This window comes from Diadema antillarum, unplaced genomic scaffold (assembly GCF_040938485.1).
Source record: "Diadema antillarum isolate AM-2024a unplaced genomic scaffold, OU_Dant_1.0 seq00000303_RagTag, whole genome shotgun sequence".
Lineage (NCBI taxonomy): Eukaryota > Metazoa > Echinodermata > Echinoidea > Diadematoida > Diadematidae > Diadema > Diadema antillarum.
The window spans coordinates 891,268-963,356 of record NW_027271326.1 but is presented as its reverse complement, the minus strand read 5'-3'; the positions used below and the strand labels follow the sequence as shown (position 1 = coordinate 963,356).

The 72,089-nt window shown below is 38.6% G+C and overlaps 1 protein-coding gene across 1 annotated transcript; it reads left to right on the top strand.

The window, feature by feature from the left end:
• The first annotated feature begins 14,558 nt into the window (after nucleotides 1–14,558).
• On the top strand, nucleotides 14,559–60,088 carry LOC139730357 (IgGFc-binding protein-like). Its single transcript, XM_071641223.1, has 8 exons — nucleotides 14,559–14,867; nucleotides 45,578–45,753; nucleotides 46,170–47,116; nucleotides 47,900–48,057; nucleotides 53,642–53,752; nucleotides 56,616–56,712; nucleotides 58,207–58,329; nucleotides 59,565–60,088. The coding sequence occupies exons 1-7, from the start codon at nucleotides 14,789–14,791 to the stop codon at nucleotides 58,310–58,312; spliced, it is 1,674 nt and encodes a 557-aa protein (XP_071497324.1). The 5' UTR covers nucleotides 14,559–14,788; the 3' UTR covers nucleotides 58,313–58,329; nucleotides 59,565–60,088.
• Nucleotides 60,089–72,089: the final 12,001 nt, after the last annotated feature.

Below are 72,089 nucleotides of genomic sequence, written 5' to 3'. Positions count from 1 at the left end.
CCAACATTCCCACGTCATGATGTTAGTAAGCAAAATATAATCAACGTTGGTGAAGGTGATGGAACAAACTATCACTGCCGAGGAGATCTGGATGTAGCTATCTTTCCGAAGCGCAGCTGAGGAAAGATAGCGTACACATTCAGATCGCCGAGGAAGTGATAGTTTGTCTCATTACCTGAAACTAAAAGTTGATTATTTGCTTAATATTCCACATCTGGTGACACGACATTTGCTCCTGCGACAATTGCTCCGGTCTTATTTTCTCTAAGGACTTAGGGTTAGGGTTAGGGTTGTGATAGGGTTTTAGGTTTAGTTTGATGTGAGAATTAGGAATAGGGTTATGACAGGGTTATGTTTATGGGTTGAATTTACGTTTGGCTTAGCATGCAGATATATCATGGGAGTAATTGTCGCAGGAGCAAATGTCATGGAACCTCCACATCTAGGGTCCTAGATATTCCCATTTTATTCCACATCTGAAACCGTTTTAGCTGTCCTTAGGTATCGTCAGGGCTTAGGCTATAGGTTTAGACGTATGCGCGTAGATGACAAAACAACGAATTTGTTCCGCTTGTAAGTTATATCACGCGTTAGGACAGTGTGGACGAAGAGATCAGCGAAACAAAATGACGACCATCATAGAGTGTAACGAACTTTTCTTCTCAGGTGATGTGATGGGCAAAACTAAGCTTTATCACGTGATCAGCTCTTAAATGACCAATCCTTTAGCAAGATTCTTAGTATGTGGAATATGATATTTAATGTCCCGTGGAGACGTGTGCAATGCATAGCTGCGGCTTTAATGTGTTTCATGGTTTGCATCCAATCAGACCAACTCGTTTGACTTCGATTCTTAAACTTTCAAAGGATATAAAATAGTGTTGCTGTACTATCTTTTTCCCCATGGGTCCGGACGTGGAACTTATAATTCTGCCTCACCTTAGCCAATATTAACTAAGGTAGGTTTCTGCCAGAAAAAACAAAACAAAACAAATCAAAACAAAACACTTCATCACTGGCAAAAAGCAATAAGTGACAAACTGGCAATAAAAAAAACCACACACAATGTGGTTTATGTTTTACATTAGTGCAATGATGTGACGTTTTGACATTCTATCTCTCAGCAACACGATTGTGTTTCTGCTCAAAACATTGCATCCAAGGATCATGCCACGTATTGTCAGCCTGATATCTTCAATCACTCAGTTTTGTTCGATTTGTTACTTACGTCCTTTTGCCAAACTAGAATAAACGCCAAATAAACGCTCCTAAGGTGGATAAGAATGCATTTTCCTCAAAAACAAGAATCAAGGTGTTATCCTGTATTCTGTCGAAACCTGTTATTTACTTTTCAAGATATCCTCAATTTGGATTATAATCTATTCATAACTTTTACGTGTAGTTCTGCTAACAAACGTTAGAACTAACCAACAAAGCAACGCCTGCAAAGAAATAACCTTACTTGAAGGATGTTAGTGTTAATTCATTGTGATTCCACAGCACAGCTCGAGGTTATGAACACATTGTGTCTTCAGATCATGTGTCATTATTTTTGTTACGCCTGTCTCCATTGTTATTTCTTGCTGTTTCGGTTTCATGGCTGATTTGAGAATGTAAAAAAAAAAATACCATGATTAATGTAGGTGACAGTTGAAAAACAACCCTGGAAAATCTGCGTATCTTCCTTACGTAATAAACTTTTTAACGTTAGCTAATCAATACGGCTATCCGTAACAATGTTCTGATTCATCCCGCTGTAACTTCAGAAACTTTCGCACCTACATAATATTGAATAGAACTTATACTATTGGTGGTTGATATTCTTTGATGCGCAATCATGGTAGATCGAGAAAACTGACAGTCCGCTGTAGCAGTCGAAGGGTTTAACGCAGACATGGTCAGACGTGACGTCATATGCTGCGAAAGCGACGCTGACTGAGGCAGGAACTACGACATCGATGACATCAATGCCTGGTTTCCATGGCACTAGGCCAGGTCTTTTTTTTTTCCTACATACTGTAGGATAATAATAAACTGTCAGAGTGCTACGCTGTAGAACAATAGGCAATAGGGATCCAAACCATTAGCATCACGGCAATTGTTCTTTTCGTTGCTACTTATTAAGTCTTTGATATAATGTGCTGAATGCATTCCATGTGTTTACACGCATGAGAACCATGCATGTATCGAGGTACAGAATTCTTGCTTTGTCTTCTGCGGACAGTTTATCTGTAGCTACGTCAGTATAAGCCAGCTCGGAGATAGCTCATTTGCACATGGGTACAAATGACCTTTCATTTTTCTCAATTGATTAGGTACTTCACTTAATAATTCAAAGTAACATAATGCAGCAGCTTGCCCAACATAGCAATTTATGGAACTCGTATTCTAACAAAGAATGAACCTGTGTAGATGAAGTGCCCAGAATGGTTCGTCAATCAACACTTTGGGAAGCATCTATGTACTTGTGCTGTTTTGACTACATTAACGAAACTGTTTCTGTTAACATTGCCAAATACCAGGCTTGCTGTCATTTGGATGTACTGGCAGGCACCATTTATAGGGATCCATGAATGATCATAGCATTAAAGGATGCTTATCTCAGTGAAATTAATAACCAACCTGTCTCTCGGTACAAATGACCTTTTTCTGCTCATGCTCAAACTGGAACCCCGAACTGGCTTATTATAATCCTAAATTTCACCTCGTGCGCGCGCGTGTGTGTGGGTGTGTGCGCGTGTATGTTCATGGTGGAGGGTGGGGCAGCAAAGATAAGGCGACAGGCAATTGAGACTGTTGCATACTTTCTTGATACATGGAGAAGGAACGATTAATTGCGTGTTTTGATTTTTAAACGTCCCGTAGGCACGATAGGTTTGCCTTGTTCGCAGCTTCGATACTTGCCAATTTACGTTATGCACCCTGCTCTTTGCGATGCGTGAATGAAGTGGGATCTTTTACGTGCATGAGATGCGACTCTTTCATACACGGGACCTCCATTTTATGTCCTATCCGAGGGACAGAGTGTTTTGCCTCTTACCAGACGGGACGATGATTATGATTACACACAGTATGCTCAGTTAGACTCGGGAATCGAACCCGGGTCCTTTTAGACGCGCTATACCGACAAAGCCAAATCACCGCCCTGTGCGATCCATGAGACTGTTATGGGATGACGAATTGGCCCTATAACAGTATACCGTCTACGGCTACCAAAATGTTTGTGCTAGTTTAAAAAACATTGATGAACCCTAAATTTTGCACTTTGATTGCCGATGCTATGTTTGCAGGTAGTGAGTGCCATTTGCAGATCCCTCCACGACCTTTCATTTTACTTGGCCCCCTTTTTTTATTCTATTCCAGTCGCATGAATTACCTCTTGTGTACGCAATATAGTTGCCATTCTATCAAGAATAAAGAAGCTAAACTCTTGCAAGTTTCCGGTAAATGTGGATTTCAGATCTTTGAGAAGACAGCAGGCGGCATAGCATTTGCATGTTAAATCGACCTTTCTTTTGCGATGCTCTAGTCATGAAGTGCTCTCATATAAGTACTCGTTAATTTTAGCATAGTTGGAGCATCAGCTGCACTACACGTGAAAAAGAAGAACATGGAAAAGCAAAGAAAAGGAAAGAAAATAATGAAAAGAAAAGAAAAGGAAAGAAAAAGCAGAAACAAAACAAAACAAAAACAAAACGACAAGGGAAGACGAGAAAGATCACGCCATTGCCAAACAGTGAAATCGGCCCCACAGCCAACAGAATGAATCATTTTTATCGTATTTAGCCACGCTGGATTTCGTGATGACATTGCGCTATTTTTGTTCGGCAGACTCGTTTTCCTCGCTCACTGGTCTGTCCTTTAAAAAATTATTCCAAATATAGAATAATCACAATTATGATGACATCAGCCCAGATTTAAAAACGAACAAACTGAAACATAAAAGTATAATATAAAGAAGCTTTAAGTTTTAATGCTTTTACTTTTAAATCAAATACTTTTTTTTGGGGGGGGGGGTGAAATTCACCCAACAGGATAATAGTCTTGTATAAAGGCGTAGTTCCTTTTAATCATAGTTGTTTATTGTCGCTTACTATAATTATCTCCTCTTTATAATAAAGACCTTGGTGAGCCTCTTATATCTCGTGCCTCGCGTGTGTTGGTTTTAACCGCCTAACTCCTCTTCTTTCATCCCCTTTCCGTGTCCACTTCAGTCTTTTCCTGTTATTCCTTCCATGTTTATCCTTTTTTCTCTCTTTTTTGTATATATAGAGTTACCTTTTGTTTGTGTGTGTACGCGCGTGCATTTCTTTTATTCTTTCTTTTCTGTTTCCTCAGATAAATTCGGCTTGTTTTGCCTGTTCAGCAATTAGTTATTGCAATGAGGACACTGCAAACTACTACAAGCCCTGTTTTAAGTAGTCCCTTCCATTTCCAATAATTTTCATTCGTTATTTGTCATAAAAGTCAGAACATATTTTGTGTTTCAGTTCACAGTATTTTCTTTAATTACATTGTACTGATTTTGTATTAATTTAATTATGTACTCAAATGTTTATTGCATTTGCATTTTTTAAATATAGTTGAAATAAACGAAAAACAAAATGTACAGTTAATCATAACGGGAGATGTCGAGGCTCAGCGATTAAGTCCACGCTGATAAGACAGCAGGTGTCGATGCAGGCAGGAGGTTCGAGCCCCAGCGCGGCAGGAGCACCCTTTGGCATGGCACTCTTACCCATCACAGCCAAGTATTTCGGATATTCAGATATTGTCGGAGGAGACATAAAATCGTCTCGTCTTGACATATATACAATGTAGGCCTATATCCTATTCAAGGAGAAGAACCCGCTTCACTTCTCTTGTAAACTTCTCTCGTATTGAGATGAGGTAGAAATCCCGGTGAAGTGGTCAAACACACAAAGATCGGCAGAAACACTCGGGTGGTGAAGTGTAATAAGCTGATTTTTCGCTGTCTTTGTAGACTGGAGGACTGCCAAAGAATTGATTATAACCCAGCTAATACTAATGCTAATGATGACGATGATAATGATGATGATTATACAAAATAATAATAATAAAAATAATGATAATGATGATGATGATGATAATAATAATAATAATAATAATAATAATAATAATAGTAATGATAACAATTATGATGATGATAATAATAATAATAATGATAATAATAATAATAATAATAATAATAATAATAATAATAATAATAATAATAATAGTAATAAGAATAATATCAACAGGCTGGATGAACGACATTCCCCAGGCTTGTCCCATCGAGTTTCACAGACCAGCGGGTTAAAGATGAGAAGCATACGTGCACGGCAAAGAGACGAATGTCCCACACGGCTAGCTGGCAGAGGCCATACACACACACACACACACACACACAAATTAAAATGAAAGAGAAACATATTCCCTACAGAATGATAAAACATGAAAAAAAAAATCGGATAAGAAATAAGGAAGATATGAAATTTCGAAATTTCACGGGGTTCTTTTTCGGAAATCATGACCAGTCCTATGGATATTCAAATGAGCAAGTTGAGGATGTCATGCTCTCACAATTTCTTATTCATTTCATATACAAAAAACGGCAAAAACCTCATCTTTCAGCTGTATAGATATAAAACTTGCCTTAAAACCACCCAAAATAAAAAAGAACAAATATTAACTTTGATAACTCTGATATATCTTCGTATGAGAACATGCTTTAACTTGTATTAGCTAAAAATTACAATTTTCCCAATTTCATATGAAAAATTGTGAGGGTATAACATCATAAACTCGCTCATTTGAATATTTAAATAAGGACTGGTCAAGAAATGTTTTCCGACAAAAAAATCTGAAATTTCAAAATGTCATATCTTCCTTATCTCTTATCCGATTTCAGTCATTTTTGTATCGTTCTGTAGGGAATATTTTTCTCTTTCTTTTGAAATTTATTTACTTTTTGGGTGGATTTCCTCGTTATGGAAAAATACCAAGAGTATGATACGTGCATGCACGTCGCCCCTTCCTCTAAAAAGTATAATGACGATTAGTTTTAATTGGCCGTTTGCCGTAATAGAAAGAAGAGTTATAGGTCCATCGCGTAAGAGGTTTTGTCGTCGGCTCTGCTGATCAGTCAAAATGTGTGTCCCAAATTGAACTGAAGAAAGAGGGTAATTGAGACTGCTAAGTTTATAGACCTGTTCGGTTTAAGTGATATTTTTACGTTTCAACCATTACTGCATCGGGGCTTGCCGTATGCCTAACAAATATAGTCATTTTATGCACTCACATAGCAATGTATCTGATTCATTACATAACCAATTAAATCATCTTATCTTTTGGTTTTTGAAGCCCCCATGCAGTTATGGCCATCAAAAGTTAAAGTGTTTTAAAACCGACTAAGTTTATAGCTGCTTTGTTGTGTCCGCAGTACTAGTAATCAACGCAAAACATTATTAGTGATATCAATCGACGCGTATCATATAAGTTACAAAACCGTTAGGTGCCTATCTTTTCCCATGCCAGGAAGCAGTGTCTCAAAAAAGTTGGATAGCATGTAGGCCTATATATATATATATATATATATATATATATATATATATATATATATATATTTATAACAACGCTGTTGAGCAATCATCCAAACTGAACTTCAGAAAGAAAAGAATTGTATGTACATAACCTTTTGCTAGTGAAAAATAAGTCTGATATGCACACTGATTCCAGGAAAATGTTTACAAGGCAGACTAAGATTTCTTTAAAAAAAATATATGAGCGGTATAATAACATTGACGTCATTTAAAACTTCAAAAGAAACGATCCAAACTTCAAAACTTCAACTTCAAAACAACTGTGTGTGTGTGTGTGTGTGTGTGTGTGTGTGTGTGTGTGTGTGTGTGTGTGTGTGTGTGGGAGCATGGAGTTGCTAAGCTCCATGGTGGTTTTTTTTTCTTCAAGAAACAAGTGGTGTAATGTGCCCAATTGCCTAGAGCAAACTATCGTGTTCCCAGTTTAGGGCACTTTGCGAGAACATTTTAGGTGTGCTAAAAAACAAAAACAAGCCCCAAAAAACAACAAAAAACAAACAAAAAAACTAACAACCAAAAAACCGGATTTCGGGGTTTGTTTTTTTTTTTTTGTCAAATGAGTCATAATGTAAGACTGACATATCTCTGTACAATGCTTGTGTATAATAATATTGTTTGTCTTTGTACAATGTTTTGCTTTGGTGAATGTGAATTTTGTGGCACTGAACGACATTCAAATAAAGAATTAAAAAAAAGTGAGTGCTTCTGTGAATGTTTGAAACGTCACTCCTGCTTTCCAGTGCACACCCACGCACGACGGCTCCCGATTCCAAGTAAAAGTGTTGTTGCCATGACATGTCTGACCAGATCTCTCACATCACGTTCCTCCTGGTATGCTAATGGTCTGGCGTGACCGGATATTCGACCTTTTCCGATAAACGAACCCAACCTTCTTCACTTGTCACAACATCGGTATGTTGCAGACGAAGACAAGTGGGGTCACAGTGAAGTAGGCGACACTTCCACGGCATTTCGCTGTTTACGATCTAACCTTGTATGTGCAGAGATCGTCCAAGTAAACGGCAACAGGTGTTCCATTTGGATCAAACGTAAAATAAGACAGTTATGGGACGTTTGATATCATCATATCTTATAAAATGGAGCCACTAGCTGGTCTCAACCACATACCTTATGTAATATAGATGGAGATACATATCAATTATCATGATGTCTTTTGTTTGACGAATTTCCCATTCACCGGTACACTAAAATTTCACTTTAATGGCAATGACAGTGTTTAAAGTGAAAGTCCGGACCAGATTAAAGTTAGAATGATAAGAACAAACAAATTCTTATGCGCGCAACAGTGAAAATTTGATGAAAATCTGAAAGGAGGTAGGAAAGTTATACATAAAATTATGAAATTTTGTCACTTTTCACAAAACACTTCTTGAACATACAGTCAATATGCAGGCGCAAATGAGTGAGTTGATGACGTCATGCCCTCACATCTTGCCGTAGTTTGTACACAAAATCTTGAAATTGGCACTTTGTTGGATTGTTTATCTGTAAATTGTTGTTGTTTTTTTGGTTTTGTTGAAACGCACTCATGCCCCTCATGTAAAGTCTCGAATCCCATTTCCTCCTGAAGCAGGTCCAGGTGGCAGTTGAGAACATGCCTGTCGGAGATCACTGCCCGTCATTTCTGTTTCATCCAGGTACGAATGCCACGTAACTTTTACCCCTATATCCCTCCACTCATGGGGGCCGTATTCTGTCAAACAAACATTTGAGATGTTCGTCATTGGCGCTAAAATTGTCGATATGAATAAGTTTTGACGTCAGGGTGAATGAGTGCGTGAGTTGGATGTTGTTATTTGTCGCAAAATTTTCTCATTCGTCTTTTATTAAATACTTTTGTGCTAACTTTTGTGCTAGCTTTGAAGAACAGGGAAAGCTGTTCGCTATAGAAGGAAAAAGACGAATTAGTTTATGAAATGGGATTTGAGAAAAATGAAACATAGATGAAGAAGTTTATGAAATGGGATTTGAAAAGATAAACAAAGATGAATACATTTATGAAATTGGATTTCAAAAAAGAGACATAGATGAATAAATTCATGAAATGGGATTTGAAAAAAAAAAAAGAAACATAGATGAATAAGTTTATGAAATGAGATTTGGAAAAAAGAAACAGACCAATAAGTGTATAAGATGGGATTTGAAAACAAGAAACATAGATGAATAAGTTTATGAAATGGGATTTGAAAAAAGAAACATAGATGAATAGGTTATGAAATGGGATTTGAAAAAAAGAAAGAAACATAGAGGGATAAGTTGATGAAATGGGATTTGAAACAAACAAACAAACATGCGTAATTCTCTAAAAGACGCATCATGAGCTGTTAAGTATATGCTTTCAATTTTGAATTTCATTGACTTTACGACAGTGATCGAATAGATAGTTATAAAACAGCTGATTAGTCTTGATCTTTACATTCGTTGCCTGGGTAGGCCTACTGAATGGCATTACGATCAATCCACTACAAAGTGTGTTTTACACTGAGCCAGACTGCACCAGGTTTATTTTGTGCCTGTGTGTAAGAACTTTGATAAGATTGGTGCGACACTATTGTCTATGGTATTAAAAGGCATATCTGAATATAAGAACGACCCAAGTCCATGGAAGACCATTTCGAGTAAACTTTAAAAAAAAAACTTCCTATCTTTTTTATTTGTCCAATAATATTCTATTTAACTGTGATGGGAAGGTAACATTATACAAATTAGAACATACATTATTATGACAATTAACATTATGACAATTAACATTTGTGGAGAGGCCATTTTGTGTGATGGACTTGGGTCGTTCTTTGAATCATATGGACTTGGGTTGTTCTTTGAATCATATACATGATATTCTGCCATAGCGATGAGAGAAGGATGAGAGAGGGCGCTATGATATGAATGTAAGAATGACCCAAGTCCTTCGTTTTTACATTCATATAAGAATTAATTCATTCATTTCAGGCACTTCCGGGGGTAATTACGATTTATTTATACACAAGATGAGTCCATGCATAAGCTACAATTTCCCATGTCAAACTGAATTTGGCCAAAAACTGGACTTGGGTCGTTCTTATATTCAGGTCTTCTATTGTCTCTTATATACAAGACTAATGATGATGGCAGACTGATATCCACACTGTGGAACAAAAATATCATATTTTTCATGAATGAACAAGATTCTTTAATGCTGGCCGGTTATACAAGTCAAATGAATTTTCCTCAGTTTCCAATGGTGAGTATTTTTCTTTTAGGAACTAGACTTTGATCGATTATATTTTCACAATATTAGACTGATTGATGTCATGTTTGGTGTCTAATTTTTCAAACCTGAATAATTTTCACAAAAGGTATTGAAAGAGAACTCCACTTTGGTCGATTATATTTCTGTTGCACACTGTATTAGAATATTAATAGTCGTCATGTTTGGTGTCATCTTACAGCTTGAGTTATTCTCACAAAAGGTAGGGAAACTCGTCTCTGATCGATTATGTTTCTCTAATATTAGAACCATAGTCGTCGAGTTTGGTATCCTACAGCTTGAACGATAAATTCTTCGACAGTACCATAGTGGATATGCTTTGTTGAATGGGACATGTGCGGGCGGTGTAAAAGTGCAGAAAAGGTCAAAGAGAACATGTTGCGAAAAATGAGCATTGCGCTTGGCCTTGGGTATTCTTGATGATGCTTGGACAATGGATGGTTCGTATAAAATTTCATAATCATTCTCTACGTAAACCAGAGCTTTCAAAAGACATTTATTTTGGTATATTGCAAACACAAAAAGCATATAGTTACACGTATTTGCCGTAGGAAGTGCTAAACCAAGAATTTTCTGCCCGGTTTTGGTGTTTCCTTGTTGTAAGTAGAAATTCAGGGAAACATAGATTTATGGAGAATTTATCCATGTATCATTCCAAGTGGCATTAATGATGCCAGATCATTTTACATGATTATTCCTGCCTTCCTTAGATACATTTATTAGGTGCGGAAACGGAATCTTCTTTGGAAACGATCCCTTTGCGTACAATTATGTTCGAAACTATACTACATTTAGCTTCGTCCGAAATTCTTTAACCTTCGGTCTTCAAATATTCGACATTGATAAATTTCATAAATTATCTCTTTACTGTGTCGCGACGCGTCGATGCCTGTCACACTTATACGTGATCAATATTTATTATGTGAAATGAAGGAGTTGTTTTGAGTGAAGATGACTGTGAATATATTTTGAACGATGTGAAACTGAGACATGTTATAGTTCTTAGGCTTATAAATCTTGGATCCCATGAAGAACAGATCTATCATGTAATAATATTACGCAATGAATATCTGAAATGGGCTATATTACTGTTACATATTTTATTATTTGATACATGTCAATTCGTTTCCAGTATGTTTTGATAATTCACCAATGATTCATGTCTCAATCGTGTTGTGTTTAATACTATTCATTTTTGTATAAGATATAACAGTATCGGAAAGAAAAACAAACAAACAGACAAACAATGTTTTATGCAAATGTGTGTGCTAACTGCCACGCACGCAATATATTACTCGAAACATAATCAACATAATTCGTTCGATATGGTGGGCCTATAAGGTTTACGGAATTCACCTCTCAAGTTTTACGAAGTATTTATTTCTGCAATTTATTTAAATCCTGATTTAAAAAAAAAGTTTTGATTATGACCAATTCTCAGCAAATTTTAATGCACTTTCTGAGGAGCACGATTGTATAAAGGCTGTGATGTTTTATTAAAAAGAAATATCATAATGTGGGCGGCCTTCCATGCACGCCAATCGACTTTCCTTATCTATATTATCTATACTATTCTTTTAAACAGCAGATGTTAGGACAACCGACCAATCCCACACTCAAGCAATAATGTTACGTACTTTGTAACCAACTAACAACGCACTTTAGAGAAAACGAGGTAACCTTTTTGTTAAACTTTTCACTTGCGGACGGGTTCGTTTGTGTGTTTGTTTCCTCTGATTATAATTGTCATCTCTGAGTAGAAACAGATATGAATAACAAACAATACTTGCCCAATTTTTCTTTCGACATCCCTCAGTTTTTAACTTCCTTAAAGTCCAATGATTAACGAAACGGCATTCACCCTGTAGCTGATTCATCTTTTGTTTCATCATCATTCGTCCATTCTATGTTGCAATATGTGATGTATGGTAAAATCAGGGCACTGTTATATAGGAGGTATACAAAGAGACTCAGTTCTTTTGGACGTTTATGTGCATGTGCATTTGTTATTCATGATTTGTATTTTTCATACTTTCAATATTTGGGGTCTTCTCTTTTTGAAATTCTTAAAATTGTGCAACCATTGTTGATAATTTTAGATGTTCACTAAAATATACATGTATATATATATTTTTTTTGCTATTAAGTCATGAAACGCAAGTTATATGGAAGGGGGGGGGGGCGCCATTCATGCGAATAGACTCATGGAAATCGTGCATAATATGGTCTGAAGATCACTGATTTATTCGATACATCGTATACTGCCATGTAATGCTATACCATTCCGCATCAGCTATAAGACGCAGTTGTCAAGCCGTATTTCAATCTCTAATATCTATGGAATGTAGAAAGGTTCAAAGTTGAAACGTCTGTCGGAAGATATATTATATAGGGCAGCTCACTTCTACAGGTACGAACACTTCTCTATTGTCATTCTTGGTTACCATCACAGTGGGTGAAAGGGATCTATACGATGGCGTGATACATGAACTTCAACTTGAACTTTATTCTGTTTCATTTAAAATCACATCTTTTGAACAACAACAAACTGAAGACAGTGAACAAATATATGAACATACAATACATAACTATAAATGAAACATGGAAACTACAAAAGACGCGGGGATTTGTCGGGGTAGTTCCCATCAAGGACAAGATGAAACGATGTTGTTTTACGATCACAACATGAAACAGATGGAAACATTGCACAAACAGACACAAAAATAAATATTAGGTATAGAATTAAGTAATGGTGATAGATTAACAATAAATATACCCACGGAGAAGAAAAACAAACACACAAAATTATTCATAATCACTGTGTAGTCAATAATGGAAAATCTAACCATCCAGCAAATATCTTTTGTGAGTCTTCTATTTGTAGTGGGAGAATTTTTCTGGTAAAGAAATCCATAGTGAGGATCCAGTATGTCTTGAGTGGGTGCTATACTCTTATCTACTTTAAACAAATGATATTCACTGCTATTTCGTGTGTTGTGACTGCGAATCAAATCGTTAAATTCAAACATACCAGAGCACAACTCAGGTAACAAATTCATTTATGTTTGAACATGATACACACATGACATTCAATTGATAATATTTTCAAAACATTCATTCTCAAAAACGAAGTCATTGAGGGCGCTTCATAATTCCAGTTTGTGCATAATCAAATTGCTTTTTTTTTGGGGGGGGGGATGTACGTTTCACGTAAATCTGATTGATATGTATGTATTTGCCCACACATTACAATAATTCAAATGAAATGAGATTAGAATGTTATATGACAAAATCAAAACCTTCATTGGTAGAATATCTTTTGGCGTTTTAATTACACCAATATTTCTCAATATTATTTTATTCATCATCGCTATTTGTTTTTCCAGTTCAAACTGCAGTCTATATAAACCCCTAGAAATTGTGTACATTCGATACTCGAGGTAATTTCCCATTTCACATCGTTGTCGTCTGCTGTACTGCTTTTCTTTCATAAGAACGGATGAGCATAGTAGTGCATTTTGAATGCATCAACTGAAAATGGCATTGAAACAATTATGATTGGTAGGGGGTCCTGTTAGAAAGTGCATTTATTTTGACAAGTCATGGCGAATCCAGGGTCTCAAAATACCACATTCCTGTCTGTGTAAGGCTCATTTATCCTGGGTATTTAGCACACGATTTCGAATTCGAATGAAACGTATTTAATTGCATTAACACATTTACCACAATTGCTGCAGAATATTGTAGGTAGGATTTGGGATGGAAATACTGTTGGAAGAGTTCAATTCCAAGATTTGTTTCATTTGTATTTCGTGGTAGCAGAACTAAATGCTGCTGCCAAATCATTTACATCAAAGCTAACACCGATTAGGAAATATTACGAACTAATTACATGATTATGCCATTTTTATGTGTTTCATGATATCCTATAATATAATTATCGCACACATTAACTATATCTACGTCAGATACATAGGCATATATACAACAAAATATGAAAACAATACATGTTTCTTTACATCCATTCAGCAATGTTTTGTCACGTGACTGAAATGAAGGACAACGATCTTAAAACCCTTTGCAATTGCAAACTTTACCAGAATTTACGTAGAGAAATGTCGCTTTTAGCGCAAGCATCTCCAATTGTGTACCCCGCTGACATTTAAAGGTTAGATGAGTAGGATAACTTAACTGGCAAAATTACTACCCTAAACAAGGACGAAACAGCAAAAAAAAAAAGTAGTGAAATTCGAGGGCGAGTCTTTGGGTGAATTGCTATTTTAAGACATGTATTTGCTACGTCTTTGAAAAATGAATTAATGCCATTTTGAGAGAGTGTTTTCTGTCACTTACAGCACTCCTGCAAGCTCCCCCGACTTCTTGCAAGCGTCAAAGCCCACCTCTTGAGTAAATTTCTTACTTCCTTCTTAGGTCACGCCCCTCAACCTGTTTCATGAGTCACACGGCGAACGATTGATGTACGGGCTCAGCCAATGGTGACGGCGTAGCCTCTCGATGACCTTACCCCATTGGTCGTGGACAACTTTATGAATATGCTAATTGCAGAGTGGGATGTCGTCATAAGCACGTGAATCATCTGGCAAACCTAATTATTCGTGGGATATGATTTGTATGTGATGTGCTCAGCCACGAAGCGGTGAAGGGTAGGAATATACGAGGGGAAAGGAAAAGCCGCGTTTGGGAGGAACGTTTACTCCTGTTCAACTTTAGTGCCACATCGTAACGTCCAATTCACAAAGCACCCACAACATTTTTTGCTTTATGTTGCTGTAGCTCTTTCAAGTCAAGAGTTCTATCCTGCGGACCTCTCCCTCTCTTTCACTCAACATCTCCGTTTGAGTTCTGTTATTTTCTGTTCCCTCCAGTTTTTGCCGTGGAGTTCTTTTCTTCGGAATCAACGATGAGGGCTTTAAAGTTTAACTTCTCCGTTCTGCTGGTTGCGCTTTGGGCGGCCATATCTCTGGCACAGCCGTTTCAAGGTAAGTTCAGATTCTCATCAACTTTAACCACACCACTACCACGAAATATTCCTGTACCCTACATGCACCATCAAAATAAAGCTCCTTCTGGACTGAAAACCTCTTTCCCGCTATGTCTGTTACATGTGACTCTGTATCGTCTGCTTCGTGTTGATTGCGTTTTTACGACTTTTCATTTAATCTTAATTCCTCTCCATTTCTTTACCATTCTACACCTATCTATGTATGCGGGACATATGTGTCATTCATTGCAATACTGCATGTGTAGGGTCAGCAGATAGAATTAGCATGCGATTGGTTTATGTCGTCACCTTAATTTACTTTAGGTGTGTCTCTACTTCGAGTGACTTATAAGGCGCTTGCACTGCGCTGCTGGCAGACTCGTCCCCAAGTCGTCTCTGCGGTACTTCTTGGGAAGCACCTTTTTCTTGAGACTTTCCTGACATTATAGGGGACTTCCGCTGAACTCCACTTTGGCATTTGAATGGGAATCATTAAGTATACGGAATCATTACGATGCACTCATAGTCCTCATAAGAAGTTACGTCTACGTCTTCGGCATTCACTATTAGTTCCCGAACCCAGCATCATCAGCACGCCTGGATCATCGATGTTACCCAGATCAAAACGAAACGACATTTCGCGATCTGGATTGAAATTTCTGTTCAAAGGTAGTTCAGAGCGCTTGGACGGCCACTGTACGCACCTGCATACTATAGGGTGAAAAGTGTACAGAGAAGAGAGTGATCGGTAATCCCTGCCAGGAAATTTTACAATAATTGTGCGCTGCGCAGTGTCAGTTCAATGGACCTTGAATAAACATTCAAACAGTAAAAGAATTCTTGTTAATTTCATTTCGTACTGTAGTCAACATTTTGGAAGAATGATTACTGCCTTGTAATGTTAGAAGAAAGCAAAATAACTAATACGTTCCTATGTGGACCATATAGTTAATGAATCATGTTAAAGCTGGCTCTGAAAACTTCAAAGGAATGACCAATCATTAAAAGGCAAGTGGTGATAGTAGAATTTGATATACAAATTATTAGACGATAATTTCTAAAAGTGGTGTTTAGGGAATCAGGCTTCATATTATCTGCTGACGACGGCTTTGAAGAATTACATTTAAGTGCAAAGTGTTGTTGAAGTTCTCATAGAAAATAAAGTTGTCAATAGGCATGGATGCAGACGAATCGATGGGTCATTGTAATGCTAAGTATATTTGCAAACACTAATATAATGTTTTGATTTTTTTTTTTCTTGTCTTAAAACTTCGCAGTATGAGACTTTGCAGTGTTCAATCATCCAGAACTTTTTACACAGATTTCGTTCAAGGTGCATGCGGTTCTCGTAAGGAGTGGGTTAAACGACCAAAAGTACCGTGATTTCCAACTACAGTAGGCCTATACTCTTTTTCTTTCAGTACTCATAAGGCTTTGATCAGAGTTGAATTATATCTAAACCACGTACTTCCGCTGACATGAGGAGGATAAATCACTTTCTTTTGATTTGGCAACCCATGAGAGTCCTTTAAACACTGTTCTGTTGCCGTTTTGGGAGCATTACTCACTCTGGAAATAGACGGCTTCGAATCCGATGGGGGCCATCTTTCTGTCGTCTGTTAAAGATGACATTAGTCATGGTGAACTTGGGGATTGTGGGTGCAATGTGGAATACACTCTGTGCAAGAGGGTGACCAGATTCAGGAACACTGATTTGACACGCACGCGCGCACGTTCGCACGCTCGCATGCTCGCACGAAATGCAAGATGCTCCACACAGGATGTAACAGTCGTGGTGAAGTAAAGGCGAAAATTTGCAGCATCAACGAAGACAGGCGCCATTCACTGGGACATTTAATTGCATCACGCTCTGGTACTTGCGAGTGTCTTTAATGATGGATCGATTTAAGGATAACGTGTACACCTCCATCTTCCAGGATGGAAGGGTCAAGAAACTTTCATGAGAAATCTTCAGTCTTATTTTTTCTGTTATCCTCTGATTGCTTCAAACTCATTAAAGTTTAACCAAGCAAAACTGATGACAGAGTGGCTTTCACAGACAAAATGGGATGATTGAATGAAATTGCACAGTCTAGCTTTTATAAGAATCTTGCACGGGAACTTCCGATATGGTTTCAACGTTTTCCGTAGGCCTGTATGAAAGCTCATTTCCTAGAGTTAAAATCCATATGCGGTGATCACGTGACCGTAGATATGACATCACAACCATTCTGTTTTACACCACTAATAGGATATGATCTGTAACTTAGTGCACGCATACCATCACCCAGAATTTGACCGTATCGAAGTAGTCATATTTCCTCGCGGAACAGCCCTGTTTCTCCTTACAGTTCCAAAATAAATAAAATAAATCAATAAATGAATAAATAGATTAAGATAGAAATAGAAATATAGGACGTGTCATGCCAAACGTCTGTTAAATTTGAATCAAGATAACGGAAAAAACCCCAGAAAATGTCTTATCCACATCCACTACCATGTAAACAGAGCCATTAAGCTCCCCGATTCAAATGCTGCCTCCACCCAACTGGTGTGCTTTCTCAAGAGTAACTTCGAAGAAAAGTAGGCCTATGTGGTTTATCGAGCTTTCTGTATGATAGGATGACACATGTTTTTCCAATTCATTTTTCTAGCGTGCGTTGATTCTGTCTCGTATTTTTTTTTTCGTGATATCAAGAATGATTTCACCAGTTAGTTGATTGAACGTGCTTAAAATGCTTACCCGGAAGTTACCAATAATACCAATTTTCGTGGTCGTCAGTTTTCTTATCCGTAACCCCGCTTGATTATCTTAAAGACTCAGCAGTAAAACCTCGGAAGTCCTTGTTCGCGAATAACGACTGTCGTCTTGTATCGTTAAACACGCTGCGGGGTTCTCAGGGGAGAAGTCAGGAGCGTTTAAGGTTGGGTTATCGTTAGTACCCTGTCATTGGCCTTCTAATGTACAGTCTTCTCGTTATAAGAGCGAGTGGTAGTATGGTTAACTCGTAACACGCGCCGTCACCCAACCATTGGCAAAAACAGCTCCGCTGTATACTGAATAACCCCGAATATGATATTCATTTTGGCTTGGCCTAAATTCCAATTAAGCCCTTTCCCTGTGCAGAAAACACACTGTTTCAAAAGAGACAATGCGAGTGACTTCGAGTTTGTCCCTATGTGACCATTTCTGCAGAATACAACCCCCCCCCCAAAAAAAAAAAAAAATCACATGGGATGAAATAGATTACAAACAAGACTTTGTCGCCGGTGTCGTTGTTGCTGAAATGTATCCCAGCATGCAGTCGGGTATCGATGGTAAGCACTTCCTGTTATGATGACATATCGATACCTATATACCAGTGCTATAACGCATTATCCATCAAACACATAATTATTGTAGTTAAAAGTCACAATCTCGCTTTCATAAAACATGAGAAAAATAAAAATAAAAAGAAATGTCTTCTAAATGAATAAAAAGGCATGAAAGGGAGCGTCATTAGCACTCTTACAAAATGATTATGGGCAATTAAAAGCAATTAAAGTACCATTTGGACATGAGTTGATTTTCCAAAATGTTGTGTTGAAAACAATTGCTCCATCACGTCCATTGGCACTGATGTAAAAAATTCTATATCCTATATAAAACATGTAGGCCTACGCACGTTGCTTACATAATGTTATCATACTACGATCATGTGGAGACCAATACGTGACATAAGGCCTGCTTAGTCCAGGAGGACTCTGAATAAAAACAGGCTTATGCTCTGATTGACGCCAAAGAGATGGTACGGTGAAAGTTGGCAGAAATTTGGAAACCTGGTTCTCCTGCATGTGGGTTTCCGAAGATGGGACGTCGCAGTGGTTGTTGCTGGCTAGCGCGCTCCCGTCTGTCACCTCTTGGATCTCGGACTGATTTCCGATGGAAGTTGTGACTCTTGGGAGCTGCGTCATTAGTAGCTGCAAATGCCTTTCATTTCTTCTTTTTCTAGTTCTTCTTTTTCTCCTCCTCCTCCTCCTTCTTCTTTTCCTCCTCCTCCCCTCCTCCTCCTTCTTCTTCTTCTTCTACTCCTCCTCCTCCTTCTCCTCCTCTTCCTCCTCCTTCTTCTTCTACTTCTTCTTTTTCTTCTCCTTCTTCATCATCATCATCATCATCATCATCTCTAAAACTATTAGTCCAAATTACCTCAAGTCGTCGGAGTGGAGGTGTGTCGCTCCAACCTAGTTTGCAGGCGCCACGAATCCCCCTTTCTCTTCATAACTATTTAGATTACTTAATACAACATGGGAAAGACACGCGTTGAAAGCATTATGACGTTAGCGCAGACTGCACTACTCAGTATCCCGCCAACCCTATCTTGGTACAAATATCACGTCATGGCCCATATTAGTCAAGACAACAAAGAAAGAAGAAAAGATAACTCTTATACAATCAGTCATCGATAGCATGAAAACAACAACAACAACAACAACAACAACAACAACAACAAACATGTGTTCCCATTGTTCGTGGTTCACAAGAAATCCTTGTTGATAATCAGTTCGGACACTCGGCTCTGAAAACCCTTGGTTAAGTAGTGATGCGTTAATGCGTACGTCTTGTCAAAGTCTTTCCAATGTGCACTGAAACGCGGTTTGCGTAGGGAGGTGGAAGATCACTTCCCTGGTTTGCGTAAGCGCCTCCGCTTACCGGCGTCTAGATAGAAAGCAACCTGGCTCATACTTGGCCATTCTCTTCCGTTGTAATTAATGGACAAGTTCCTTAGTTCTAATTGGATGACTCGGCACCATGGCCGGACACCACCTTTTCATTCCCCCCGCCAAATCTCTGAGTAAGGCACGAACACACACGCGTAACTTGGCAAGTGTACACATGTACTCACACACACCCAACTGCCGTTGTCTAGAGAAGATAAGAAGTGACTCCATGAGAGAAAACTCATTGCAAAGGTTCTACATCACTTCCTTTAAAGATGTAATTGCCGTTTGGGTAGAGTTCATTAACCGTCAGATCACAATGCCCTGTGGTGTCTGAACTGACAGGTCTCACTTCACTGCGTTAGACTCTATGAGCAGGGAGGTGGTCTCTCTTCCACCTCCATGCTATATAAGGAAAGTCTCCATTAAAGTGGTATGGGTGGAACTCGCATCTGCCAAAGAGGCGGCCCGTCATGGAGAGTGGTGTAAGGTTACCCATCGGCACAATCAGAATTTACCTGGCGGTCATTTCCACGAGAAAAAAAAAAAGAGACTTATGATTACAATGTGGGTTTGGGCATAATATTTGAGAAACTGTTTCTTTCCTCAGCCGCAAACGCATTGAGCGTTGGACTCCTGCTCACCTCTAGTTGACACCGTCACGCAAACATGGTGTGTTTCGTAAACATACCCGGCATAATTTCGACCTCTCTCGTCATTTGCTGCTCGTTCGGTATGCCGGCGACGCGCTCGCTCGCTCCCTGCGTGCTCGGATCACCCGAATTCGCCATGTATCTCGTGTCAAGGTTAATCCCCGTCCTGCTCCCCGGGCGGTATTTTAGGGCCGATTCCCGCGAAAACAGCATTTTAATGCGTCGCGTATCGGGTGGCCAAAGCAATCACCTGCCAGGGGACTCTCGGAAGGGTTCGCCTTACCTCATGTCCCTCCGCAAAATCATTTCATCTCTCCAACGCGGGCAGAATATTTTCTCTAGCGGTGCAAAAGATTACGACCGAATTTTGAATGCCATGCATGCTGAGGTTTAAAAAAAAAAACACTAACTTGATCGGCATCTAGAATTGATTTGTTTCTGGAAGGTGGAACATGTCTCATATACCATAAAACCGTTACAGTGGTATAAGATGCGAAAAAAATTCAGACAAACGAATTCAGTTTTCCGTAACCAGTAACCTGAATTTCTCTCAAAATAGAATAATTACATTTTGATGACAACATAATATACCACGTCCCTGTGAAGGGGGTACACGTATATCAAATGAGTGTAGATTAAAGGGACGAAATAAAGGAAAAGAAAATGAGTGAAACAGTAAGCAAGAACGCAAATCAATTTACACTCCGATAACGATGATAAACGTATCAACTGCTGATATGAGTCTAAAATGACGTTACGCGAGAAACCGATGAGAACAATAAGCGAGGACAGAGAGTGACGGTAAGGAGGGAGACGACCTTAACCGTGTCACATGATTAGAATATCTCTCCCCCTCTCATGTTTTTTTTTCTTGGATTTCGACAAAGCTGTTACATCTCCCTCCAAAAATGATTTGGATGACAGCACCACGATGTACTTTGAGGCAGTGGCAGGCAGGAAGTGGAGCGTGGCGGGCGATGGTGAAGGGCGATTCATCATACATTGCGACATCATGTGTCGATAACTGTAAGGACGCACCCGTACCTCTTATTACCAGATCCTCGCCTATTAAATGTCCGTGACAACTTACTTTCCCCTCAGAAATATTTCGCATGACTCGGCGTCGATTATGGGATATCAAATTTCTCATTGTCTTCTCCCACTATCCTCCCCCTCTATCCTCCCCCTCTCTGTCCTTCATTTCCTCTTTCGTCGTTGGTTGAGCTCCTCCCCACTCCCCTCCCCTCCCCACTCACCCCCTTCCCATTTCACAAATTATAGCTGTCAGTTCCGTATAGGTGCGCCGTAAATCCAGAGAAACCCGCGTAACACGAGTCGAGCTGTCGTTGAATGTGACCGGCTGAACTTTGCACGCAAACACTGGGTCACTCAATGCCAGAAAAATGGACAAAATAATATGATTCGGTCGTCGGAGCTCGTTCCGCCCCGACGACATCATTCCCCTCTCCTTCTTCACCCCCACTCCTCTCGAAACACTGGCAGCTACGTGCTCCATCGCTCAGCCACTGGGTTAGCGGCTGTGCCCGCGAATCATCTATCGGTATCAATTTTCACCAATTCTGGGCAAGGTTGTCAAGGTAAACGGAATATTCTGACGAAGGGAATAAATCATTCTCTATCACAGCCGCAAAGCAATCATGGGAATCGCGTGATTATGTATGATTTCATTCGGAGAAGCATTTTTGCCACTTTTGTATTCCCCCTTTGCACTCAGATCGTAATGATGATCGCATGCTCACTGGTGAGTCTGGGGTCACAAGGTCAAAATTAAGGCTCTGATTTTAAACTTTTGACGATGTCCCTCAAGACAGCGCAAGTTTCGGGTCATGGAAAGCGAAATTCCATGCTAATATCATTATGGAACAAGGCTGCGTCTGCTCTCTGCCAAATTCCATATTTTATCAAGATATTGTGCTCGATGAGCATGTGGTTTTCCCAAACAAATGATTCATTGGTTAGATCACACAGAATAAGCTAGGCAGTTACAAGTAAAAGAAACACACGTTGATTTGTGTCCCCTTTTCCAATGTTAGCGGACAAAAGAAAAATCAACAAAAACAAAAGTCGTGTTAGAATGAATTGGTACACCTATTCCACGTGAACAAGGACCAGTTGGATTCTTTATTATGATATTGATGGTGAACTTTTTTTTTTTGCATGGTAAGCTCATTCAAATTCGTACTCCTATGCAATACATCAACATGATCATCACCATCAATAGAGTTTTTAAAAAACACACAAAACAAACATGGTTGGATCCGGAGTGCCTGTTTGTGTATTGGGCTCTCATTATTTGTGCTGTCGTGTTTGTTTACATTTTCTTATAGCACATTGCAGTACATTTTCCTTTCGTTCTTAATTAAGGTTTATCAGAACGAGGGAAAATAAAACGAGATAGGGAACCATTAAATTTTCAAAACGTGGAGTTTGCCTTTGAATTCCAAGTGGCTGTCTTTAAGACCAAAGAGCTTCATTGATAAAACAGGGCATTGCATGGGGGATCGCCATGGGAAATTCCTCCTGAGTATAAGCATGGAGCTAGGTAGCTCCATGGTATAAGGCTAGGACATCCCGCACAAAGTTTTGACAAGAAAATAAAAGTCTCCTTTCTCCTGACTTGTTTGTTATTCTGTTTTGTTTGACGTTAGATTTCTCCATTCATCCCTCCCCCGCCCTTCCCCCACGCCCTAAACATCATTTATCTCCTTGACTTGTTTTGCCGTGGAACATGGATCCCCATCTCGGACACTCAGGAAAAAGTAGTCTTTGGACATCTTTATCTCCGTCGACACAATGCATTTTTTCTCACAAAATTACATATTCCAACAAAATTCTAGATGTTGATATCGGTGTTGGACGGACCACCCGGTGAGATTACTGTATATATTACTAAGAGTGAAGAGACCAAGAATCACTGATAAATTTGGGATTGACCGCTGACATTTTGAAATTTAAGAAAACAATGGAAATTTCAGCGCTTTTCACACATCCTGTAGTGGAGACATGCACTCGTTATTCTTTCTTTAAAAAGTCTAGCATTAGTAATAAAACTAGGGAACTCAGATGAGCGAGTAACATATATTTATACAGGCCTACAGGATTCAAGGAGACAGAGTTAGAGACACTTGGCTTTGACCCCGTTCGGCCTGTATCTTACTTTTTTGAAATACGCGATCTTGAGAAAAATTGACCCCCCCCAAAAAGTGTATTTCTTGACACAGCTAGAGCGAGAGGAATTGATCACTGCCACCAGCAGGAAGATATCAACAAAATAATAAAAAAGAATAAAATATCAAGTAAATAAGGACGAGGTGATACATTTTATCACCTCGCTCTTCGACTTGGTTGATGATCTGTTTTTATCCAAAGTTTATGCTAATTTTTTTTTAATGAAGATAATGGGGTTTTGCAAAAGGAAACAAAAAATCACTGTATTATAAAATATTTTACGCCAAACAACTTGTGACCAAATAATATCTTTACATAAAAATCCTTCTGTGCCTTTCGGAGGTCAACCATGAGGAATTTCAAAATGTTCATCTCTGATTGGTTGAAAGTTATGTCATATTTATTCTGTTTCAATGCAGAACGGTCCTATAAAGACCAATAGTATTTTAAGACGATTTGAATAGGTCACCAGAGCAAACTCTTCGCAAAAGGCTCTAGGCAATTAAAAAAAAAAATCCAAGATATCTTGGAATGGTCATTATTGTCTTTCGAGGAAACGCAGATTGCACAGATGGTGCTATTTTATATGATCGTAAATTCTGTTTCTCTCATTTTCCTTCTTGCGTCATTGCAGACACAACTGCCAAAGCGAGATAAAGAATTACAAAGAAAGATGTAAAAAAAAAATGTATGATAAACGAAATATGGAAGAAAAGGGGTTGGGGTTGTTTATGAAATAATGGACCCCGAGGGCTCGAAGTGTTATTTTTTTTTCTCGGCCAAATTATAAATTTCCGGTTGACTTGTCCCTCACTCTACGTCATGGCCTACCCAGGTCATGCCTTGTAGCAGCCATTTAATGTCCGTACCACGAATCTTGCGGCTTTCCCGAGCAAAGGGTTTTACACGGAAGGCAGATGTATGTGTACGTGTGTGTTGGGGGGGGGGGGGGAGGGATTTACAGAATTAAAGCTACAGTTTACGCAGCAGCATGATTTGAAGGGCAGGGCGAGAGAGGAGAATGGCCAGACTTGAGTATACATTGCATTGTTTTGTGCATTTAGTATGTTATTATCGGTGTTGACGCAGATGGCTCCCATTTATTATCGGACTGTCTTGATGTTAAACAGTATTGGTGGAGATGAGATACTACGAAAACACTTATGAAATACTACAGAGCATACCATCTTAAGAGGAATTCAAAGTTTATTTGATGAAAATTGGGTTTGGAATGACTGAAACATAAAAAAAGTAAAACAAAGCAATCGTAATAAAAGGTGGGTCCCACACTTTATTAGAATCGCTCTGTTATGGATATCTCAGCCATTTCGAAACCAATTTTCACCAAATAAATGTTGAATTCCTCATAGGATTACTTGCTCTTTCATATTTCGAAAGAAGTTTCTCATTGTCTCACCAAAAATGTTATAAACCTGAAATTAGGTCTCAACCAAAACTATACGATCCCTTTAACATTCTGTCTTAATTTTTTTGACTCAAAAGTTGTTTGTACTTTAGCTCTTTGTGCTGTAATTTTTTTTAATATGCATCAATCAAACAATGTCGTTTTTTCCTCATCAGACTACCAACTCATATCCATCCTTCCTCTCCCTGCCCTCATCATAATAGGACACGACGAATTTGACCGTCAGCCACTGAACGCGCGGCATATTAACTTCTAGGATTATCGTGTCAGACTTTAAATGACGAGATCATGATCATTAAAGTAGGCCTACATGAGTTGACGCTTCCTCCACAATTTATGTTGTAAAAGATTCAAGGCCACTCCCTTACGTCAACCCCCTTCCAAGTTTTCTTCTTCCATGCCATTCCTTTATTTAATGACTCCACGGTTTAAGTAATTACATTAAAAAAACGATGATGTCGTTGGTGCGTGACATTATACCTACAGCGTCATGAATATTTTGCACATCAGAAGAGTTCCACAGGGCATGGGTTCGGCAATATGGTAACTGAACAAAAAATGGAAAAATGCCTCACGAAAATGCTGAAATTTCAGTAGAATGGAAGTACCGGTAATGTACTTGCCAATTGTGAACATTCTTCCGTGAGCAGCAGTCAGGTATTAAAAGATGCGATTCCCCCGCCTCTGTAAGAAACCTTCGCTCTGAGAATGCGATGATTTAGTGCATTTCAGTGCATTCCTTGTAAGAAGCACGAACACACTGAGCCAGACCTCAAAGGAACGCAATACACTGTCTGTTTTTCATGATTTGTTTTTCATGCATTGTTGTATCATTAGTATAATTATATTCATATGCTGTATTCATACGTGTTGGAAATGAAGTATTTAAACGAAACTCACTTACATTATAGATATTGTACGTGTGGGCTTATTGCTTTTACAGTTGTACCAGGGAGGTGGGCCTCCCTGGTTGTACCAGGGAGGTGGAAGAATCCACCTCCCTGGTTGTACAGAAACCTGCTGATGGAGTGCACAATGTACACCTTTGTACTCTGCGCCGTGCACTGACCACTGAAACTAACGCTTTAAGATCTTTTCGTTCCAACCCAGGGTGATGATAATTTATTCGGTTTCAAGTTATCCGATGTTTCACTCATTGATATTAAGATTTAGATGCTCTGATACACGGGACCTAGTTTCGTTTGTTTGCTTTGTTTTGTCATGTTTTGTAGCGCTGTAGAGCCTCGTCTCTGTGAAGTTGGATACCATTTGTTTACACAAAGCATTCACCTTAAAGGTCACACATTTAAGAGAGCGAACCTACATCTTCGTGTGCTTGAGTCTGGCTAACTACTCAGCAACTTGCTTCTCCAAACATCAAGATGCCGACAGACTCACATCACCTATTTACCATGCGTTCAGTGGCGTATCTAGGGGGGGGGGGGCAAGGGGGGCACGTGCCCCGGGCGCCACTCCTAGGGGGCGCAGAAAACGAAAAAAAAAAAGAAAAAAAAAGAAAAAAAAGAAAAAAGAAAAGAAGAAGAAGAAGAAGAAGAAAAAAATCGCCCGGAAAGGGGGGGGGGGGGGCAGAAAACCAAATCAAACAAGATAAAAACAAAACATGATGATGATGCGGACAAAATGACCATGTTTATTGTGTTCACACAAGAATTCCATGTTCTGTAAGCTGAAATACAAAAATTTTCGGCTCGATCGCCAAAATTTATATAAAAAAAGAAGGTAAGAACAAAACGTGATGATGACGCGGACAAAATGACAATGTCTATTGTGTTCACACATGTCATTTTATATTTAGCAGGCAAAATGTTTTACGGAGCAGCGGCTGCAATTTCTTTCGTTCTGAAGCGATCGCCAATTGGATCAAAAGAAGGCGCCAACGGTTTTGAACATGGGGTGGGGGGGGGGGGTAGGGGCGCAGAAAAACCCCAACTCAAACAAGATAAGATCTAACGTAATGATGACGCGGAAATATACAAATTTCGGCTTACTCGCTCGTACGGTTTAGAGTATTTTTTCAAGTTCTCAGTTTGTTGGTATAAATCGTTATCTCTACGGCCGTCACTATATCTTGATTAGAATTTTAAGATTTAATAAGCAAAAAATGACAAGAGTTCCATGTTTTGTAAGCTGAAATACAAAAATTTTCGGCTCGCTCGCTCGCTGCGCTCGCTCGCCAAAATTTATCAAAAAACAAAAACAAAAACGTGACGATGACGCGGACAAAATGACAATGTCTATTGTGTTCACACATGTCATTTTATATTTAGCAGGAAAAATGTTACTCGGAGCAGCGGCTGCAATTTCATTCGTTCTGAAGCGATCGCCGATTGGATCAAGAGGACGCCAACGGTTTCGAACACACGGGGGGGGGGGGGGCAAAAAAAAAAGTCAAAAAAGATAAGAACAAAACGTAATTATAACGCGGAAATATACAAATTTCGGCTCACTCGCTCGTACTATAAAACAGAGTATTTTTTCAAATCCTCAGTTTGTTGGTATAAATCGTTATCTATATGGTCATCACTATATCTTGATTAGAATTGTAAGATTTAATAAGCAAAAAATGACAAGAATTCCATGTTTTGTAAGTTGAAATACAAAAATTTTCGGCTCGCTCGCTGCGCTCGCTCGCCAAAATTTATATACAAAAAAAGTGATAAGAACAAAACGTGATGATGACGCGGAAATATACAAATTCGGCTCACTCGCGCGTACTAATTTAGAGTTTTGTTAAAGTCCTCAGTTTGTTGGTATAAATCGTTATCTATCAGGCCGTCACTATATCTTGATTAGAATTGTAAGATTTGATAAGCAAAAAATGACAAGAAGTCCATGTTTTGTAAGCTGAAATGCAAAAATTTTCGGCTCGCTCGCTGCGCTCGCTCGCAAAAATTTATCAAAATTCATTACATTTAAATCACTCTCAAAATACCCCTTTTAAGTGCTTGAAAAAGCATATCATGTGCACTTGATTTAAGGTCCCTACCGGGATGGGGTTTGGGTTGAACACTTTTTTTAGAAATTAGGGGCGCAATTTTCGCGCTTGCCCCGGGCGCCGTTTTCCCTAGATACGCCACTGCATGCGTTGACAACAAATCTGTAGCAATCATACACTCTTTGATCTATTGCTGTGCAGTATTCTCTTTGCTCTCAAAATAGAGGTCATTCAAGGGAAGTGAATTTCCATTTACGTGTACATGGATCGTAAATGAGTGGATAAATTCAGTCGTGTAAGTCTGTTACATAACACTTATGAAAAGTTCGTGCTAAGCCGATTTGTTTAACCATGGATATACAACTGTAGGTCCATAATTTATCGGATGAAACTGAGCGGAAACAATTCAAGATGGACGCAGTTTGTAGATGGATCGGTCCTGTTGAAAAGCGAAGAATTTCGTCAAGGATTCCACCTGTCGTTCATAACGCAGCCATTCAATGAGCATCAAAATGTCCAGTACAGGGCTGGCGCGCACTATATTATCTAGACTAAAGCGCGCTCCAAGGATGCGCAGTTCCAGGCTTTCCTTGCCTACGAACTTATGGGCTTGGCGTAGATTACGGTACTAAATGTACCTCAGGGACTTTCGGGGCCGGTACTGCAGTTGATTTATAGCCATGACGTTGGTCACTAGTTAAAGTGACGAGAGTGGACAACCCGGAGGAAGTAATTCAATGCCCCCTCTCTCCCTCCTCCGAAAAGAGAAAAATACTTTGGCCGCGTTTTCATCTGCATGTGACAGTGGACACCGAGATTGATGTAAATCTTGAATGTTACTGCTGATCATAGATCACACTCATAGACGGGGATCAAATTGAGCGATACCTCCATTATTAACTACTTTTGTGACGTCATGTGCTCGCACTGCGACTCTCGACACTCGTTTCGTCATCGATTTGTATTTCTTTCTTCACGATCAAAAGGCGTAGGTACCTATTCGAAACAAATCGTTGTTTTCTGAAATCTTTAGCCCCTAACTGTGTAAACCCTGGATTGCTTTGAAACATATATTTCTGTTCACCATAATATGTTCACTGCTTTTCAAAAAGATACACAATGATACCAGCTGTACATAAGGAGGTAGGTCCTAAGCAATCAGATAAAAGTTACCGCAAAATTTTGACCGGAACATAAAATGGAATGTACGATGTACTTCTATCAACTGTAAATAACTTGCCAAACAAAAGAAAGCTGAAGAAATTCATTACACGAAATGGTTCCCTGTAGAAAATTTATTCTAATCCTTATCCCTAATGAATACTACCAACTATGTGCATCTTATGCTGTTTGATGTAATTCCTTACATTTTTTGTTGTTTTTATTTTCTTTTTTGTTGCGTGTTGATCCTATTGTATAATTCATAAGTTGATTAATGTTGTTTTGATGGACATGTCAACTGTTTGATCAATAAAAAGTTTCAAAAGAAAAAAAAAACTGTAAAGAACTTTCACACATACTCACCTAGAGACACTTTTTACATAGTACTGTACCAGCTATAAGTGTTAGTTCCTATGGGAAACGCACTTTGTGACGTGTGTATCAAAGAAAGCAACATCTAAACGTGTAGGTAATTCCCCCTACCACCGAAATGAAAGTGTCACGAAGTTTGTATTCTGAGAATTCCGCTGATAAATGAAAATCATTTCCTCTTAATCAGTGGCCGATCCAGAGGGGGGTGCAACTGGCGCACGCCCCCCTTTAATTTTCGTTAAAAACAAAGAAAATAAAAAGAAAAAAATGAAATGAAATCCGGAAGTGGCACAAGAAATATTAGTCACGCCCCCCCCCCCCCCCCCCCCCTTTACAGAATTCCTGGATCCGCCCCTGTTAATTCAGAGGTTTCAAAGAATGAAGTTCCGTCTGTTAGTATATTAATGTATGTCTGATTGTGAGGTCAAAAGTTTCATTATACTCAGTATCCATAAAAGGATTTACACAGAACATACCATGAGGATCTACTCTGCAGAGAAAGATTTAGGGCATGTTATTTTGTGTCACGGTATTGAACAAAGTCTAAATTTCTGCTTAGGAACATCAAACCTCACCACCACCATGCGAGCAGCTTTTTCAACTCAAGGCACAAAATGGTAATGTTGTTGGTTTTATCTGTAGCATATTACTATAGTGGAATCCTAGCATTTTTCTCCCTCAATGTAACCGAAAAGTCTAAATCCTCAAGATATCAGTTTCGTTTTGGGGGAAATGATTATGATTTGACATTATTTGCTGGTATATAGTACCTTGCCAATTTAAACCGCAACATACGAGCACTAAAGCCAATTATTATTATTATTTTGTTGTTGTTGTTGATGTTGTTGTTGTTGTTGTTGTCGTTGTTGTTGTAAACCCAACATTGGTAAAGCTTTGTTCCTGTATTAAAGGCTTTCCTGATTGGGCTCTTATAGCTGTATAGCATAGAGTGAAAGAGGTATGTGAATGAATAAGCCAGTTCGGAGTTAGCTCATGGGCACATTGGTACGAATGACCTTTCTTTTTTCTCAGTTGGTTAGGGGCACTTCACTTGTTTTCAGAGCGACATCATGCATAAGCTTTGCGTAACAACTTATGGGATTCATCAATCGTGTTCAAACAAAGAATGATCATGCATAGACCGGATGACCAGAATGGTCCGTCAATTAACACTAATATTGGGAAAGCATCCATTTCATTATTTTACATTGAATGTATCAACAATATCTTTCTATTGTTATTGCCAAATACCACTTTTGCTGTCAGGTGGATGTGCTGGCAAGCAGCATTTATAAGGATTACATGAATAATCATTACATCACAGATGCAGCTTATCCCAGTGAATTCAAAAACCATCATGCCTGTTAGTACGAATGACCTTTTTTTCTGCTCATGCGCAAAGTGGAACAGCAAACTGGCTTATTTGTTTGTAGTGTGAGTGCGTGCGTGCGCATACTCGCCTATTCTAATCAAATTTATATCATTCAAAGGAACAAACGCCCCATTATCGTTTATAGACGGATAAAAGCTGTAGTACTTGTATATTTCTTACCAAAATGACCCATGTACATTTTGTACATTTGTACATAAGAGGAAATGCATTGTCACTCGCAGCGTCGCGTGTGGAAGTAGGTTAACAAGTTCGTAACTTGCACTTCTAGGCGCCTGCGGTTAGCTTGATTGACAAGTAAACTACATCCTGTAGGCATGTAAATAAGTTGTAAACTAATTTAGACCTGCTTTATACTTACATGGTTCTGTCTGTCTATCTCTCTGTCTGTTTGTCTGTCTGTCTGTCTGTCTCTCGGTCCTTATTTTATTCATTTTCGCTTTCTGTCTGTCCTTTCTCTCTCATTTTCTCTTTACTCTCTTTAATCTTTCTTGGTCTACATAATATACGTTTTGGAAGTCTGCTCCAGATTACAGATACACATAACAAAAATATGGAAAGAACTATCGCATAGACATGCATGATTTAAACAAATGATTCTCCGAGTGGAGCCAGGAAGTAAAAGAATGTAATATGTTTATGACAATAGTTTCGGTTCTCTGATGTATACCGTGGTGATAGTGCTAAAAGGAAAAGGCAAAAAAGTTTAAAACATCCATAAGAACTAAAAGCTTACCATTCTTTCCTCCTTTTTTTGTGAGCAATTACATATTTCCTGACAGGAACTGCTGTCCCATAAATGGTGTTGTTTATTATACTACGAAAAAGAATATTGTTTTAAATTTGAGGACTTATTATGCATAGTTTTATAGCTTAATGAGTTGTGTGCAATTGACTTTATAAACATTTAGCAATGTCAAACCTAAAGATTCTAAACTAATGAAGTGCAATGCATACAAAATACATGCAAACCATCAAGCAACACATACAATGAAGTGTTGAGATATAATTTCCTTTTGATGAGAAAGTTTACAGAAGATAATGAAACATGGATGGCCTTAAAGTAAGAATAGCAAGCGTCAATTTATAACACTTCATTGCGCTTTAGAAATTGCGATGGTGTGTTGCAACATGGCAAAATAATCACATGAAAGAGAGAGAGAGAAGAAAAAAAAAAAACATGCTTCGTTTTGTAAGTGGCAAGAAGTCGTTTGTACCAATAAATGTCACAGTCGCAGTACGTCCCACCTCAGACTAATATCGCATTGTCGTCATCAGTCATTTGCAGGAATGGCAAGGCGTGACCGATAATGAGATCGGTCAAGAGAGAACCGATAAACGTGTCATCTGCCGACTGAGAGAGGTCGGTAGGGAGATCATATCGTATTGAGTGATGGCACGAAAGAATTTCCCGCGCTTTTCAAGCGTCCCAATTTCGGACACACGGCAATAATTAAGATGATGTTTTCTTGAACTTTATCGCTCACCAGCCCCACTATTGCTTTTTCCCCTTCCCCTCCCCCTTCTTTCTCCCTCCATCTGCCTTGCTCACGCGACCATAAAATGATAACTGACCACGAATGTCGTTCGGATAAAGCAAATACGCTTATTTGAAAACATAAAACATCATCGACACAACAGTTTCTAACTATTTCCTGTAAGAAAATCACGGCTTGAACGGAGGGAGAGTGTCAAAATTATTAATGATTTAATATTTAGCTCTGAATGGTATAAAGGTTGTCCTTCATTTCATTGACTCTGACGTTTTTGTTCCGTCACGAAAGAAAAAAATACTACTTTTGAAATAAGAAAGATGATTATAGAAGGCAGACTGTTGGTAGAAAGTACAATGCGGTGCATTGAGAAGCACCACAAAATAAAAAAAAAAGTTATTTCATAGAGAGGAACACTTGGAATTTTTGAAATTCCATTTTCTTCGAAATGGAGTGGTTTGCACTTTTTTCAGTGTGTAAGTTCGTTTAGGGTTTCTTCATTAGGTCACTGTGACATAAAAAAATAATGTTTCCAGTTACGTCATATAGTTGACGATAGTTTCGCAAAATATCACTCTATAAATTCATCATTTCCAACAGATTTTGGAATTGAGATTAACGTAAGTTTATACCCAAATACTCAAGACATACATCAGAGAAAAAAAAAAGAAGAAAGACAAGATAAATCCCATAATGGCATACGATCAAAGATTGCAGTGTGTTCAAGCACTAGTGTTTCGTTCAATTTCCCTTGTCTTTCATCACCTAATTGTACTCAAAATCAGACATCGCTCACGGAAAGGCGTTTTAACACAGTCATTTTCTCTCTCTTTCTCCCTCTCTCGGCCTATCCTTATATCACACACATTCCGTATAATGTATAGGCCTATATGCGTATATTTATATACATGTGTATAGGAGCAATTGGTTTACAGCAATAGTAATTAACCCCCCCCCCAAAAAAAAAAAACAACAACAACAACAACAACAACAACAACTTCGTGACATGTATGTACCAGTCACAGGTGTTGTCGTTAAAACAGCGTCTTTCAGGTTATCTGCGTGCATGCGTGTGTGTATATGTGTAGATACACAAATATCCTTCTTACTGAAGACTCTTTGCCCGTGTGTATGTTATGTTCTTCTTTTTTTCTTCCCTCCACGTAAGAATAACGTCATTGCCTGCCCCCAATTTGTAATTTCCTGTGTGTAAAAATAGCCCCGAGCCTCCTTCCGACGAGTCCAAATCGACTGAGCGTGTGTTGCTTAACCCTCGCGTTGAAGGCAGTCTCTAAAATCCCATCGCTACATACCACGGAGTGGTTCGTCTCTGGCTGTGATTGAGTTAAGGGAAGGCGAAACACTGAGGAAAGAAATCCTGTACTGGAACAGTGTGTGAAACGAGACCTGGTCCTAAGGACAAGGCCAGTTTCAAGGCCTAGACTAAAATGTACCCCGGACTCTGAACTAATTTTATTCTGGCCTTGTCGACGGTCTTGTGAAGATGACAAATTGACATTGGCGAAGACGATTTTATTTTTGTTTGTTAGTTTGTAAGTGTCATTTTCTTTCCACTTTTATTAACGCACACATACTGATACACATACTAAAATAAGCCTGCTATCTTTGCACTTATTTTCTTACTCATCTATTCGTTATCTGTATATCTATTAACAGGGTGAATGAGATTTCTGAGTATAGGTAAATGTGTTACTCTATTCCCAGCGAGTATCCAAAAAGACGTTTAACCATTTCTGGATGATAATCACAGAGGAAATGTATGGTCTCAGAAAAGAGGGGAATTATAACAAGTTCAACTCTATTTCCATTTCCATTGAATAAACAGGGAAAATAATGTACAATACATTAACAGAACATATTTTTTTGTTACAATTTCAAAGAAAACGTACATGTGATCACGAGTAACAACAGAAATTCCTTTTCTAAGGTATATACATATACATAATACAAAGATTAGAGTGGAAATGGAGGGTCCCACTAAAAAGCAAAGCTTGTAGGGTAATGATGGTCATACTGTATCTGTATCTGTATCTGTATATGAATGGATATGGGCGGGAAAGATTAAGACAATGCCAGTGATTTTCACACTGCTGTGAATGATGGCGCCACGCTCCTCTGCTCGGGTGGCAAACGAATAACACGTTCCCGGCTATCTCATGGCCATCACGTGTAATTAAGTCAGATTTGCTCCTGCGAGAAAGCTCTGCAGAGATCACCCTTGCAATTGTTGCGGATCTATCTTTGCGGCCACATAATCACGCCAGCGAAGGTCGTTTGGATTAAGAGAATAAGAGGCAGATTTTTAGAGAGACCAGTGTCATGCTATCATATTAAAACAAAGAAAACAATCAATCAAACAAGCAAACAAGCAAATGTGAAAGACAACTGTGAGGTTGTTGGATCGTCATTTTGATTTTGAGTATGATGTATAAACTTCTATAACGTGATTAATCCCGTGTTGGAAAAAAATCGCATGAAAATACTTGTTGAGACCCGTGTGAAGTGAGTTTATTTCTGTCGCCCCCATACACCCACCCCACCCCACCCCAAGAAATACACGTTTTACAACCAGAAGAAAATCGAAGGATACTAAATGTTAACCATGGGCCGCTGACCCCCTACGGATATTCTGCCTCGCTTTAGCGCAGACGTTCTGACCACTTTTCACCTGGCATATGATAATTTCGCGCCAAATTACGTCTGCAGGTGCACGCCATTTAATGTCAAATCTCTCTTCCAGTCCATTTCCTTATTTTCTTTTTTAACCAATATTTGGGGCCGGAGCGAGGGGGCGAAAGCCACCTCTAGACGAATGGAAGGGAATAATCATAGCTTGAGGGGTAATCTTGACCTGTCTTTAACTTTTGCTCAATCGTCACCTGTGTGAGAAAGCATGTAAATTCAGACAAGGATACAATATATCTGGTGGTTATTTTGTTTGATATCGAATTGAAAGGCGGCAGTGAGCTGGCAGAGTTGATCGGCTTAGAAAATCAGACTTGCTCGTCTCCCATCATTCCCCCCCCCCCAAAAAAAAAGAGAGGTGGAGGGGCAAAATATTTGTCCAATTTACCTATACGAATTTGCATCAGAGACGAACATGTGTATGCAAATAAGCATGCTGAAGTTCACGGCTGAATGACACGGAGAGCGCTTGCCGTAGCTAGCCTATGTGCTTCCTACTTTTTTCTGTTCTTTTTTGCTAGCTTCGTCATCAATGTTTTTTGGGGAACCTTTTCATGTGAGAACATTCCGGAATAATACCAGATCACAGAGCAAAAGGGAGAAAAGAGGTGTGTGTATTGGACCGTGCGATTCTGGTCGACTGCGTGGAATATTGAGTAGGTTTTCTGTGCGCGTGCGCATGCCAAGAAATTATCTCTTTCCACGTCGAACGTCGAGTGTCGTGTGTTTCCGCATGGACTACAATGTATGCATCACTTATTATGAAGCTTACACTGAGAGACATATGGGTCATTGGAGTTCTCTGCAAAGCGAGTTTGCGTTTCACAGTACATTTCGTCTGGACGTCTTCAGACACGATTGCTTATTTTTAGAAACGGGTAGATGAGATAGAACAACAACAACAACAACAACAACAACAACAACAACAACAACAACAACAACAAAAACAACAAAAACAAACCACGGTATAAAGTTGCAAAGCAAACTAATTAATCTAAACATTACCCTGTATTTCACTGTAACGAGACACACACACACACGCACATAGTGTCTGCCTGAAAGTTGTTAACCCGTTCCTGTGCACGTTCTTTCCGAACTGCACGATTTACTTTTAAGAGTCCAGTCTAGTACTTTTTGCCTTTTGACATCATCATCAATGTGATGTGCTTTTGTGATTGTTTCATGTCACATTTTTCGTGGATGTTTTTTAGAAAAAATTGTAGAACTCTCGTCCCGACAATGCTTTCTAACACAAGTTAAGCCCATATCTTGAGATTTTCAGTTTCTTTTCCCATTGTTCGATTTTTTTTTTATTCGGGGAGTGAGGGTTATAATAGCAGACGACAGTTGTGCCTGTCTCGTCTTTTCCGAGATATCCGCCATAGAATGTAAAGTGATATCGCCCTCCTGCGACTTTTAAGCCGATAACCTTTAAGAGTTGAATATTCAACTCCGCGATCCTTCCCAACTTCCCCCAACGGATCGTGGGGGTCTGGCTGACCCGGTTTTACGGGGGTAAACGCCTTCTTTTCAAAGTGATGTGGGCCAAAAGAAGAAGAGGGACGAGAAGTTGATAACGACGATTAGATTCGGAGGCTTGGGAGGATTTTCCGGAGAGCATCAAAGCCGATTTATCCCCTCATCCTAGCATCTCGCACGATATTCTTTATTACTGATGCTGTTGTCTGTGCGTTGTTGTTGGTTGTTTTTTTTTCTTCATATTACTGGTTCACCTGATTCGTATGTACACACCAGCATGCAGTCGAGTATCCAGGACGGGTTCTGATGCGGGTATATCGAATGACAAATTCTGGCGTTGACCATCGCAGTTTAATCGTGTCTTATCAAGTTTGTCTGTTATTGAAACCTTAGACAATTTTCTCTTTTTTATTTTTTTTTATTGGCGCGCACGAAAGACTGTGTCCTTTGCGATTCTGCTGACCGTCCGCAAGAGTGAAACCCAACTCGCAGCTTTTCTTTTAATGTCAACAAATAACTGAAGGAGAGGCAAGCAGACGTCTGCTTTGTTGGATTTTTTCCCCAGGTATTCTTTAAGATACGAGGATAGAACAGCAGGGATCACATTAAATGTTCGAGGAATTTCCAAAAGAAAAGCAAAAGAAGAGAACGCCGGTTCTTCATTTCTCTTGTGGTGGAGTTAAAACTGACCTGTAATAAAATAATGTTGAAAGATACCACGGATCAAAACTGACTTTAAGGGATACAATGCTAGGTAAAACAGAAGCGCATTTTACCAGAAATGATGCCCAAAGACTACCATCATAAATATTCATGTAGACATTTACGTTATACGTTGACGTTTGGATATTGTATTTCGATAAATTCCTATTAGTATTTGTGACACTCATGTAATTTTTATGTGCACGTAAAAGTAGAGACTTCAGAGTGAAAGCTGTTTTGTCCACAGATGACCATGTGTTTTCGAGTTGTGTGGAATAACCCAGCAGCATAGCTAGTTAGGTTCTTTGACATGGGACGACATGGGAATGGTGTTGTGTGAGAAAGGAAATGTTCTAATTACGAGGCGGTCGACACGGAGTGTACTAACGGAACAGGTGTATGAGGATTATAGCGTTACGCATTTAGCGCCAGACACGTGATTTTCGCTGGTCCGTGTACCGGTTTGGCACTTGATCTACAAGTCTTTCAATCGGAGGAAGCTCGGTAAATAAGATTACAACTTGAGGAGCAAAATGGAACGCAGATTACCGACGATTTTTGACACTCTATCATACATGCAACCTTACGATTTTGCAAATTTTGCCTAAAATTAGCGAATATGTCAAGTTAGTATTTCGTCGAAAGTAAATGAGTTTGCTGTGAAGCCAGCTGATAACACTATCATCGACTAACCTGGCACATGTAATTTCTCATATCACACATTCTCTAAATATACTCTATCGATGTATTTTGCTACTATAGAATGTCAAGCATCCAAAAAAAAAAAAAGAGGAAAGATTAGTCCGCTTTTGTTGACGTCACTATCAACACGCCTATATCGGAAAAAAAAATGCGACAGACTTTTACCGAAATCAAATATCGATAGGGTACATTTTTCTTATGACTATCTAAGTAGTGTCTGCACTCTCTATAAAGAATAAGAAAAACATTTTAGGAACAAGCGAAAAGCGTGTATAAGCGATATAATGTTCCCTACACACCATCATTGTCATCATCCACTACGTTAACGGCATGACTGGATTGATCTGATCTGAAGAGAGTCGTTCACTCTACAACTTATTTGAGAGTTACTAAAGAGAAAAAAGCTGACGAAAACAAGAAGGGGAGGAAGGAGGAGAGGGAAGAGGAGGAGGAAAAGAAGGAGAAGGAGAAGGAGAAGGAGAAGAAAAAGAAGAAGAAGAAGAAGAAGAAGAAGAAGAAGAAGAAGAAGGCGAGAATGAAGGGATCAAACCTGAAAGAGAGTTTGACTCTGCCGGGGAGGACAAATTTGCCACGCGATTTTGCACTCGACCCGCTATTTAATAGAATACGTTGCTTGTCAGATGTGGAAGAGGGAACGATAAAGGTCGAGAAATCGTCTGTATCTCATTCATGAACTATGCCATGGTCACAACTTGGTAAAATAGGGCGCTTTTAGTCTAATGGAGCAAACAACTTGCAGTTCTATTTTCAAGCGACTGATTTTTCCGATTTGCCATGAACATCAGACATTTACAGGATAGAAGAGCTTACATTCTTAGATGTTCTTTACGTCACGGACAAACTTTACGATGACCTCGTTGCAACGGGTAATGGCTGTTTTCCTTTTCCCCATCTCTAGAGTGTCCGTGATTCTTGTCAGTACACTGTAGTATTTGAAGTTTAATCTTTCCATGATCTAATCCATGAAAACCGTTCGAGAGTAGACTAAGTGCTGTCCGTTTCAAAGTTTTCAAGGTTTGTTTTGGTTTAAAGGTCGTGTTTAGCAAAGGAATTTTGCCTTCTCTTTTCTATGAAGGGATTAAGTGTTGTGTTTTGATGAACATAGTTTCAAACCAGATAGATATCTAAACTGTCAGATTAAAAGTTTTAAAGGTGACACAATATGACTGATAAATTTGATATTTCCCGTCAGTGTTGAAGAGAGCAACATCGCGACCAGCTCAGTCAAAAGAGCTCCACAATCATGTAGGCTAGCTTTACAAGTCCATCTGATATCATCCACCCTCATCAGGGGCGGATCCAGCAATTCTGTAAAGGGGGGGGGGGGGGGGGGCGCAACTAATATTTCTGGTGCCACTTCCGGGTTTCATTTCATTATTTTCTTTTTATTTCTCTTGTTTTTAAAGAAAAATAAAGGGGGGGGGGGAGCGTGTGCCGGTTGCGCTCCCCCCCCCCCTGGATCCGCCATTGCTCATCTTACGAATGCACTAACAAGGTATACTAGTTGAAATGGCCTATCGCGAGAATTTTTGTCCATACTCCTACACCCTCTCTCTCTCTCTTTCCCGCCAACTTTTCAATACTTCGCCCACATTTCCATCCCATTCTGATGTAACAGCATCTGTTGGTCATCTTATATCACGATCATGATTTTGATTTTAGATGCAAGCGATGACAAAAAGATTTAATGATAAAAAAGCTTTACTCAGCGCTGTGCATCAAGTAGTAGGCCTCTGTCAGGATATAGTGCCTGGAAACCGGAAGTGGTAAAAGGCTCGTCTTTCTATCTTGTTGCTGATCTGGTCGGTGTTCTCGCTGCCTTGTTTTTCTTTCTCCTCTAAATAACCGCATCTATCCACCCCCCCTTCCCTGCACATCCCTCACACAATCTCAGCAAACACCCACCCATACATGAACATAACTACAAGGCAACACACACACACATTCACACACTCACACATACACACACACACACAGGCACACACACGGATATTACAAGTCAGACCATGGAGCTACCAACTTTTTGGTAGCTCCATGGTCAGACACACAAGTACAGTTATCACAGTGTTAGGCGTCCCTCGTTCCCCATCATGGAGTAGTCAGCCTACTCGTCTCTCATCACGTGACTATTTTTATTTGTGACGTCGAGTCGCCAAACGGATAAAAACAACGACTACCAGAATATCTTCCGGGGGACAAGCAAACAAAATTTTATCTAATTTTAGTCAGCGTCTATTCTAAGCCCAGGTTGAAGAATTGTTTCTTTTTTTCGGTGACCCCTAGAATTTGCGAGCTAGTTAGCTCATATTTGCCAAACCGCAAGTTTCTTCTTTTAGACCGCGTAATAAAGACAGAAAACAATGGATTTGCCTTGACAATCACTGCATATTGCTGCTCCGTGATGAAGCTGTTTGTCGTGGGCGGTGTGTGGTGCACAACAGAGTCACATTAACTCTCACACATTCAATGTCTGTCAATGTGCATTCACGTACAAGGGCACTTTCAATCCGAAAGAATCTCACGTGACAATTGGCAATGATCACGTGACCAACGAAATTAATTGTCTTCTCGATCATCAGTTCACTTGCCCTCCTCGCGCCGTCTAATTATTCTATCCTGTGTCAAACGAAGGTTCGTGTGATAACAAAATATCTGCGTGAGGCCAGTTCACCGTATAGCGCCCGACGCGTAAAATGTCTATTTGAAGTTTTGCAGAGCTTGTAAATCGTTGTGTCCTTGAAAATGCAGCTGGGGTACCTACAATGCACAGTCCGTTGAGCAAAAGTAACACTCACATCGGTATCAATTAAGAAAAGATATATTATAGTTTAATCATACAGCTCAGACAGTGATAATGTTGAATTATTAGTTTTGCTCGCTGTCTCACCAGCAAGCTTTGCCGCTGATCTGAAACATGAACTGAGGTTGGACAAGGTCAGGCCAAAGTGGGATGACGTCAGAATGACGGTAGACACTTTTCATTTTCAAAATCAAATTTTATCTCGAGGGTGACAACGACATGTAATAAGGAGCTTTTGGATTTGCCATGCAGACGTTTAGACAACGTCTGGTTGGCCATTTTCCCCTCTCCCTGCGTCGTACATGTGTTGCAATGTAGCTTAAAATTTAGATTTCGCGAAGACGCACTCCATCTACCGGGTATACAAAGCAAAATGGCGCCTTTCAATGATCATCAGGTAGCTCTCTGCATCGTGAATTTGAGCGGACACAAAAATGACCCAGAACCGACCTGAAAACTCTGACGACGCGAGATCAGTTTGATAGATGATTTTGCGCATGCGCAGAACAGATCCCCCCCCCCCCCCCCCCCTCTGTACGTCCCCGAGACGAAAATCTAAAGCTCCATACTGATGTCAAAATGAATGCGTTAATGGCGGGAATACGCCAACATTCTGTTTATAGAATCTGCATATTTGTCTCTGTAGATGTTGTTGACGGTGCAAACCTAAGATAACCTTAAAGGTTTGACATTTATAGAAGACGAGTGTAGAAGAGCTGTTTCACAAATGCAGATGCACTTTAATGGTTTACCAAACGGTTGTACCATCGGAAGTTTGATCGGAGCTATTCTTGTGTTTTAAAATGCCATCTGTCAATCAAATTTTGGCGGGAAATCAGAAGGAGCTCGCAGTTTAGGAAGAAGGATTTTTGCTATTTGGCAATGTCATCTCCATTCTCATCTGCAATGCTGAATGTTGTAGGAGACAGAATGAGTGGTGGGATGTTGTCCTTTTAGGCTTTGATGTCTCTTGCCTCTTATTGCAGCATCCTCCTCTTTAGTGGTGGAGATTTATTCCCTAAAACAAAAAAGCTAGAATTATCTTTGCTGCTACGTTGACGTAAATTGAACGCCATCTTGGGAATCATTTGGACGTATCTGGCATTCCAAACCTCGGGAACTAAATGTCACGCCAGGACCTACTTATTATTGTCGTGTAACATTTCCGAATTAGTGTTTCTCATCCATCCAGTATGCCTCATCAATCAGTATTTATATCATCAGCTATTACAGTGCTCTTCGCTTTAAGATGTTATCTTTTCGTTTCATCGGTTTATTTGTTTAGTTATTTTTATGCGAGACTGTGAACGTTCTGCACTCGATTATATCATTGGAAGTAAGATGTTACTTTGGTATCCCACTCTGTCTGTCGTATGCGATCTCGTATGATTATTCTATGCTCGTAATGTGTGGATGCCATATATTTCTATGCTTCAGATGCTTTAAAGGACCTGCGCAATTCAAATGCATATTGACATGTGTTGAGCTCTAATACCCTGATTATCACGTATATCATGGCAAAAAGAATCTGTCCAGTATAATTATAATAATTTTCTGATATATTTTCTTTCGATTACATGGATACGCCCATAAAAATCCAAAACCAAGATTCTGTGGATGACTGCTACATCACCAATTTGATTACCAAAGGAGGAAAAAAATGGACTGCACCTCCTCCTGAGCTGGGTATTACTTATAATATTATGTTTCCATACTGTGCAAAAAAAAAAATGTTGATGGCATTAATAGCCTTGAAACTTGCAAGAACTTAGTACCACTCTTTTTAGGGAAAGGTGCATTCCAATGTTTTTGTTAATCGAATAAGTAATGAAGTCGTGATTGACAACGAATTAAGTCAACAGAATCTTGCATTGGAATATTTGTGTGTGTGTGTGTGTGTGTGTGTGTGTGTGTGTGTGTGTGTGTGTGTGTGGGCGTATCCAAGTAATCTAAGGAAAATTAAAAGAAAAAAATATAAGATATATGAGACAAAATCATGCTTGTTTATTGTGTCAGTTGGGGAAACGAATTATTGAAACGGTCATCATTCTTGAAGAGGGCCTATTCGGGGGGGGGGGGGGATGACATGATGTTGTGGGCGTAGAGAGAGGGAGAAGTCTCAACAAATCTCCATCAAGGAGAGACGTTTTCCTAAAGCTGATAGTAGTTTTCCGCCACTGATGTGATGATTTTAACTTTCCCAGGCTCCTGAACGTCCGTGCAATCCACTATGTCTGAAGCTTGTCAAGACATCTTAGCTTCGAGATCACTACGAGTACTCGATGTATCGGGTATATGGAGAAAGGATGGATACGTCGGCACAGCAAAAGGAATTGAGGAAAAGTCTTTATGGAAATATGTAGGCCAAGAGCTTACATGCTTCTTCTTTTTAGGGGTTGGGGTCAGATATAAGCGCAGGCTTATGATGTACTATATCGATAAAAAATTTGAAAACGCAACATGTAGTAGTTGATTTATGTTCATTGCCAAATCGTCTTCAATCATTGTTTGGCATAAACGCGGATTGTAATCGGGGCAAAAAAAAAGGACCCCCTAAAAAGAATGCATGCCATACAAGATTTTTAGAATGTTTTGAGGTCTATCTCCCCTCCTGTTTGTTTTTTTTTAGTTCTTATAGATAAACTGAAAAGATTCAATTCGAAACCATATTTCGCTCATTGGTTGGTTTGTTTCTATGAGCATCATTTACATTTCTGTCTGTGCAGTTGTTTGCGTATAGGAAACAGCGTCAGTCAGCAGTCACATTGTGCCGAAGGCAGCTTTTATCTCAGGTTCATTGAAATGTCGAAGAAAAATGTTCAATCTAACATTGATTTTCTGAAAGTATGCAGCTTAAGGTAATCTTGTGCAGTGATACTAAATAAACAAATTCTGTAGCGTTAAGTGATCGGTAACCTTTAGAAGATCAGGGACCGGTGCCCACCCTGGAAAAAAGAAAGTCTCATATACTGCCGCCTATGGAAAACTTCCATCTTCGTGCAGCCAAATGCCTCGTCTATTTGCATTACTTGCAAGTTTCATTCAAACAGCCTGTCCACTCGATGAAAGGAAGTATTCCTGACAGAATAAGGGGGCCTGATGTCTCGGCAGGTCTCTCATCCAAAGTTTCGACTCAAAAGGCCGCTGTGGTCCTGGAAAAAAAAGTTCTATCTGTGACAAACATCGGGCTCTGTCTAGCGGTAACCCGGGAGGGAGACGGGCGAGTACTTCTCAGGATTTCCGCCGACTGTCCGGGAGACTAAAAATACCCGCAGTGACGCGAATCGCTAGGCTGACTCAGCCATCCCTTGGTCCCCTGCAAGCTCGAGATCAAGGTTCCAGGGGTGCGCTTAACACATAGGAAGGGGTAAGGGTAGGGGGGAGGGAGGGGGGGGGGGGGGTAATGGGAGGGGGGCGATGTTGGTTGACGAGGCACCACAACTTTCCTACTCTCCTCATTCCATAAGCGCCTTAGATGGTAGAACCGTTCCCTTCCCATGGCCTGTGCCTTCAAAACGTGACGATTCCACAGCTGCCTGCAGTCTTCTTCATGCAATTTATTGAGTCATTAAAGTTATTTTCCTACTAATTATCCCTCATTTGCATCTTTACTGACTAATTCATCCTCAAACCCGATCTTAGGTAGATATAGAACTAGCAAACGAATTGTTGAGGTTTCGTTTGCTCGAACGAGACCTTGACGCACTTGTGCGCTTGATGCTTGTGAAAGATTTGAAAGACGCTTTTAAAGAATATTAATGGGGTTTGTTTTATTATTGTTGTTCTAATTTATCTTATGATTTTGCTAAGGCCCTCCGAAGACTACCGTTCCACAGACTAGTCGAAAAGTCAACAGTTATGAAGTTTGACCAATTGAGCTGCAATTACTATCCCATACGAACTCGCCACTAGTTACTGAGAGATGGCGTGCCTTACTGACGTCATAATTTATACTTGCCACCAATTACTCAAAGATGATGTAGCTTGCTGACGTCATAAACATCACAATAAGTTATTTAAGTGAACATGACTTACTTTTACTCACGTAAAGGACGTATGGCAAACTTACGCACCAAAAGTGTCCCACAATTACGTCGTTGGCACCATCCCAATACAGGGGAGCCAAGAGTTGGGTGATTCGCACATTCTAAGTATTGTTTATAAATTCTATATCAAAATTATATGCATTTTTTTTTAAAGCAACGTTCCGCTTGCAAGGTTTCTTAAACAGAGGAGATATGTTGTGCTGTCTAAGTACAATAAGCTAAAGACAAATTATTTATAACAACCACTGTTTTATCCAGTATCATGGGTACATAGGAGATAATTCAATCTGCCACATGGAACGAGCAGAAATATGAATATGAATTAAGAATTTGCTATTTTTCTTATCATTCCCGAAAAAGAAAATGCGTGGAACCATAGATAATCCCCGATATGTGGACGTCATCATAGAGTTCTTATTCTTGGAAAAAAAAAATCCAGCTAAAGCCCTTGTGTGCTTTTAGTGCCTTAGCACCTGAAAACTCAAAAGAGTAAAATTATGCACATTACTGTAGAAGTCGATCCCTGGCACAGAAAGGGTAATACCTACAATGCTTTGGTAACCGAGACTCATTTGCCCAATTTACAAGACTACATCTTTCCTATCTCTATCACATACTCTTACTTTCCTCACTTTTCAGGCTCGTAATAAGAATACCATGTATCTTGTTTATCAATGTATAGTCACGTATTACTGCATGTACACTTGCTTGTGCACCTGTCGAAACGCACTAATTCTTTAGGCGTTTCAGCGTCTTATTCACTCTTTTTTCATGTGTATTTATTACTTTCTTAGTGTACTGTTCATTTACTCATGACTTATCATTTAGCAATGATTACAACAATTTTGTTGATTTACACTGTATTGTCATTTTTTCATTGATTTTTTTTCTTTTCGATTTGGTACAATTCATAGCTCCCCTAGACACAACGGGCAAGGAGTTTGTCTTCGCCTTCCAGAGCAACTTCCAGAATAAGAGACCGGATCGCCTTTCACTACTGATCGGAGCCAACGAACCTGGACCCACCCGAGTGCAGATCGAAGCACCGAGGTTTAACTGGCAGCAAACGCTTCAACTTACTCACAAACAGGTAGAGTAAAAAGTCTGTAATGAATATTGATTTTAAGTTGCTGACGCGGGGATCGAAAAAAACAAAACGCAACAAAACATTGGTTCAAACTTGGCAATCTGCTATTACGCTTTTGATTACTTGACTAATTGATTGATGGATTGATTGATTCCTACAGATTAACTCTCCATTTTTTCCCCATCAGTTAAACTGCAAAACATTCACACAATTCAACAAATATCATCGAATGGAGATAAATCTATTACTTAATGATGAAAACCATGCATGTAATATCAACAAATAAGTTATGTAACCTAAGAACATGGATGTGGGGGGTAGGAAGAATGCTACAATAGCTGCCGTCAAGCAAGAATGGCATGTAGACGTTGTTTGGTGTACTACCACATCATTTTGGCTTCTCACTTTCGTCGTAACAGGTGAAACAAGTCGATGTCAATCCTGATGTCGCCGCTCGAGGTGCAGGGCCAGTCAATGGCACGCTCATCGTCAGGGCCACCAAGGATATCACGGTCCACGGTCTCAACTCGCTGACGATGACGAACGACGGCTTTCTGGTCATCCCCACCCATGGTCTCGGTAAGGAGTACTTCGTCGCTTCTTATGATCCTGTGCCGATTGAAATGTCGCAGTTCCTGATTTCGGGTGTCCAGCCCGATACCACTGTGACGATTACAACAGCTGCCCGACTTCAGCACAACTCCCAGTGGTACAACAAGGGGCAGACCCTCACGGTCAACGTCGGCAAGTACGAATCCATCCAGTTTCAGAGCCAGGAGGATCTCACGGGAACCAAGATAACATCCACCAAGCCTGTCAGTGTGATGTCCGGAGCCTCCTGCACCCTGGTCCCAACTCAGGTCTACCGGTGCGATCATCTGGTTGAGCACCTCCCTCCATTCAGTACGTGGGGTAAGCGCTTCACTCTCCTGCCTTTCGCCAACCGTTCCGGCGGTTTCATCTTCCGCATCATCGCCGGGCGTCCCTCCACCACCGTCCACATCATGGGCAACAACGTCCAGCTCCAATTCCCGGGAAGCTTCCGCGAGTTCAACCAACCAGCCTCGCTGAAGACCACCCTCCAGTCGGACAAGCCCATCATGGTTGTTCAATACGCCAAGGGAATGCAGAAAGACAACAATGGTGACCCCTTCATGACCGTCGTCCCTCCTGTTGAGCAGTACATCCAGAAGGAGGTGACCTTCGGATCCTTCAACCAGTCCGGAAGCGACCCGCTCGTAATGTTCGCCGGTGTGTCTATGACCTCCGAAGCTCTCTTCACTATGACGATTAACGGCAAGGCGGAGTTCGACCCCAAAGCTGGAATCCCCGGCACTGGCATCTCTTCAACATTCACGGCTGACAAGTAGGTTTCCCGATCGAAATTCCTTGTATCATCGATAAGAAAAGCAGATCCAATTGATCAATCCCGTGTTATATGTTTTTTATCAGCAAAATCAAAACAAATACTGACAGTAAGAATATTCATTGGGAAGAAAGCACTTAAATAATGCTTTTTGCTCACACCTCATAAGTAACGATACCTCATGAATACTTTGGCTTCAACGTGAATGCAGGCGCATTGACTGCTAAATTCGAATTTTCGAAACTTCGAAGTAGCTTTCTATTTGTACGAAGTTACGACAATGCATTCATAAATTACAAATACATGTATATGCATTTGTGTAACAAAATGACGGAGAAACTTACTGCTACTGTGCATCAAACGAGCTTTAATTAGCTAATCTTTTCTGATTAGCATCGATTTAATTTTTCTTTTTTTCAGACCGGATGTCACTGAGTATACCTTCAAAAAGCAAATATTCATACGGTTATGACGAGTACTGAGAAAAACAAAACATGCATGTATTATCGTAACTTTTAACCTCCTTCCCTATAAGTATTTGGCAACATGTTGTGGTGATTTGTGTTTATACGATCACCACACACCGAGAACCATAACTGTTATTGATTGCTAGGTCGAGGCCGGTTCGCGAGCTTTTCAGGACAAGGCTTTCACAAAATAATACATAATTCTATGCATTTATAAATTTATCTGAGTAAAGTGGTCAAATTTTGTGTCGTATTTTTTTTTTCATCAAGTTTGAATCAATTAACATGATAAATACTGTACTCTTCCCTCCTCAAGGACGGTTTCTCTAGAAAACATCCAAAATGTACTTACGAATTTTGAGAAGGACATCCGCTACATGGCCATCGTCTACGGCTTCGCTAGCGGTACCTCCTTCGGATACCCAGCAGCGTATTCACTCAGACAGATCACGTGTACCCGACCAGGACGAACAGGTATGTGTTGGTGGGATATCTGGGAGGGGGAGGGGGAGGGGGGGGGGGGTTAAGGGTGTAGGGATTGCTGAAAAGATAAGAATAGAATATCGTCCATCGAAGTGGCTTCCGGTAACATGATGAGGAATAAAACTTTGTTGATGAATTACATCCAGGAATATAACAGGAAACAGTGTAAGGTACACTCGAGGTCAGAATATGCTCTGAGCTATAACGGAAGTGACTACATAAAGCTATTCCATGGACTATTACACAAAACAATCGTCGTGAGAGATCCGATGTATGTAAAGGTACAGTTTACCAATGGGAGCAGTGATTCATACAATGTTCGAGCTATAACTTTTGATGCATATATTGTGTAGGTCAGTTATATCACAAAAACATCCTATCGTATAAAAAGTTCGCAATGAAGCCTAAAATATACATAGATATCATTATTTACTTTTCAGGACACCATAACTGTAGACCGTTTATTCCAGAAACAATTCTGCTATAATTTTTGTTCACGTTTTGTAAATTTAACAATACTTAACGTTGATTATACTGATTGACATTTTGGCATTGATTGTTTCTATCCTTTACACACATTTTTTTTTTTCATATGCAAATGGTAAATAACATACCTTTAAACACAATACTTACCATTTGCAGATGAAACAAAAACGCAGCTTTAGTGCTTCAAAATAGTTCTTAAATGTGAGTTAGGGATAGAAAAACAAATCAGTTTAAAAATGTGAATCAGTATAATCAATGGTAAGTATTGTTAAGTATGCAAAATGTAAGAATAGTTATGATAAAAATGTTTCTAGACTAAACAGTTATGGCTTAGCGAGAAAAATAGTAATATCTCGTTATACTTTAGGCCATATTGCGAAAGTTTTATATGGTAGGATACTTTGTGTTACAACGGACGTTTATGCATCAAATGTGATTTCTCAAACATTTTTAAAACACTGCTCCCAGTGGTAAACAATACACAACCACTTCAATCTGAAAGTCAATATTATCTGGACTACAAAATAACAGCAGATTTAAATTCGAATTAACTTTTATTTCCTGCATCACAATTTCTATACGATTAAAAAACAAAAACAATATGATACAATACAGCTGAGAGAGATACAACATATTTTCCTTTAGATTTTATATAAAAGAGAAAAAGAATTTACAAAGGTCAACCGGAGACAATTCAAGTTAATCGGCGTATATATCTAATGTTGTATATAAATGCCACCATCACATTATCGTTGTATTGTGAAAACGTCTGAAACATTATTGCGCAATGCATTCTAAGGTATTAACAGCCTATGCACACAAGGCCTGAGTGGATAAGGTTCTTCAAGTCAATGACATCATTAGCGTATATATCTTATATTGTATATAATATGCCACCATCAAAAGTATCGTTGTATTGTAAAAACGTCTGAAACATCATTACGCAATGTATTCCAAAGTATTCAATTTATGCTTGGGAGGCATGAGAGGACAAGGTTCTATTTGCACTCTTTACGAGGCCTTCAACAGTAGCATTTTAGTGATGGAAGCCCGCTATATAGTAGGGCCAAGGCATCAGTTTTTCATGCTTTGGGTATGAATCTTCATGATAGCCTTTGCCGGTACAGTTTCAAAAGAGTGCATATGATATTTATTGGTTTCGTATGCACGGCGTTTCTTTTATTTTTTTTCTAAAGCTGAAAAGGGCTACATTAATAGCGCTAGCGCATGCTATCCAAACTTTGGATGACATTAAAAAGCGTGCGATATGTCATCCGAACGTGCCGCAAACTCGTGAGAAGGAATCTTTGTACCGCGTTGCCTGGCCCCTTGCGGTTGACCAAACCATATGACATGATACCTATAGAGCGTTCAATGCCGTTGTAGTCTCTAGTGAACGTCTGCATCTGAATTTTAGCTTTGGCTACAGTTACATGTCTTCTGACACCGTCAACAAGGGGGGGGGGGGGTGCATGGTGTTCCAAGACGTGTGCTCACATGCAGAAATAATGAAACATAGCACAGCGTTAGCATGGGCAAGGTATAACATACAGAATACATGGAAGTGTTTTTCCCCGTGACATTTCTTATCCACTGACATCTGGGCCCCGTTTCATAAAACTTGTAATTTTAACTTATCAGTTACAAGTTGTGATAGTTGTTACAAGCTTCTGAAATCATTGCATCTGACTGGCTGAGAGCAAATTTGTCACAGAAATGTGGCAGTTGTCACTGATAACAATTTTTATGAATTGGGGCCCTGGTCTCCAGTAGTCACAGAACGGCAACCAAGGACGACTTTTTGTTTTATTATCCTTATTAGCTTTTGATTTCTGTTTTCTCTTGTTGTTGATGTTGATGTTGATGTTGATGTTGTTGTTGTTGATGATATCAAGGAGAACAAACAACAGGTTGAAAAGTGCAGAGCCATCTTTACTAAAGGAATGGTGAAAACGACGATAATAGACCAAGCCTTTAAGTTATTTTAGTGTATACGTGTCTTGTTTTCCGTGCTTGTTGTTTAATGATCGTGACTGCAGCACTTTAAAGATCCTAAACTGTTCACCCTGCACGAAAATACCTGAGCTAAAAAACAAAAATAATTGTCGTCTCTTCCAATATAGTTTACGATGAGCACGATGCCATCAAAGCTAAATTTAGAAGAATGAAAAAAAAAGATCAAAGGCAGGACGCTTTGTGACGTTAGTGCAACTTTTCGGCGGAAATGCCTTAAAAATCAGATCACCGAGATGGATTGTTACTTCGGACATCCATGAAAAATTAAATGACACTAGAACGTCTGGTTGGCATGGAAATGACCTTATCTACAAAGGTCATACAAGCAACCAATCCCTTCATTTCATCGAAGGGATGGGTTAATTTGATGACTCAAGTCGGGGGACATGGAGCGCTTCCTCAGATTTAACGCGCGGCCCATGAAAAAAAAAGAGGGAAAAATATGCAGCTAGCACTGCTATAACGTTTTCTTACAAATTATCACAAAACTGGTCAGAGCTAAACAGAAACGAAAGAAAACGTATACGTGAATAGAATTTCAATGGTCAATATATGTTTGCGATAACAGTTTGCTTTTTAGACCCTTGATATTTACAATGCCTTTTTTTTTTCACGTTTGGCGCCGTAACATGAGCCGTGTGTGTGCGGGGGGGGGGGGGGGGGTTGCTGTAGTAAGTTGTAAGATCACCTCCGAGGAATTTTTTTTTTCGCCTTAGAGCGATGTTATTCTACAAAGATTATATAGATAAGCCTATTAATATTTTTAACATAAGTATATAATACATGTCCGACAACACGGAATACAAGTTTTTTTTTTTAATTCTGATCATGCTAATTCTGATTTGTAAAGATGCTTTTGCAATTTGCGCATCATTAACTTCATGCAATTAACGCTTTACTGTAAATTGAAATTATATAAGTAGGAAACACCAAAATGTCGTTTCATGCTGTGTATGGCTGCAAATAGCTGAAATAGTCATAACTTCACAGACTATTGTGATATTTATAGTTGACATGACGGCCCCTAATGAGATTTGCATTGACTGTAATTAGTCCTGTATAATTATAGAAAATATCGAATGAAGAAAGAAGGCATTAGGCATTTGAGTACAAAACGGTCGTAACATAGTTTTTAACTGATATAGATTAGATCTGATATAGATTAGAGACGAGTTTCATAGAAAGTGGCAAGTAAGACTTGTCAGAAAGATTCATAATGGTTTGGGTCGTCTTTTCTTCTTCATGGATGCTCTTTGAGCTTCCAACAAAAGGCTGCACGTCAGTAATTAGGAGACAACGGCTTCTAAAACTGATTGAACTTCCCGCATAGTTCCAATGGATTTCCTTTGTGGAAATACCTCTGGGGAGGGGTTGAATCTCTTCTGATGTCTCTGCATCCCCAGTTTGAATTTCCGCTCCACTGATTGGCCTAAAATAGCCCTCCAAATTCAGATCACGCCAATGATATCGCGCTGTGGAGTGAAAAGGCTGATTGTATTGTGTAAAGCAGTAAGACAAAAAACAAGGAAATATAAAGCAACATGTGATGCGAATGCTAAATACGGTTCGAAAAACAAAAGTTGGATTGGGATACCCGAGGTTAGTAAATGCTATTGTTTATAGCTGTCAGCTTAATACAGATAAATCGATGGCATGATTTCGATAAATCAAGTTGTAACGGCAATATCCATTTTTATTATTGAAATTGCTATTGGATTCACAATGACAATTGACTCTTTGGTTGATTTAAGATTATCAAAACTATGGATGTTCTCGCCGGTAAACATCGTGAACACTTGTTGATGTTGTTGCTTTACAATTGCGATATGACAATAATCAGATAAATCCCTTTAACAGTCATAGGGAATGGTGACCTATGACTCAGGACATTGTGAAAGGGAACGAACGTCTACAAACACTGGCGGCATATCTTTCCTTCCCCCAAATTCCCCCGTAATTTTGAAACACATCCAAGTCTGCGTATTATACAACGTTAACAGTGATCACCGAGAAAAAAAAAGAAAAAGTACTGTACACGGCGCTCCCGTATCCGCACGAACGAGCGAGCGAGCGCATCCGTGCTGTACCTTTACAAGAGCATTAGATTCTCCTCCTGTACATAGTGCTATAAGTGCAAAAGGGGAGATGTGTGCCCAAATATGGGCATGGGTTTTAATGACAAACACGATGACTTTGCAGGCATTAATACGCATGCGCCTCTTGGATAGGGGAGGGGGAGTAAATCCTAGCCATGTCGTTTGCAAAGACGAGCGTAGTAGTTTAGCCATCAGTCGTCATCGCAAACATCTCTCCGTAAGAGGTGGAACAGAGCATTGGCGAAAATTCAAGTTAAAGCCTTTATCTTCATTTTTTTTTGTCAGTTATGGTTGTATACATCAAGTTTCACTGTCTTAAGCCATTTAGATGAAAAGGGGCAACTTTTTTTTTCAAAGAAAAAACTTTTTTTTCCGAGTTCATTTATTGATTTCTGAAGACAGAGTTCCACGGTTACCTGGAACCTGTAAACAGGAATAATGTAATTATATACAAATAATTCACGCTATTTTTGAATTCGAGATAGAATGAAACTTTGGAGGAAAGTGTTATATTCAATTTCATTTCATTTTCATCATTTTTCATTTTCCAACAACAAATACTGTACATGCAATTATATGATTTACAAGGTGATCAACTCTGTGATATCAAGGAATTGGAAACTTTGATTTGTTCAAACATAACTAACAAAACACACACACATTATGTGTTTGCAAATATATATATATATATGTACATAATACGTGTACTTTTCTTTTTGGCAGTTTTAGATGAGATGGAAAAAAAAGAAAGATACAAATCCATGTTTATTCGGTTTTGGTATTGGTGTATACTTAGTAGAACTCTTGGACCAGCTGCTGAGATGGGCCAATTAAGTTTGTCAGATCCAAACTGCAATGACTTGATGTCAGTCTGACATTGTGTTGCGATCCCAAAAAGATTACGGGCCCCAAATTTGGCGATGTTGGCATATAGGTGGATAGGTTGATGACGTTAATACCTTGCTCTTTCACCACAGGTGTTCAGGAGGAGTACGAGTGCCCCGAAACTCACCGCCGGCCACGCCCTACAGGCCCACCCGTCCCTGAGGGACCCGGAACAGGGCCTGGGGGCGAGGGACATATGGAAGGTAATGCTGTGATTCTTGTGAAAACCATGGCTACTTGGTCAAGATTCCTTGATTACTCCCGAATCTCACCCCCCCCCCCCCTCTCTCTCTCTCTCTCTCTCTCCCCCTACACATTCCCACACGCCCATTTGTGATGTCACCGATGGGCGTCCCCACACTGTATAGGCTTGGTACTCCTCAGTATTAACCCTATAAAGCCCAAGGGGGGGCACATTGTGCCCCCCCTACCATATTTTCGTTTGCCACTCCTACACCCTTTACCCAATTTCAACCAAATTTGGTGACTTTTCCTAAAATCTTATTGCGAACATTTTGATGTATAATTTAGCTATGTATGATATTGCTGGTTGCCATGGCAACCATAAACTGACAACCATGTTCGTCAGATTTTACATGATTTTCTGTTCCAATTGCAGTTAACAATATAATAATTAATGAAATGGGAGTTTTCTTGGCTGTAATTAGCTGAAGGACCAAATGGTGAAGTAATTATGGTTGTGAATTACTCTAAAATGGTTTTCTTATTATTTCCTTTATTCTTATATGACATAGGCATCAAACAATAGATATAATAGAAATAATTGAAAATACAGCATTTTCCAAAGACTACCCTTTTATTTTGTGTTATCTTCACACAAGCTTTACATTTAATATCATTTGTTTTTCATATTATCAATCTGCAAACTCAAAATTTTAATATTTTGGAAATATGAAATGTGATACCAATATATGTATCCATTCCAAGCAATACATCATAGGTTTCATATATTGCTTTATATTGTAATGAATAGCGCCCCCATATGTTGACCTTGAGAAATTTAAGCCATAGCAAATAGTGAAGGTTGACTTGCTTTACCTTTGTGGTAAAAATTAAAATGATTGATATGAAATAAAAACATATATGCTCGGGATAAAGAAATACAAAAAAACCCATGATTTTAGCGTATTTCCTATGTATTTCTTTATATTTTGGCAAATAGCGCCCTCAGTGGATGACCTTGAGAAATTTCAAATGTTGCGTCATGTAGAGTATGAGTTGCTCTATCCATGTGCCAAATATGACGGTCATACATCATATAATAAAGAAGTTATGTAGGGGGGGGCACAATGTGCCCCCCCTTGGGCCTGGAAGGGGTCAAAATAGCTTGGGCTTTATAGGGTTAAACAGGAACGAACCCGAAGTATGAACCTCACTCCCTGGTATAATATGAGTCGAGGGAATTGAGGGAATTCTTAGAGCACATCATCGAAATTTAAGGAAAACCGGAACATCCGATGAAAAAATTAGGAACTTTAAAAGTTTTGGTTCTGCCATCGCCGGATGAGAAGACAACAACACTTTGTGACGTCATGTATTGAAAACGACATGAAAATATTAAAAACAACAACATATTCCTTTATTTGTAGTGAAAGAGCACCTGACGTCCTTCTTGCAAAAAGCAGGGGGAATGATACTATCCATAGCATATATCAGCTAACATAATATGTCAGTACGTTTAGCCGAGGAAGTATGCTCTTTTCATAGAGAATGAAATTTTGTGGAATTCTGTTTAGATTGTCTTTACGTTTTCCATACATGACGTCACTAACTGCTGTTACGTCACGAACTGTGGTAGTCTTGTCATCCAACGATGGCTGCGCAGAGCTTTTAAGAATTCATTGCTTCTGAACGGACTGTCTGATTGTCTTCAAAGTTCGCTAATTATTTTGTTCTTACAATGATGCTGCATTTAGTCAGTCCACATGTTTATTGGGGTTTCTTCCCCGTTTACTTTAGAAATTATTTGCGATTCCTTTGCAGTCTTTTTTTTTTCATTCAGTATTTATTGGTAAAGCAAATGCCATTTACAGCAAAGAATAAAAAGAAAAAAAAATCAATCAAATTACAGAATCACATAATAAAAAAGTGCAGCAAAACAAAGTGGACACTTAAAATATCACATATCAAATATGACAAAAATACCTTATAGAAAAAGTATACAGTTCAAATTAAATGTCAAACCTCCATTTTTGAAAATGAATACCAAGTTTGCCTTTCTTTTTAGAAATTCTATATTCTATTTCTTTATTATAATTTAAGTAAGCCTGGAAAGATTCCAAAGTAGGGGTTTTATTCTGGAATTTACAGACATATATGAAATACCTTACAGATAAAAAAATATATGATATATGAGTCTCCATAGAGACCGAACATCTTCTCAAAATGAGAAAATATATAATTTTTCTTTTCCTTGTGATTTATAATGTCTATTATCTTTTGCCATAAAGGTAGTATATGGGGCATAAAATAAACAAATGTAATTCCTTTGCATTCTTCCCACTTCAAACGACCTCTCTTGATAGCGTAAAAAAGCAGTATTGATTGCAGTGCACTCTGTAGAAACAGAGCGTTGGGTTTAAAGGTATTGTTTACCACTGGGAGCAGTGATTTAAAAAAAAAATCGACCTATCACTTTTGATTAATATGTGTAAGTCGGTTTTTTTTTTCACAAGACATCCTACCATAATTCGCAATAAAGCCTCAAATATAGAGAGAAACAATATTTGTATAACTATTGTTCACATTCTGTACATGTAATATTGATTATACTGATTAACATTTTTACATTGGTTGTTTGCATCCCTAACTCACATTATCTAGTATTAAGTATTTTAAAGCACAATAATGCTGGGTTTTTGTTTCATCTGCAGATGGTAAATACAGTACTGCCTTTGAATACATTTGTGCATAATGAACAGTAATTGAAAATTACCATATTCTGTTCAGTTGGAATATTAATGGCTGCTGAGGTTCCTCATGCATTGGTTCTATACATGACTTATTACGTCATAATACATTTCCTGATCTGTTTGCTTCTTCCAGCCTGTTCATCTAAGGGCGTGGTCGTTCTCGCTGCCATTCTACCTGCTCTCATTGTCTTCATCATTATGGTCATCATCCTAGTCTTCGTTCTTTACAGGTAAGCGATCTTCCTTTGCCTAGAAATCATTGCAGTTAAAAGTATCCTGTTTCAAGTAAATAGATAAATGGAGTCACGCTTTAATTCTTGCTTTGTTTTCTTTTTTAGCTCCACGTGTTTTTCACCAAATGAGCTTACAACAAATGTATCTCTTTAGTCATGGATTTAGGATTTGTTTTGGATGTTTTGTGTGATTTCGAATTCAAATTCGAATCACAGGTACACATCACACACATTCACACACCCACACACACACACACACTCACACTCACACACACTCACAAGCGAACAATGATATTGACTGTCAACGGATAATTTGATTATCGACCTTTACCATCATCGCTCCTATTCAAGATTGTGGCGCTTATTTCGATGTCTGATTGTACTCTTTCTGATGGCCCTTGACCTATCATTGATTACGTGTAACTTGCAAAAATGATGTGCATGTTAACTTTGTCTGTAGTGCTGATATCATAGGTAGAGTCGGTCGGTCCCGTCTGAATATGTGTATTATTTTGTGCATGTCATCTTTTGTCCATTTTCTCCCCTTCCTATTTTTTGTACATTAAGTTTCAACCAATCTGGTTTCACATACTTTCTCCATTGCTTTCATTTATACAAGGGAGCATCTATCTGTCATTTTTGTAGTATTATAATTTATGCAAATGTATGTTGGATAGTCAAATCAGTGGAAAAAATAGATGTATGTCCCTATTCGTATGCTCAACTGTGTACATACTGAAAAGTTTCAGTTGTACATCTCGATATTTCTTCAGTAGTGAGTTGTGAATCCAATTGGCGGTGCATGTGGTCCATTTTTTTTTCTTTTATTCGAATATTACGCAGAGGTGGACTGTACAAGAACTTTTAATCAGCCAACGTGGAAGTCATGAAGTGCAATAAAAAGTTGGAAACGTAGGTGGGCAGTAAATTGCATTTGGAAACTCGAGAATGCACATTGATTGTGACTGTAGATGTAGCATTTTACTTTCCGTCATAACAAGCACTCACTCCTCTCTTAAGTTCCTCCCCTTTAGACATTAACTAGCTTGATCCTCTCACGACACAAGCATCGCTTACGCTAAATTTATTACTCAACATCAATGTAGACATCCGTTTGGCTTGGGCGATTTCTCCATCATTATCGTTTGCACGTATCGATCACAAGTAGAATACATTATGCTTCACTCTGCGCATGTGTTGCCGATTGGCGACGCTGCTTTGAATGATTTTACAGAATATTCCACGCACTCCTCTCAATAAATGCGTTCGAGGCAAACAAGGTATCCAACAGAAATGATTTCACATCCAACAATTTGATCCGAATGTGCATACCCTTTTTGAATGCAATTTGCAGCTCTACCACAACTATTTGGATTTATCACAACTCGGCGATCCAATTTTTAGCCACTCTCTGATTAGCCTCATGTCAAGACGTTACAATGATTAATACATTCGTGTTTGATGTCCCTCTTCTTGTATTTCCCTTTGGAGGAGTCCCTCTTCGCCGGAACTCGAAAAGTTCAAAATGTTTTTTAGGGTAAACCCAAGAGAGCGGACTCTCTCTAGATGTTCGTTCGTCCGAAACGGAAGTCTATGATCTATAGGGGTTGTGAGGTATGCCTTCGAAAACGTTCCAATCAGAGCATGCGACTATGTTGCCAAAATTCATTTGACGAAGTTTTTTCAGTTCTTCTACGTTGGCTGAAATTCACCGCATGACCGCACACACGTTCGTTTTTGTTTTTCTTTGTTTTTTTTCACATTTTGTTTTATTTTCTTGGCACGCATCTATATTTCCCCTCTTATTTTCTTCCAATTTCACTATTTTTGCTCAGCATTTTTCTTTTCTTTTTTTTTTTAGTATTTGCACCTCATAACTCATGCCATTAATGGCAGAGTTGGAATGCGCAATCCTTTGACCTAAGCAAATGCCATGAAAAGATCGTTGCCTGTAATGTTCATTATGAAGAAATTTAGGATTGGAAGTTCATATGTACTCTCTGATAAAACATAAAAACAATCCCTGGTTGATATGGAAAAAATATCTCAATGATAATACTGATGTCACAAAATATCTACAAGGTTTTACGTATCAAAAAGAAAAAATCTACATTTGCCAAAATAGCAATTGATAATTGTGACTATCGTAAGAACAGCCTGACTACGATAACGAATCGTGCATAGGTGGAAAACTGCAAAATGAAGCACAAGAAGAGACGTGATTTCTTTCCCCAAAACTCCTTTCTGAAGACCGATAATGATAACGATAATGCTAACTACAATAGCAAATTACTTATAGGAGCAGTTTCCCTCACCGTTTCAAGGTTTGCACCACTGTCTAATACCTCATGGAATATATTTTCTGTAAAAGACATAGAACACATTTACCCGTTATTGTTTTTGTACTAATTATTATTTTTTAAACAAACGAACAAGAAAATAGTTGAAAAGATAAATCATCCCCGTTTTTCCTCCCTTCGGCGAGGACAATGGCGTTTTCCCAGTCCAATTTAGTCCTCGTTCTGATTCAAGACTAAATCATTGTCGGAGCAAGAAATGCATTTTACAGCCCCCTATAAGTTCATGCCTGCCTTTTCGATGCAGAACTCTGAATATAAAATAAAGTGCCTGCATAATCCAATTCAAATTCATCACTGGAATGACTCGTAGTCATTTATTATAATTATGATTATATGTGTATACACATCAATACAGACCTACCATTTGTGGTCATCTTTTTTCTTGCGGATACGAGATAATCATTATGATATTGTGAACGTGTTCTTTTTGTGCGGAAAGTAACGTTTCGTATTTCCTTTTTCTCCCTTGATGTTTATTTTATTCTGCAGGTTGAGGAGAAAGTTCTAAAGCGGTTCACGCCATCACCGAAGTGCAATAAATAAAGAAGATTACAGGACAAAACAAATACGGACCATGCTATCAAGATTATATGAGTTGACTCTTTTTGGAACTTCACTGAATTAACAGACAAACTTGACTTTTTAAAGATTTTGTTGATTCAACACATGACTATAAGGATGTTATTTTTCTATTTTTCATGTGGTCACATTGTCTTTCCATTTTCCATATTATTACATAAAGAATATATAGTGTACATAGCATTTTATGTGTTCGTTATTCTGAATTTCTGGTGCTAAATATATGTACAAATTGTAACAAACTTGTAAGATATTGCGTCGGAGATAGAGGCTGCCTTGATTTTTGTATTATCTTTTGGTCAGGTCTTAACGTTCGTTTGTCAGTCAGTCAGTCAGCAAACACACGTGGTCACATGAATCTCTGAATAACCAGATAAGATCAGATGTGAACGGGTATATACAAATACTCTTTTCAAATTGCCCGAACAAACGGAAAGAAGTGATAGAATAATGTGAAACTTTTTTGGTCGGTTCTTTAATTGCGGGAGATAGTTTTCACTAGCTGTATTTTCATGTATATAGTCTTTGCTTTGTTCCATTTTCTTTGTATCTCACATGTCAATATGTATTAACGGAAAAAATATAGAACAGTAAGGGTTGAATAGAGAGTAGGTATTGTGTAGGTTTGTATTGTAACTTTTAGGAAAATCGTATTATAAAAAAAAGAAAACTGTTGCTGGGATGAAATTCTATTAACTCCACAGTATCTGAATGCACTTCAACTTGAAATAATTCTTCCTCGATGAAGGAGTAAATGGCTGCAAAATTTGAAGGTATGTGGACCTCATCGACCGGAGATAGAACCTATGTAATATCCAATTGTATTCTCTAATGTCTTTCTTGTAATCCTTAACCTTCGAGATGTATTGAAGCAGTGTAAAAAGTTTTCATGCGATACATTTTGGAAAGCTTGTGAAACTATAAGTAAATTTAACTGAATTGTGTAGTCAACTGTCCATTTCACAACTTCCTAAAGATTGATCCTATTAAACACTTTTGTCCTATTTAGAGAATGAGATTGCACAATATGATCAAGTTTTGTCGATAGTGTACATGAGAGTAAGGATTTTTTTATTCTACTTTTATTGTTATTATTTTAATGATGGTGTGGTGATGTCTCTGGCAAAGCTTTTGACAAACGGTATGGAATGTTTTGTATTGCTTTTATACAAAATGTTATGACGTATATGCACCCCAATAAATGTTTTATTTCTTACAATTCTCTTTTCATTCTTTTTTCCAATGTGTGTCCCTAAAATCGAGACTATTCCGAACGTTGACCATGTTAACACATTTCTCCTATAAGACAGGTGAAGTTTTTCATATAACAATCGACCAAAGTAATGCAACACGCGAAAATGATGTTTACGCTGTACAGCACTTTTTTAATAAAGTTACCTTTTATAATCATTTCATAATCAATGATTATGGAAACATTTAGTGTAACTGACACAGTATATTTCAAATAGAGTAGTACACCGGAGGCTTAACGAACAACGGTGCAAACAAAACCATAACTTAGATCCTTTGACAAAATGAGAAACAGAACACTGATTTTTAAACACTATCAAAGGAAAAAAAGATTTTTTTTTCTCAAGGAATGAATTAAACACACACACACACACACACACACACACACACTCTCTCTCTCTCTCTCACACACACACACACACACACACTCTCTCTCACACACACACCTATGTATATTAATACAGATACATGTACATAGATTGATAGAAAGATAGATAGATAGATGTACACGTAGATATAATTACATTGTCAATGTGATCATTATCATATTCAAGAATCAAAATGATGTTTACTAACTTATCAGTGTGATTACAAATCAGAGATGCTGTCTGCGTGTATTGCGTTAATCTTCCGAGCTACTGTACGCTCTATAGAAGTATGGTAAAAGTCAAATTTGCTGGTTCACTAACACACGTTTTTATACACATAGGCAAGTTCGTCAGGCTCCCGGAGGCGACTATGTGCTAATGTGCGCAGCCACAGCTCCGATGACGCAATGCCGCTGTGCCCTGAATCACGTAGATATCAGCGCACGGTTTGCCAGGCTGCCCGAGATTAGATGAGGAAGCGAGATTTAAAAGTGCTAATTGAAACAGCTTTCGCTCATTTCAAAATATGATTAACACTTCCATGGGGTAAGAGCAGGGGACGGAGACGGGGATAATGGGGTGGGGTGGGGAGATGCTATCGAGGTGAATGAGGAAGGGGGAAAGGGGTGATATTCGGCATAGCTTGATACCAAATAGTGAGGACATGTTTGCTAGTGTGCCCTGTAAGGTTCTGCATAATGTTCTGTATATCTTCATTGAATCATGAAAAAAAAAAAAACATTTTCGATTGAGACTAGTTTTGAATTATTACTTATACTAAGATTGATATTATTAGTTTGATTATCACTACTTCCGAGGACACGTTTTTGTGCAAGGCGTCCTACGTCATAAAATCAAAACGAATTACTCATACTCTCAACATGGTTGAAGTAGGACCTACATGCGTTTATGCGAGGCAATAAGTGTGTGTGTATGTGTTTGTGTGAATATGCGTGAAGACGTCCGAGTGGCGTTTACAGGCAAAGAGTACGCTATGAAGTGGATACCATTTATATTACACGGGCAATATGTGTTCTGTATGTTTATCTTATCAATAAATATAAGTCTTATGCATATCTATAAACATTGATAAGATACAGCCAGGTGGATTAATGTTGGAAAATAAAATCCGCCATTTGCATATGTATATCATATAATGTACATATGAATAAATTATTGATATACAAGATGCGGTAGAAAGACAGCTGCACAATCTTTGAGATAAGACAAGAAAAGATTTAAATCATTATATCCCATTCTTTACCCATTCCAATACACATTTAACCTTGTGCGAGTATATGAGGAGTACATGTAATAAAAAAACCCAGCCACAACAACAGCACCATTCCGCCTCGGGGAATACCAAAATTGTTCTGTCGATTTACTCGTATGTTCATGGAGTTTAAAAGCGGGATCTTGATTTACATTTGGTTGCGATGAACACTTGTACGATACAGGGACAATGCGAAATAGTGTAACTGTGTAACAGAGTGTGCATAGAAAAATGGCGAAGGGAAAAAGTGAAATTAAAGGTCTACAAATATAATGTGCCTATATACTCAAAGTTCTTATTGCGTTCACAAATATTACATATAATATTTGTATCGACGGAAAATTGTTAACTGGACGAACGTCTAATTTTTAGGAGTAGTTTTGAATAATAGATTGACCTTGTATGATCATATAAGGAATATGACAACTGTTATATCCAGACAGATTGGTATATTATATAAATTGCGATATTTATTGTCATCCAAATCATTACATGTGCTTTACAATGCATTCATTTTCCTTCATATGGCTTACTTTAATATTGTTTGGGGTAATTGTAATAAGACGCAGATAAATTTAGTTTTTATTTCAAAAGAAGGCGATCAGAATATGTTCACACTCTACGTATTTAGCGCATATACGACCCCGTTATTCAAGCAGCTAAATGTGTTAAAAATTTCTGTATTTATGTACATGTATAAGTACACACAAAATTTGCTACCACAGTCCTAATTTTTTTTTATTATAATGCTAACATTCATTCGTACCCTACTAGACACTCAACAGATTTTCATCTCCATAATCCAAAATTTCTTATAGCTCACAGGTCAGTGAGGCATCACGGACCTGATACATGGAATGCTTTACCCGACACGAACATCTTTGTTTTCTTTTAAATCTAGCTTAAAGAAATATATGTTAACTCAATATATTTAGTAAAATATAGTATAATGTATAAAAATTTGATATGATTTTGTTTATATTTAGGTTTGCAATTTTTAGTATCATTGTATTGATATACTGAAGAATAACATATTGCATGGCCCCAACACAAACATTCAAGTCACCTATTGCACTCGCACAGCACTCACTCACATCTTTTTCCCTATGAAGATACTATTGTAATGTAGAACAACAACAACAACAACAACAACAACAACAACAACAACAACAACAACAACACTGTACTTTCTGTGAGAGGCAAACCAGAGTTATATTTCCCAATGAGGCCATCAGCCCAGTCAAGCTATGCTTATGCTGACGGTCTCCTGCTTCCCTATCTAATCAAATGTACTGCCTTATTTGTATTATGTTGCGTATGTAACAATCAATGTTTTACAAAGATTTCTGTTATCCATGTATTATCAACTGCACTTATGTTTTGTATATTGTATTGCTCTTTTGTCATTTAGGTATGTTTGGTTTCAATTTGTCAGATTGATGTTATTCATTTTTTATTTGATTTGATTGAGAAGCAAAATAAAATACGAACGAACGAACGAAAGTCCCAGACATGGAAAAATGAAATAAGAGCCTTCGAAAAGTTTGGGAAATTAATTGACAGAAAAAAAAAAGCGAGCTCTCTGACCTACATAAATCATCCTGATTATTGAATCGTGACTTCAGAAAGAAAAAAAATATAAGGATCCAGACACCATGCAGAGTCCATAGCTATAACCACTGGAGCCGTTCAAACGATTCAGCGAAATCAGGCCACAGATGTCACGACACAAAATCGACTGAGAAATCAATAAATGATGTAGGCTATAGAATCAGGTTTAAAGGGGATGGCTAGTAACTGATCAGTGGAAATCAGTGGGGTTGCTGGGGGATGATTGTTCCAATTCTTGTGGGATTCATTTAAGAGTGCATTTTATACCTATTGTTGTGTGAAAATTATTTGCTTCAGAATGGTATCATATTCAAGTAATGTGCAGTTTAATGTTTCCAGGTTAGCATGAATGTACAGTGTCGGGAAGATCGTTAACGTTAAGGTCTAGGGCAATTAACCCCTGGGCAATTACCCCGGACCCTTCCACCTGACTCTCACCCTTATTCTAATCCTGAACCTAACCATAATTCTAACCCAAACCCTAACCCTAAACCTTACCCTAATCTCAACTCTAACCTTATCACGAACCAGTTTTTAACGAGAGGAGGGGATTAAATGCCCACACACACACAGACACACACACACACACACACACACACACACATATATATATATATATATATATATATATATATATATATATGTATGTATATATATATATAAACGAATGAATGAATGAGGTTGCTAACAGCTTTTGCCTTCTGCGACGCTTTAATCTTATTGCAATAACTGAGAAGCGGTAAGCATTGAACGTACAAGTATTGTTAAAAAGGTACAGTCGAAAGTTTGACACGTGTAATGTCCATTTGCCGATGGAAAAAAAAAACAATTTAAGTGCTTCAAAACAGTTGTCAAATATGAGCTAGGAAGTGAGACGACTAATGTAAAAATGTAAAATATTGCTAAATATACAAAATGTAGGAAAATTTTTTTCTTTTAGAATAAACCGTCTGCAGATATGTTTTTTTGAGGAAAATGGTGATACAATGTATCTGCTATATAGTTTAGGTTTTATCGCGACATTTTCAAATGGTATAAGATGCATCAAATGTGATAACTTGAACATAAGATCACTGTTCCCAATGGTAAACAGTACCTTTAATCATTTCTTGGTTTTGTTTACACAGAAATCATAGCCATACTCTAATTTCATTTTCACACCCTTTCGCTTAATAACCAGGAAGTCGAACAGTGCGAACTTTTGAAGAGACCTTTGTCTCTCAAATTTCTCCTCGACCGGTGTATCACCATAATTAACATGGTTATTAATATCCTTAATTGCCGGTTATTACAGGTTTTTTTTCATTTGAGAGCGAAAGTGGCACGATTTGGCACGTATGTGCACTTGAAAGACATCACCAACAGTGAAAAAATCCTGTTCATGTCTTAATGAGAGTATTGATAAAATGTTATGATCATCTTGATATCAGCGTTAGCCTACAGAGTGTACCTGCTGTGCTGGGTCCATCTATAATCACTGCAGCTTATCAAAGTTTATCATACGTCTTATCAAAATAGCACGCAGGCCAATCTACTTAGTATTAGAACGGATTGGAAAAAAAATTCTGATTTAACATTTCATTTATTATTGTCGGTGATAGTGTATTGACATTTTCTTCCAAACATGCAGTTTACCTTCGGGAAATCTACCTTGACGAATGCAAGTCCCCCAACCCCCGCCCAAAAAAATAAAAATAATGAATAAAAAAGGATAGAAAAATAAAACCCAAGTATCTATAGGGATATGCACATAGATTTCCCTATCTATACCCGTGGATCGTAACGTTAACACTGCCTGGCAATGCTTCAACGCATAACGGCCTAAAGCGAACGAGATGGTGTGTATCGCAAAATGTACGGTCCGACTGCTTTAGTGCTTAGAGTGTATGTTGCAAGCCCGATGGAGTGGTGGCTTCTAACCTTGTTTCTTTAGACAGGAATTATATATATAATATATATGTATATAATTATATTATATCAATAATGTAATACTCTTCAACGAGCCAGAGTGGTCAGAGGCGAAATTACATGAGAAGACAGTAATACATCTGTGTCTAAAAAGGTGCCCGCCAATACTTCGTTGGAGGACAATATTTACTCCCCACTACTATGGCTATGGTAGCAATAGTCGAACAATTGGCTTAAAACAGCTTGAACAGAATGTCAATATTATTATTTTGTTGTTGGAAGATAACGCTTTTCGTTTACTTCATCAAGCGATATCTCGAATTCAATACAACTGAACTTTATTTTAGTGTTCAACACACTGTCAAACGACTGTTGCAAATCTCGTACCCAAGGTAGTTGCATGTTGGCAGCAGCATGCAAAATGTGTTGTTGTTCATGTTTGACAAAATATTGATTTTTACACACACACACACACACACACACACACAAACGCACACACACAGACGCACGCAAACAGATGGAATGAAAAGGGCAAACTGACATGCAATGCTGGTAGATTATGAGTTAATCAAAGGGAATCTTTATGACAATGAATTTTAAGAAAATGGCAATATCTTGACAAAATATTTTCTGCGCCGTCTATTTATTTAAACCCTCTCATTAAGCCTTTAAAAAAATAAATGTCCAAAAATCAATTTCAGCTTCAAATCTGCTTTGATACATCATCAGCTAAGGAAAATGCTGTGCTGACCCTCCCGCACTTTCTGCAAGAAACTTAATAAAAAAAGAATGCAGCGAAATCAATGACAGGAATCTTTAATGAATAAAATTTAATCCTGTCGGTCTTTTGCTTTCGAGCGTTATCACCACCATAAGAATGACAAACGTCAATCAAATCAATTAGAGAAAAGCACTCCTTGAGCACAGACCTCAGCCAAGCAGACGATTTCTACCACATAGAGATTGGTGATTTTCACTCATACATACCTGCTGAAAATCGCCTGATTTTCCAATATACCAGACTGTTGTCATGTCATCAGCTTCCTGCTTTACGCGACGCCTCGCCCGAGCAGAGAGCTTTAAACACTGCCCTATTTGCCTTTGTCAGTATTATGTAAACCTCAAATACGTGCAACTTGAACTCCCAAATTCATAGAGCCTATCTGATGAAAGGTTAAAAAAAAAGATCCGTCAAAAATCCATGAAAATTCCGAAATAACGGCCGAAATTTGCCCATCTGTTCCTTGTATCATTATCAACTTTTTCCTGCATGTTTCATTCAAAACCGTTCACAACTTTTTGAGTTATTTATTTATCTATTTTTTTTTTTTGCACACAGACAAACAAAGAAACAAATTATGAAAACAACACTTCCTTCCCTGGCTTAGGTATTAATGTGAACAGTATTCCACATCTGTCAAAGGGGGCAATATAAAGCAGAGATGCCTAAATTACATCAAGAATACCGTGAGGATAGGGATTGCTACGTAACTCTTCCACAGCGCGCACCTTTGCAACAGTTCATGCAGGCCCTATAAGTGTACATGCAACGCGATCTATTTTCTCGTACTGCTTCACTTCTTTGAGCTCAACTGCGCTAGATACAAATCTCTCCCAATGTGGTAGTTTTGATATTCCTGATTCTATACTGCTAATTACAATAGATAGTGTCTGGTAAGCAACATTGTGTTACACTGTCTCAATTATAATAAAAGCGAATTTCATTAGTCCACAATTAGAACATCAACAAGAGGCATATTTCACAAGGGCCAAGAAGAATGAGGCATATCTCACTCATAAAAAGTCAACCATAAGTGATCACGTGGCTCAGGAAAACCACACCATTGATTGGAAAAAGAGCAAGATTGTGTCCAATGACAGCAATAAATTCACACAAGTCACAATGGATAAGAGAGGCTATCCACATCCAGCGGGGGCGTGCACACATTATTGACGAGTCGTGACATGGGGCAATACAAGTTATCTTCAGCGTACATTCCCATTCTCTCGGACTGTAAGACTGCTGATATCCCATCTACGGCGAGTCAACGCCAGTCTGAAGACGCTTGTATAAAAAACGGTAGGCGAAAGCACACACACAAGGTAAATAGATGTTTGATTATGGACTAATAAAATTCACTTTTATTAGACATCTACCAATCAGATGAACCTCTTCCAAGTGTTTCAATTAGTTTAAATCCCCAAGAGTCGGTGGGAAAGTTAACAACTAAAATATATAATTGCAAATTCAATGCACGTATCTTTTGATTACACATGCGTTTGGGTAATTCCTACAAAGTATGGAACAAAATTTCTCTTTTTCGCTCGACATACCATCATGCTTTAGAATGACTGTGCATGTTATTGATGAAAATTAACTTGAACATTTTGTGTGCTTACAACTGCCAGTAATACGAGACATTAATTTTATAACTAAGTTCTTTACAAAATGACAGAAATTGAGGAAGAGACAGGAGGATATAAAGAGATAGCTTTCCTCAGAATCTGAGAAACAAGCTGTAAGATGAATGGACCTAAAGAGAGAGAAAAAGAAACTAAGGTTAACTTCACTTGGTCCGAATCAAAGGACAGCTGTTACAATATACGAGTGAAATACACTGATCTCAGTATGGAAATCCATAGAAATTTGATTCAGTCACTGTAGAATGACTGGTCGGTCTGCCTCCCTCTATTGACAGGATTGTCGACTTTATACAACTCCATGCAATCTCACTTGAACTTTAGTTTTCTGGAGTTTGAATACCAATGAAAAAGTTAATACAAGTTACCCAAGACATTGCCTCCAATCGACAGTAACACGGAGTCTCGACATGTCTCCACAACACGCCGTAGCCTCTCGCTGTATCTTCGGTGTTCATGAAAGATTTTCTGATGGGAAAAATTAAATGCGCTGCTGGCACCTATCGTCGAACCGTCGCGTCGTGCCATGTCGTCTTTCTGGAGAACAAGTCAAAGTTGCACAGAGTCATGAAATACGACGACGCCCTCTGCAGCCTTTTGATTTACATGCAGCAGGATGTGAACGAAGACTCCGAAATGCAGGTTTTGTTGTTGTTGTTTTTTTTTCTGGGTGATCCACATTTTACAAGTTCTGATTTTCAGGAGATCACTTTGACTTTTTCCCATGGCTTTATCAAATTTTATTCTTTGTTACCATTGCAAAGTGTGCATTGGTATCCGGCTACATAATGTGTACGTGGATTATGTGTATTTTGTGTTGACCAAGTTAGTGTCGGACAGCTGGTATCCTGTGACCTCTCTTCCCATCATTCGTCACAAATTATAAATATTTAAATAATACTGGATGGCCTTGCGGTTAATACAAGGAAATATTGGACGAGCTATGCACAAATATTGGACGAGTCGAAGACGAGTCCAATATTTTGCTTAGCGAGTCAGATATTTCCTTGTATTAACCGAAAATAGGACATCATTATCACTATTATCCTACAGAGGATTTTTGCAAAGCATATTTTCACTTATCCTTTCAGTCTCTGAGTGCTGTATGGTCTCCTACTGTACTTGATCCTGACATGGGGTATGGTACACTCTTCAGTGCAAGTTTAATACACTTTATTCCCAGATAAAACAGTGATCTTTGTATTTTGATGTACAATTTTAACTAATTAATATATGAAATTTGTTTGTATAAACACAGAATTTTAGAAAAAACGACATTATAGTTAAGTCTTGATTGACCAATCACAGACGTTTTTACTTCATATTTTGGGTCATCTCGTATGTCTCAACCAATCACGGTGCAGTTTATAAAAACTTGGGGGAATCCCTGTCTTGCCGTCCAATATTTTAAATATTTGTCGTCTCGGCAAAAAAAAATATTGGTCGAGATCAACAAACTTTCTAAGTGGGTCGGAGGTTATGAGGTGCGTCGACAAAATAACACTTGTATTTGGGCTCTACATATCCTCTGTATAGATAATGATACTGTATATGTACGTGACCCTGCGTCACAAAACCAATAAATAGTGGCCAAATATGGATTCTTAATATAAGAGCAGATTCTGAAAGAGCAGAATTTAAGCTTTAAACTGATGTATAACTAAATCCAAATGGAAACTCCAAACCTAATCTAAATATTGGTAAGAAAACACACACCCTGGGAAGGCGTTAACTGAGAGGAGAGGCTCTGAAATACAGGTTCTATTCAAGCACAGTGGCCTTACGAAGCCACTCTAGCTGTGCAATGAATGGGACAAAAATGGAATGATCAAAACCGGAGCAACAACAATGAATTGATTATCAGATTGAGCTGCAATTGAGCATGTTCTATTAACACATTCTGTCCATGATTAATGCCAACCTTCAAAGAAGTAGCATTATCCTTTCAAACGTTATTCGACTTGAAAGTACACTATCACCGACAATGATAAACGAAAAGTTGAATCAGAAATTTTCCCATTCCGTTCTAATGGCTTGGCCTGCATGCTATTTAGAGGAAAACGTAATATAAACTTTGATAAGCTGCATTGATTATAGATGGACCAAGCACAGCAGGTATATTCTATAGGCTAACGGTGATGTCAAGATGATCATAAACATTCTGTCAATATTATCATTATGACATGAAGAGAGTCGATTCTCCGCTGGTGATGTCTTTTAAGTACATGTACGTCCAAAATCGTCTCACTTTCGCTCTCCAATTAAAAGCACTTAACTGGCATTTTGAGAATATCTATGATGACATGTATGCTATAATTACAAAACAAAACTAGGCATGATTAACGTCCTTTACAGGAATCACACCCGCAAAACTCTTGCCATTTTCGGATGAGAAGGCTATAACACTTTGTCATCTCACCTATTTATGACATGAAGGAAATAATAACATAAAAATTCATATTTTTACTTCCTTAGCATTGTGAAAAGCACTGAGTTCCCTTCTTACCAAAGCAAGGGTGGGGGTGGGGGGGGGGGGGTGGGGGATGAGGGGGAAAAGATTCCTTGTAAACACGAGACGCCAGGAAGTGCAGAAGTCTTCCTATCCAGCCATTACTTCTTGAAAAATGAGTAACATTTTGCTAGATTGTCTAATTTTCCTCTACCTTTGCAGATGTGTTTTAGTAATATATTCAACCCAACATTTAGGATCTATTCCCAATTCATCAGTGACTTCCACCACATTTCTCATCGAAACACAAACACGCACTCACACAATTGAGTGCATGGGCGGCCAAATACTTTTCAAAGAATAGCCACATGTAAGTCACAGATAGGGGGATACCGCAAGTCTGACCCATCTTTAGCTCATCCAGCAAAAAATGGACCCGATAATATCTTGTCAACGCTATGATATTTACCGTTAGGTGTCCATCTAAATATTGAAAACAATTCTTGATCATTATCATGCATCTGACTTTCGCTACACTTGCTTTGTATGAATTGGCTAGATATTGAATTCAACACTTGTGAAATTGATTGAAAAGGGTTATTTACCTAGTTATTGCTAATTTCCTTTTCTTCTCTTTTTGCAGATATTAAAATCAAAAGAGTTATACACTGAACTTGCAAACCAAATTCTAAAGGCTTGCCTAAAGGCTTGCATCAGGCATCACATATTTACATGAATTGGAATTGTGGACATAATGAACAAAATGACTGTCATCACATTTATGAATAGATCTTTATTTCCTTTTATGTGATTTACATGAGTCAAGTCGACAGAACTTCTACACAAAATGTTCATAGTTTGTTCTGATTTTGCCCGCGTATTCATGTGTTTCCAATAGAGAGATAAATAAATAATTAATATATTTCCAACAGATGGAACTTCTTTTCTCAGTATGTGGCATTCTGATGAAGAGATCCTAAGTAGTAATGTTGTGTTGGGGAACATTTCTGTCCTATTAAAGGCTATCAGAATTCGACAATCACCTAGGGAACGCTTTAGTATCGTCGTTGTCATTGTTTGTGCTATCTATTATTTTCGTTATTTATTATTCATCATTATCATCGTTAGCATTAATGTTAGCTGCAGCATTGTAA

What these genes read in the sequence shown, in the direction of transcription:
- LOC139730357 (XM_071641223.1), top strand. Translation starts at nt 14,789, where the DNA reads ATGAGGGCTTTAAAGTTTAACTTCTCCGTTCTGCTGGTTGCGCTTTGG. An exon ending in GGGCGAGGGACATATGGAAG is followed by an intron (nt 53,753 to 56,615) that starts GTAATGCTGTGA and finishes TGCTTCTTCCAG; the next exon opens with CCTGTTCATCTAAGGGCGTG. An exon ending in CTAGTCTTCGTTCTTTACAG is followed by an intron (nt 56,713 to 58,206) that starts GTAAGCGATCTT and finishes TTCCCTTTGGAG; the next exon opens with GAGTCCCTCTTCGCCGGAAC.